At 47.1% G+C, this 72089-nt stretch overlaps 2 protein-coding genes and 1 long non-coding RNA gene across 3 annotated transcripts; 1 reads left to right on the forward strand and 2 right to left on the reverse strand.

Moving 5' to 3' along the window:
* The first annotated feature begins 37714 nt into the window (after window positions 1-37714).
* Window positions 37715-43215, forward strand: LOC125530695 (fatty acyl-CoA reductase 1). Its single transcript, XM_087537176.1, has 7 exons — window positions 37715-37989; window positions 38254-38357; window positions 41199-41401; window positions 41527-41627; window positions 41712-42433; window positions 42558-42685; window positions 42800-43215. The coding sequence occupies exons 1-7, from the start codon at window positions 37890-37892 to the stop codon at window positions 42951-42953; spliced, it is 1512 nt and encodes a 503-aa protein (XP_087393302.1). The 5' UTR covers window positions 37715-37889; the 3' UTR covers window positions 42954-43215.
* Window positions 38364-41929, reverse strand: LOC147959429 (uncharacterized). Its single transcript, XR_015611821.1, has 4 exons — window positions 41792-41929; window positions 41570-41679; window positions 41208-41392; window positions 38364-41070 (listed from the first exon to the last, which is right to left on the reverse strand). It is a non-coding gene; the product is annotated as an uncharacterized LOC147959429 (long non-coding RNA).
* Window positions 43216-43495: 280 nt separating the features above from the next.
* URH1 (uridine-ribohydrolase 1) lies at window positions 43496-46904 on the reverse strand. Its single transcript, XM_048695089.2, has 9 exons — window positions 46585-46904; window positions 45580-45695; window positions 45443-45502; window positions 44867-45049; window positions 44676-44780; window positions 44487-44583; window positions 44284-44391; window positions 44049-44184; window positions 43496-43843 (listed from the first exon to the last, which is right to left on the reverse strand). Exons 1-9 carry the CDS (start codon window positions 46643-46645, stop codon window positions 43735-43737), a joined length of 975 nt encoding a protein of 324 aa, XP_048551046.1. The 5' UTR covers window positions 46646-46904; the 3' UTR covers window positions 43496-43734.
* Between the last annotated feature and the right edge of the window lie 25185 nt (window positions 46905-72089).

The raw sequence follows: 72089 nt of genomic DNA on the forward strand, positions 1-72089 counted from the left end.
CGTGAAATCCGGAGAAGCAGGAACGACCGCCCGACAATCCAGGCGTGCGTGGGACGTGGAACAAACCCCAAACTTCCGCAAACAGGCCACGCGTTTCTCAGATGCGAATCGCCAGGGGCACCTGTGTAATAGCATAGTTCCGCCCCTGTGCCTATAAATTCACACTTACCGCGGTCATTATCTCCTTTTTCCACCCTCGCACGAACCCTAGCGCCACCGCTAGCTCTCGACGATGCCGGCAACGAAGCGCTTCACTGCCGCAACCTCTCCGACGCCGTCCTCACGCCGACCGCGGACATCGTTCTCTCTGCCGTCGCCGTAGGTGTCTTTCGTCGCCAAGTTGGGGCACGGAGGATTGAACTGCTCGGCATCATATCCCACTTCCGTCTAGCAGTTCCAAGTGTGGTAAATAAAACTTCTTTTTACAGCCCCTTTTGATCTCATGGTTCTGTCACTTTCTACCATAAGAAGTTTATCTTCACACAATTTAGATCTCTCAATCTGCATCTCATAACATGCCTAGTATATTCACTTGTGCTTCATGAAGTAGTTAGATTCCTCACTTGTACTGATCTATGGGTTCGTACAAATCTGGAACCAACTTCTTATCTATGAGTGAATGTCTTCGCACGATGAGGTCAATGTCTTCTAAACTGATTAATCTTCAAAACCTTCTGAGAATGCATATGACCTCTTCCCCTTCCCTCGCACCTTAATGCTGTCACAGGTACATGTCCGTGGGAGAATCCTTCGGTTCTCATAGTCTGCATTCATTTGCAGAATTCCTACAGCATCACATAAATTCTCCTGAAGCCAGTTCCTGTTGGTCCAGCAAAAGAAAGCCTTTGAAGCCTTTCAAGTTAAAGTTTATGGCTTCAGAAGCAGCAGCAAGGAAGGGGGGCAGACAGCGACGTGAAGGAACTTCCAAAGATCTGCCTGAAGACCTGGCAGAAATGTATAAAACAGATCCTGAAGAGAATTATGGGCAGCGCAAGACCCGAATCCAATGGATTCGACGCTATTGGGCTGAACAATGGTTCAAATACCGCTTCACAACCCAAGAGTATGCTGAGAAAAGTGCCATCAAAAGACCATGGGGAGACATCTTATACAAAAACCTTGTACCCAGGTCCAGAGATGAAGCTATTGCCCAAAGCTTCTATCCATGCATGGTTCGTGGGCCACAGCCTGATGATGCACATCCGTCGTCACTACTCTGGTGTCGTGACGACAATCTATTCAAGCGCAACTTCCAGTTTGCCCAACAATCAGCGAAGCAGAACAAGAAGAAGTTGGGGTTAGACTTCAACCCTGGTCCCTCAGCACCAAGGGCAGATGGCACACGCTACGCAGAACCCAATATCATCGGTCCGTATGCCAATCTTGAGGGCCTCATCACCCGCATCTTAGTCCAAGGGACTGCCGTGAATGACCCTCCAGCTGACTCTGAGTCTGATGAAGCTCCTGCTGTACCGAAGCCAAAGCAGTCGAAGAAGCCAAAAGCTTCAAAGCCAGCCCCTTCATCAAAAATCTCAAGGGCGAAGCCATAGGCAACTGCACCTCCTGAAGACAGTGTGCAGTCTGAAGACGTATCCCGCGTCTCCAAGCCCCAGAAGGCCAAGATGCCTCAGCCACACACCGGCAAAGAGCTCACAGCTGCTGCCATTCTGCGCAGCGAAGCCATTGATCTGTCAAGTGATGAAGATCTTGGAGATGACGCTCTAGAGCAGCTCATCAAGAGCAAAGAAGAAGCTGCCATCATCCACAACTTCATCGACGAATGGTTTGCCACACCAAACATCAGCTTTGACGATCTGCAGCTGCCTGTTGGCCTCAGCGTCGCCTTCCAAGGCGCAATTGCTTCAGAACTTTCCATTGCCCAGCGCATTGTTGAACTGAAGCAGAAAATTGATCATGAAAAGGCTCAGTTCAAGAAGAATATGGCCAAGCTCAGCGTGCAAGAAGTGAAGAGCTTCAAGACCATGTTACATGAGCTCAAGGAAAATTTTCTGAAGAAGTGTGCAGAAGCTCAGGGCTCACGTGAGCGGATGAAGTCTCTGGCTGAAAGATGTGTACAAGCCTACAATGAGGCTGAGAAGCGCAAGGCACTTGGGCGTCCTGGCATCGACCCCAAGATGGCCGCGAAGAAGAAGAAGAAGCCTGCTATGGCTGAACCAGAGGCACCTAGGCAAGAAGCAGTTCCAATTGTCTTCCCAACTGCAACGACTGGCTCGAAGCCAAAGAGCCGGTCAACAGCTTCAGAGCTCAAGAAGACAAGAACTGCTGAGGCTGAAGCCAGGAAGAGGAAAAGCTATGAAGCCTCTCCTACTGCCCCTAGCAAGAAGAAGCGAAACATCAAGAAATCTCGGGATGCTCCCACAGAGCCCTTGATAGTTGAACCTATCTCTATGGTTCACCCCAACGCAGAACGACAACTGACAGTTCATGAGACTGCTTCCACAGAGGCTCCTGAAGCTGAAGACATACCAACAGCCGACCCCATTGCTGCTGAAGACATTGGTCATCAGGACAATGTACAAGATGATGCAGCCCTTCCTCAGTATGAACAAGCGAGCTCATTAGCATTGGTCGTCCTCTGACGCCAATTGCACAAGATGCGTCATGGGCGGATCGCCCTCAAGAGGAAGAAGACAATGAGGCCCAGCCCACTCCAACCCCACAGGCGTCGTCTGCATTCCGCAGGCTTCGCAAAGGTCCAAGGCCTCAAGTCTATGCTGAAGACATTCCGGCTGCATCAGCCGCAGAAGACGCACCACAAGAGCCTACTCCCATGCTCCACCAAGAAGCAGTTCTCTAGGAGAACGTGCTTGTGACTGACTCTCCAGCTAGTCAAGCGGAGGCTGAAAATGTTGAGGCTGCCACAACCAACACTGAAGCCAATGTTGAGCCCTCCCCACCAAAAGCTTCAGCAGACAGCGAAGCTACTGATCCAGACACTTCTGTTCCTGAGTCTGCTGCAGGTCCTCAATTTGATTACCATGTTGAGCACAGGCCTCATGTCCAGAAGCGAGTCCCAAGGCTGCCAAGGTTCCCAGGTCCTGCATCAGCACCTGGCTCCTTTGACATCAATAGCTTCAAGGCAGACAATACGTTCTTCAACAGCTCCAAGAAGCCCTATTCAAGGGAAAGGATTTCATCAGATAGGTTCTGGAGCTATCCTCAACGCAGCTACTATTCATGCATCCTATACAACCAAGGTCGCATCTTCCCGCACAAGCGCCTTGATGTTGAAGCCATTGCTGGTCTGCCCTGCTTAGAGGAAGCACTGGATTGCCTCAAGCAAGTGGGTCTGCTGCAGTTTATAACTGATGAAGAGCACTGGAATGAAGAGGTTCTGTTGCAATTCTATGCCACCTTACACATCAAAGGATATAACAGAGATCCGAAGACTTGGGCCCTGGAGTGGATGACCGGCAATGTCCATCACGAAGCCAATGCATTCGATATCATTGAGCTCACCGGCCTGCCCACTCCTGGTGAACTCTTCGAGGAAGGCTGTCCACTACACACTAAAGCTCTTGAGAGCATATTCCAGAGGCCTGAACCAAATATGAGTCAGATGCTCTCCATGATGAAGCCATTGCCCCACGATGCTCCTTATCCAACAGAGTTCTTCGTTGAAGACTTTGAGTACCTGCCAAGAACCATCTATCACATTATCCAGCGGACTCTCTGGCCTATTAAAGGGCACTCTCCAAATGCCAAGATCGAGGGTGCAATGAAGACTCTGATATTCGGTATCCTTCATGGCAAATGCTTCAACGCACAGGATTTCTTCATACGCCAACTAGCTGCATCAGGCTCAGATCTGTTTGGTTTAAAGTTCTATGCTCCTTGGGTAATGAGACTGATCAAGCTTCACTCTGCGATCTCATATCAGCCCTCAGCCCGCAACCATCGGATCTTCTTGCCAGATGTGGATACCTCTGCTGAAGCTATATATCCTGAGCCTGCCAAGCAACCTTTGAGTCTTCAGAATGCAGAACACCAGAGCTTCACTCAAAACGATGAAGGTGTTGAAGCCATCTCTAGGGTGTATCCTTTGGCTGGCACTACACGTGCGCCACACCCTGCTTCAACTGAAGCCACTGATAGTGCAACTGCTTCCAGACCCAAGAAGCGCGCTCGTGTTCTCAATAACCGAGAGCTTCTTGTGGCCCTTCATCAAAAACAAGATAGGCATCACATCTGGCTAAAGCGTCAGATGAAAAGCCTCTTGGTGGATGTTAATCGTCTTCGAAATCTTGCCACCAAGAATGCTTTCGTCACTCATGAAACATGTAGTCGTACATGGAAAGGGCTATCAATGATGTGTACTGAAGCTGAACTTGAAGAGGATGGCTTCACTGAGCGATTCAAGTTTGACACCACACCTCCTAGAAGGGCTGTGATGCGCAACACACCATCACTTGAAGACTCTGAGTTTTCTTCATCTGCTGCCACAGTCACTGCCAGAATCATTGATGAAGAAGACGATGCTACATCACCGCCACCTGCTTCAGCACCTCCAAGCTCTTCTGCACCGCCAAACACCTCCAACGTCCCTGCTGCTCCTGGGAACGAGTAGACACTCTATGTCTTCAAACCTTTTTGGTCCTTGCTGACAAAAGGGGGAGAAGCATATGGGTTGATAGTCTTCAAGCGGGTCCATATGGGCGGGTGCCTTATGTTTTGCTATATTTTGCTTCGTGTTTACAACTCTCGTTTTTGCTTCATTTGGTTCTTTGAGTTGTAACACTAAAACTCGATGGTCGTCTGCTACTTGTTTGCCACCCTGTTTTGCGAAGATAAATTCCGCATGTGCGACGATAAATTCCGCACTTATCTCATTCTGCAGACGTCCATTTTCCATTATGCATGTCATTATCTTCATATATCTTCACATGCATAGTGGATTGTCATCATAAGCTGAAGTGGATCTCCACAAGTACAACCTGCCATGTGCATTTGCATTCCAAAAGCAAATTAACTTGTATGCACATCTTCAGGGGGAGCCCTTGCAACTTATGAAGACAATTCCTTATCCTTTACAATTTCACACACTATATTCCCCGTTGAAATCTTCAACTAGTTTGTCATCAATCACCAAAAAGGGGGAGATTGTAAGTGCATCTAGTGCCACCCCTAGTTGGTTTTGGAGTATTGACGACAAACCTAGTTGAGGGACTAATGTGTTTGTGAGAATTGCAGGATAACACAGGTAGAAGTCCCTCATTGATTCGGTTTTACTACCAGAGATGACCCCTAAAAATGTATGAAGACATTGAAGCCAAAGGTGGTATATGAAGATATAGACACGTTATGAAGCCTATGGAGCTCGAAGACTTAGATCTTTCGTAGTTCTTTTTCTTTTGTGTTGAGTCATAGGAACCACCGTACTGTTAAGTGGGGTCCAGGAGAACCAGTCAGAATGACTGAAGTGATGCCTAAACCAAAACCTATGTCTTCGAGTGAAGACAATGAGAACGAATCTTGTCCAGAGCCGGACAAGTCAGCTTTGCTTGTAGCCCAAGTAAAGTTGCCATGAGAGTTTGAAATCTGACCGTTGAGACACGTGTCAGTTCCTTAGTGACTCAGGGTCATTTCGGACAAATCAGGTCGGGTTGCCAAGTGGCTATAAATAGCCCACCCCCTACAACCATAAACGGTTGGCTGCTTAGATTTCAATGCACGGCTTTTGTCATTTGAGAGCAACCCACCTCGAAGCCTTTGAGAGAAAATTCCTAGCGAGGAGAAAAGCCCTAACCACCCAGAGCCAGAGAACATTGGGCATCACTTAAGTCTTCGTGTCTGTGTGATCTGAAGACTTATTACACTTGAGGACTGTGCATCCCCAGACGGTTAGGCGTCGCGTTCAGAGCATCCAAGAGACATTGTGGATTGCCAGTGAACGAAGTCTGTGAAGGTTTGGGAGTCTACCTTGAAGACTTACCAGAGTGATTGGGCGAGGACTAAGTGACCTTAGCTCAAGGAGAATACGGTGAGGACTTGGTGTCCTGAGCTGCGTGTTCAGGACTGGGTGTCCGGGACTGTGTGTCCTAAGGTTTAAATACCTAGCCGCTCCAACCAGACGTACAGTTGTCACAGCAACTGGAACTGGTCCAACACATCATTGTCTTCAATGAGTCACTGGTTTCATCTTCACTTCCTTTTACTTACTGTTACTCATTGTGAAGCCAGTGTATGCTTGCTATACCTTTTGTCTTCACAACGTAACTGTATGATTTGTTTGGCTTCATAACTTCTTCCTACCTGATCCTTATTACACTACAGCTACTTGTCATTGTGCTTTCACTCTATTGAATACTTGACCATGGCTTGCCTAGTGTAATCTAACTTCCGCTGCATAGTGATAGGCTTATCTCTACTGTTTGTCTTCATAACTTCCACGTTTTGAAGACTTCCATAAAAATCGCCTATTCACCCCCCTCCCCTCTAGTCGATATAACGCACTTTCACCTCTGGGTATCTTCATCCTCGCTGTCCACATTGTCAGACAGCACCTATACATATAGTAAAACAAATTTGGCATCAAATCACTGATTACATGCCGTGAAGTAGGATTAGGAATTTATGGCTATTTATTTATACATATTCGGAGATTATGGTCTGATTTGTAAGCATAGTCGTCTATGTACAGACCAATCTTGAAGAAAATAATGGCACAAACATATGTAGGTCATTCAAAATCAATTGTCAAGTCCTGGCTAGGAATTATTAGCACGAATACTAACCCTAGTCGGATTACTAGCAGAAATCATTTGCACAGATGAAACAACTAATCACTTATCACCTGTACCATTCAAAAAATCAATACACTACACGGATCTAACGAAACTTACTCAGATTTCATGGATTGGGAGAACATAACCACATGATTTCTATTCCAAAAAGTGGGAGGCAGGAGTAACCAGAGAAACCCTATGATCTATTTGACACATAAATGGGTATAGATGACTAACCAGTTGTCCGTCGTCATCGGAGTCATCTGCGGAGTGGTCGTCAGAGTCGTCGCCGGAGTGGTCGTCGGAGTCGGTGTGGAACTCCGCCTCCGGCTGTGGAAGCTCGACGCCGCCGACGTCGTCAGGGTGCAGCGATAACTCGCCAGCGGTGACGGCAACCTCTGTCTCCATCTCCACGCCATGCTCCGGTGCTTTAGCAGCCCCGGCATCGCCACTCCCTCCAATGGGGCGCTTCGACGGCATCATCATACACTAACGGCTTTGACGACTGAGAGCGGCGTCGAGGTTGCAAGCGGAGAGAGATGATTGTGTGTGCGTAGCGAGGATGGGGGTGCGGCTGCTCGGGCGCACCATTAATATGGAGTAGTGGGAGTTGTGGGAGAGAGGCGGGCGGCGGTCAAACCGATGGCTCGCCTCCCGGTGAGCCTGCGCACCGGACTGCTGGCATGCCTACCAAAGTTTCACACAGCTACTCGCACGCCTCCCGATGACACTATGCAGCGAGCACGCCTCCGTCAATTCACACACATGCACGCATGCCTCCCCGTCTGCCTGCGCGGTGGACTGCTCGCATGCGTCCCGTCAACTCACGCCTGCTCGCACGCTACACAGGTCGCGTGGCGGCACGTATATTTTTTTTCTATTTGGATGATTAATGTTGCCTCTTTATTGCTTAACTGAAGCATGCCACGTATCCATTGTTGGTCTAATGCTCGCGGTTCGAATAAATAATCCGTTTGAGATATTGGTTCCCAATTATTAATAATCTCCTGTCTATAATTAGATAAAGATTACATTAAAACTGGTCTCAAATTTGACCCAGAAAAGTATAATGCCACTTTGTATTGGTGTCCATATGACAACACGATAAGTTTCATGAACTTCAAATAAGTTTTGGATGTACTAGAATTGAAAAATCAAGATTCTCAATGTTTGAAACTTGTTGCACGGGGAGTAAACATGCACCCAGCGAGACACATGTGTTTTTGCAATCCATTTAGGTGCACTGTCATGTGTGCATGTAGCTCAGATTTGATTTTTTGCACATTATACCCATAGAAAACCAATCAATCAATGTACTAAAACGTCTTAATGATCTCTGTGAACTTTTTGAAATTAAAACATCCCTCCTTTGGTAACATGTATGTTCACCGCGGGATAATTAATTTAACATGCATCGTAGTTGCGGTGGATTCGCGGTGTGTGTGTGGGTGTGTGCGTATGGGGGTGGCAGGTGGCTCGCAGTACACTACGAGTTGTGAGCCACCGTGTGGGTTGGCCGTTTTGTTAGGCAGGTTGGTGCCACATCAGAGTCATGAAATCGTTATTTAAAATATTACACAACCCTTTCATACATAAATGTTTTGGCCACATGCAGTCGATGGTTGTCCTACACGACACTCGATACTCGCGTGCGACGCTTTCTGTGGGCCCGCGAGGTCGTCGTCCATCACTTTGACGAACAACCGGCAGTGAGGTTAATTTGACCAGCAAGGTATAATCTTTTTTGTTTGTGTTATGGTGGTATATAGTACGCGTCGAAGAGGTGGGAGGGGACTAGCATATATACTATACGTATGCGTCCGTGAACAAGTACACCTCACTCAGTGTCGACTTTTTGGTTACCGAGGCACGTGCCACATCAAAATTGTGAAATTGGTTATTCAAACATCACACAACACCTTTTTGGGCCACATGCATATATATCCTAGCTAGGACACTCACGTGTGACGCTTCCATTTGTGGGCCCACGAGGCCATCGTCGATGCATGCATGCATGCATGTATCACCTTGACCTACATCGGGAGAGGTTAATTAATTTCACCATCTATGAGGATTCTTTTGGGTTGTACTTGTACATATATTACGGCAGGAGCATATAGTATGCGGTGAAGAGGGGGGAAGGGGACCATCATATGTAGTACGCTTGATATAAACCTCGCTCTGTGTGGGTGCATGGTTTACGGTTTTTGAGGCATGTGGCACATCAAATTTGTGCATTTTTGGTATTCAACATATATATGTTTGGCCCACATGCAAAGCGGCGGTGGTTGTCCTCTCGCACCCACTTAAGCAGTTATCAGCGATATCGATGCTTTCCTTCTGTGGGCCCGCTTGGTCCATCACTTCTTTTTACCTGACAACAAGAGAGGTTAATTTGACTTAGGAAGGGATTATTATGTTTGCTCTGGGATGACATGCATGATACACTTTGAGCACACACATATGCATGTGTACACATGAATCCCTCCCATCGAGTCGAAGTGGCTAGTACAACGACACCATCATGAACCGATCTCGCTCTGTGTGGGGAGCTAGTGTACGATTTTTGACACACGCGCCAGATCAATGTTGTGTATTCAAACATGCATGCATGCATGCATCACATCCATACATATGCATGTAGTGGTTGCCTTCGAACGATACACTCCCTCGCGTGGTTATCGGTGACAAGCCTATATATTCATGGGCCCGCGTGGACATCCATGATCACCTTGACCAACAACAAGATAGGTTACCATGGCAGATTCTTCATTTGGTTAGTGTTATCGTAGTATAGGTCATGGTGAGATTCAGACCTAATTAAGTTTGAGCACATATACTATGCACGCGTGCATGCATATATGAATCCCCTGCGTTGGCTTGAAGTGTGGTGTAACATACATATGCATCGTCAACCTAACCCTCACTCGGTGTGGGGATTTCTAGTTCGAAATCATGGTGCCACATCAAAGTTGTTCATTGTTACTCAAAAACACACCTCTCCATACATATGTTTGGGCCACACGCATGCAGTGGTTGTCTTCGGGGACTAGCTACTTGCGTGATTATTGGCAAGCTAGCCCATCTCCGGGGTCGCATGGACGGCCTTCACTTTGACCAACAACGAGAGAAAGGTTGTATGACCAAGGTGGATTATTCTTGGTTTGTTTTACGATCCATCTTGGTGAGATATATGCCTCTCTGGCCCGCCGACTGAAAGTGTGTGGGGGGAGGGTTGCTACATTGCACTTTGCTAGGTGAACCTCGGTTGGGGGGCATGCATTCATAGCTTAATTAGGATTCCCTTCGTGGTGACACGAGGGGGTGGGGGGCTGCTTACTACTTCGCACTTTGTTAGGTGAACCTCAGTTGGGGGGAGGGGGCATGCTCATAGCTTAGGATTCCCTTCGTGCCGACACGAGGGGGCTGCTAGCTACTTCGCACTTTGCTAGGTGAACCTCGGTTTTGGGGGGGGGGGCATGTGCATTCATAGCTTAGGATTCCCTTTGTGCCGACAAGAGGGAGGGGTGGCTCCTAGCTACTTCCCACTTTGCTAGGGTGAACCTCGTTTGGGGGGGCATGCATTCATAGCTTAGCTAGGATTCCCTTCGTGCCGACACGGGGGAGGGGGGCTGCTAGCTACTTCGCACTTTGCTAGGTGAACCTCGGTTCGGGGGCATGCATTCATAGCTTAGGAATCCCTTCGTGTCGACACGAGGGAGGGGGGCTGCTAGCTCTACTTCACACTTTGCTAGGTGAACCTCGGTTGGGGGCATGCATTCATAGCTTAGGATTCCCTTCGTGCCGACACGAGGAAGGGGGCTGCTAGCTACTTTGCACTTTGCTATGGTAAACCTCGGTTGGGGGCATGCATTCATATATAGCTTAGGATTCCCTTCGTACCGACAAGAGAGAGGAGGGGGGCTGCTAGCTACTTCGTACTTTGCTAGGTGAACCTCGGTTGAGGGGGAGGGGGCATGCATTCATAATATATAGCTTAGGATTCCCTTCGTGCCAGCACGGGGGATGAGGGGGGCTGCTAGCTACTTCACACTTTGCTCGGTGAACCTCGGTTGAGGGGAGGGGGAATGCATTCATAGCTTAGGATTCCCTTCGTGCTGACACGAGAGAGTGGGAGCAAGCAATACCGTGCACTTTGTGAGAGAGGTGCCACATTGAACTTGCATTTGGTATTTGAAAATCAAACCACCCTTTTGACACATAATTTTGGTCCACATGCAAGTGTGTTCATGTTCTGACCCTCTCCCGCATCATTTTTCGCCAAGTTTATGAACATTAGACAAGTCGGATGACGCAACAGACACGGTTCACTCAAACTAACTGTGTGCCATGCCGGTGCACCTGTCACGCACACATCCGCATAGTACATTGGGCTCCACGAGGCTCCCCCTCTAAAAAATATCTACCCGATTCGAGGGTTTTTCTGTTTCATAACACACGGTTGTTATCTCCGGACCGTGTGCGATGTTTCTTGTTCCCAATCCCGCCTGCATCGAAAATATCTCCCCGCCTAGAGGGTTTTTATTTTTCATAACACACGGTTGTTATCTCCGGACCGTGTGCGGTGCACTATCATCAAAAATTTCAATAGCCCGGCATTTCACTCCCGCGTTTGACTCCCGCATAGTAAAATTTCAGTACTCGCGTCATTTCCTCAAACACCCCCCCCCCTCCACACACACACACCAAAACCTCCTCGGGCGTGCACGCGCACACACACACACCCTCCCTCATTCGAAACCCTAGCAAAGTCCCCACCGCCGCCGCCGCCACAAGGCCTCCATTGTCAACATCTGTCGGTTTGCCTGTGTAGCTTACCCATCGATCTCCATACCCAGGCCGCCCTAAGTTTCTTAGATGATGCCTGCCAAACGCCCCCTTTCCCACAGATCCCCATCCCCATCCCCATCCCCCACTCTAGAGCATCGCAGCCAAAGCCCGGCTACGCTTCCCGTGGAGCTCAAGGAGCGACTGGGCCAAAAGAGGTGTATAGCGGTCTCTTCGCCCGACGTCACCGAGGAAGCTGACGACCATTATTGGCGATAGGCACTCAAGCAGCGGGCTAGAGTATGCGGGCATGTCTCGTCCGCCGGCTATGACATCGAGGTTATCGACAGCGACGCCCTGAGGCGGGCTGTGTCACAGGTTAAGTGACCCACCCCCAACCCTCATCCATGGCCCCGCCACTGACCTCCTCTGGCTCGCTGTCAACAATTTGCCATTCTACATCGCCATCGAGCCCCTTTTGTCATTTCTGAAGGACACGTTCTGCGACGCTGGCTTGGGATCCACAGCTTCCAAGTCAGACCTCATCGACGGCGACCACGAGGATGGCACCCTCTCCGGCTCTTCCAAGGGGAAAGAGCCCATCTGCTCTTCCAAGGGGAAAGCGCCCGTCTGCGACATCAGGTACGGCACCCTACAGCCGTGCTCTTCCAAGGTGAAGGAGCCCATCTGCGACAACATGGAGCGCATCCAGGGTCCGTGCTCTTCCCACGGGAACAAGCCCATCTGTGACAAGTGAGGAAACCCATGATTTGTTTATTTCAGTTGTTCACAATGTGATGCTCTATATGTGCAATTATTTACTGTGCAGTACATTTCATCAATCCAATTTTAAACATACCGATAGGAATGCATATATTTGCTTGATGTTAAGCCTGTTATAGCTAGCATATGCCTCTTTTAAAGTTTTTTTTATTGTCCGGTTGTTTGTAGTTAGCATATGTTCAGTTTCAAATGCTATCTTTGGTTGTTCGTAGTATGCCTTGTTTATTCCAGTTTTTCACAACGTGATGTTCTATATGTGCAAGTATGAACTGTGCAGTTCAATTTCATCAGTACTAGTTTCAACAATACCACTATGAATGACTACATTTGGTTGATGCATCTTGTAGTTAACACACCTTTCCATTTTTATTTAACCATAACCAGTGTACTTAGACCGGCACAATACCAGTTTGAATGACCATGTTTGCTTGTTGTTAAATGTTAGGCCTGTTGTAGTTAGCACACCTTTCCACTTGTTTTGCTTTACTAGCGTGCTTAAATCTGCACATTGAAGCTATCTTTTGGAGATTATTTTGTCTGCCATGTGTAATTTTGGTTGATGTTTAGCCTGTTGTGCTTAACATGCTTCTTAATGTACCTACACAGGACAATTTTGGGAACGACTGTTGTTTTCCATCGAGGTTAGTTTCATCCCATGGCTTATATCTGCTCACTATTCAGGATATCCGTAGCTGGTACCATATAGGCCGGCAGCTGATAAGGGACTAATCGGTGAATCGGACTTTTAACTGAATATATCTGCAACCCATCTTTCCTTAGGTTAACTAGGGCCATATGTAATATATCTGAGGCTACATAGCAACATGCACTGTACTTAATGTCTAAATATGCAATCCTAGGCTACATAGCAACAAGGAAGAGTGTTACATTAATGATCTAATGATGTCTAGATATACGTAGAAGAGCAGCAGCAGCAGCAGCAGCAGCAACAGCAACAACACAGCCATGTTTGGATACTCAACTTAGGTAGAGGTTAGAGTTAGTTTCTAGCTCATTACTAACCCTGAACTAACTCCATCCAAAGAGTTGTTTGGATGGCAGGGTTAGATTGACAATAAATGCACTAGGAGAACTAGCTCCAATTAGCACCTATTGGGTTGGATACTAGTTTTTTTGGGTGGGTTATATATGCAACTAGCTCAAACTAGCCCTCATGTTTAGATATACTTTAGGGCTATTTGAGCCCGAACTAGCTCAAACTAACTGTAACCCATGGATACAGTAGCAGATAATTTTTAAGAACGAACTAAACTCCTTCCGGCCCATAATATAAGATGTTAATTCATCTAATATGTGAGTATATTGGATGTTATAAGATACTCCCTCCATTCCTAAATATTTGTCTTTTTAGAGATTTCAAATGGACTACCACATAAGGATGTATATAGACATATTATAAAAGAGTGTTGTACTACATCATTGTGCCATTGATGTTTAGCTTCTAATATTAACTTGGTGCTTTTAGGTACATATGTCATTGGTAAAGATCCGCGTTTCGACCCTTTCTTCGTATGGGGTAATGAGATATCAATGAACCAACATCAAGTGAGGAAGCTGATAAAGATTGTTAGTAAAATGGGTCCAAAGATGGCAATTAAACTATTTGTTTACACTTTATCCAAGACAACAACGAACTGCAAGATGGTAAGTAAGAACTCTGCAGCCTTCTTTTTACCGCCCATAATGAGTTGAGTTAGATGACAATGTCTGAAATCTTATTCCTTTGCAATGGTTACCAAAGCAATTTACTCAAGATTACCTCTCAAACTACATGATTGGTGGGCATGCAAAGGTTAAAGTATTTCTACCAGAACACGATGATTATCTAGATGTTTTCATGAATACCGTGAAGGATGGCGGTCAGCCATCACAAGGGGTTGGACTAGAGTCGTGCGTGCCTTCTGCATGGAGGAGGGCACAATATGGGCATTCCGCTTCACCTTGTTCAGCAACCAGAATATATTTCGCCTCTTTCTTTACCGTCTTTAATAGTACAAGTATACAATTGTGGTTCATCATTCTTTATTTGGTTCTTATGTAATTTTTGAACATATGTACCTATGAATCGAATAATGCATTGGTTGTTTGAACCTGATGGATATAAATAAAGCTGTAGCATACATTCAAATTCAAATCCAAATCCGGTACAATTTGGAAAAGTAGCAATTAAATTATGGTGAAATTACGCTCTCCAGGTTGTTACGGCACACACGGTTGGTAAAACACAAACATTTGCGATATGCACCATAATCCGAGACGGTTCACAGAGAGGAAACGTGTGCAAGCATGCACACAGTTGCTGTTTGCAAAGCGTGTGCGATATCAGACAATATCACAAATGGTGCAGGCAAACTAAATGTTTGTGTTAGTTGCCTTATCGTACACGATTCGCAACCATGAACTGTTTCTGATGAAGTATGCATCGTAAATGTTGCACCATAGAATAGTGTGTGCGATAGTTGTCGTGTACGACGATGTTACGATGGTCCAACGTTTCGTAATCCTGTCCGACACTCGTATGACGATTAGCTAATCTTATTAATGGTGAACCGTTTGTGATGGACCGTGCATCATACACATTCTATAATAGTGAACCGTTTGTGATGGGCCGCACATCGTAAACATAGCACCACAGAATACCGACTGTGATGGCAATGCGAGCAGAAATGAGTAGGAGTACTGTAGAGGCCCTAACCCCAATGGTTTCTGTGTCGTGTGGAAGGACCCCCCTATCGCCCACACACACTTGGAGACGGTTCCATATGCCGTCATGGAAAGGGGTTAAAAACCGTTTGTTTAGGACCGACGCGCATCAGTGTGATGATCATGAAACTTCAGATCAAGTTACTACCGAACCTCGTAGGTCAACCAGAGTACAATCCGTACCAAAGTGGTACGGTAATCCTGTTCTGGAAGTCATGTTACTAGACCATGATGAACCTATGAACTATGAGGAATCGATGATGAGCCCAGATTCTAACAGATGGCTTGAGGCCATGAAATCTGAGATAGAATCCATGTATGAGAATAAAGTGTGGACTTTGGTGGACTTGCCCGATGATCGGCAAGCCATTGAGAATAAATGGATTTTCAAGAGGAAGACGGACGCTGATAGTAGTGTTATTATCTACAAAGCTCGACTTGTCAAAAAAGGGTTTTTGACAAGTTCAAGGTGTTGACTACGATGAGATTTTCTCATTCGTATCGATGCTTAAAGTCTGTCCGAATCATGTTAGCAATTGCCACATTTTATGAAATCTGACAAATGGATGTCAAAACTGCATTCCTTAATGGATTTATTAAAGAAGAGTTGTATATGATACAACCAGAAGGTTTTGTAAATCCTAAAGGTGCTAACAAAATGTGCAAGCTCCAACGATCCATCTATATACTGGTGCAAGCATCTTGGAGTTGGAATATACGCTTTGATGAGTTGATCAAAGCATATAGTTTTATACAGACTTCCGGTGAAGCCTGTATTTACAAGAAAGTGAGTGGGATCACTACAGCCTTTCCGATAAGTATATGTGAATGACATATTATTGATCGGAAATGATGTAGAATTTTCTGGAAAGCATAAAGGAGTGTTTGCAAGGAGTTTTTCAAAGAAAGACCTCGGTGAAGCTGCTTGCATATTGGGCATCAAGATCTATAGAGATAGATCAAGACGCTTGATAAGATTTTTCAATGAGTACATACCTCGACAAGATTTTGAAGTGGTTCAAAATGGAACGATCAAAGAAGGAGTTTTTTCCTGTATTGCAAGGTGTAAAGTTGAGTAAGACTCAAAATACGACCATGGTAGAAAATAGAAAGAGAATGAAAGTCATTCCCTATGTCTCAACCATAGGTTCTATAAAGTATGCTATGTTGTGTACCAAACCTATTGTGTACCTTGCCATGAGTTTGGCAAGGGGGTGTGATATTGATCCAGGAGTGGATTACTGGACAGCGGTCAAAATTATCCTTAGAAGACTAAGGAGATATTTCTCGATTATGGAGGTGATAAAGAGTTCGTCGTAAAGAGTTACATCGATGCAAGCTTTTACACCGATCCGGATGACTCTGAGTCTCAATCTGGATACATATTGAAAGTGGGAGCAATTAGATAGAGTAGCTCCATGCAGAGCATTGTATACATAGGAAATTTGCAAAATACATATGGCTCTGAATGTGACAGACCCATTGACTAAGCTTCTCTCACAAGCAAAACATGATCACACCTTAGTACTCTTTGGGTGTTAATCACATAGCAATGTGAACTAGATTATTGACTCTAGTAAAACCATTTGGGTATTAGTCACATGGCGATGTGAACTAATCACATAAAGATGTGAACTATTGGTGTTAAATCACATGACGATGTGAACTAGATTATTGACTCTAGTGCAAGTGAGAGACTGAAGGAAATATGCCCTAGAGGCAATAATAAACTTGTTATTTATATTTTCTTATATCATGATAAATGTTTATTATTCATGCTAGAATTGTATTAATCGGAAACTCAGTACATGTGTGAATACATAGACAAACAGAGTATCCCTAGTATGCCTCTACTTGACTAGCTCGTTAATCAAAGATGGTTAAGTTTCCTTACCATAGACATGTGTTGTCATTTGATGAACGGGATCACATCATTAGAGAATGATGTGATGGACAAGACCCATCTGTTAGCTTAGCATAATGATCGTTAAGTTTTATTGCTATTGCTTTTTTCATGACTTATACATATTCCTCCGACTATGAGATTATGCAACCCCCGAATACCGGAGGAACACCTTGTGTGCTATCAAACGTCACAACGTAATTGGGTGATTATAAAGATGCTCTACAGGTGTCTCTGATGGTGTTTGTTGAGTTGGCATAGATCAAGATTAGGATTTGTCACTCCGTGTATCGGAGAGGTATCTCTGGGCCCTCTCGGTAATGCAGATCACTATAAGCCTTGCAAGTAATGTGACTAATGAGTTAGTTACGTGATGATGCATTACAGAACGAGTAAAGAGACTTTCCGGTAACAAGAATGAACTAGGTATGATGATACCAATGATCGAATCTCGGGCAAGTAACATACCGATGACAAAGGGAATGACGCATGTTGTTATGCAGTTTGACCGATAAAGATCTTCGTAGAATATGTAGGAGCCAATATGAGCATCCAGGTTCCGCTATTGTTTATTGACCGGAGATGTGTCTCGGTCATGTCTACATAGTTCTCGAACCCGTAGGGTCTGCACGCTTAACGTTCGATGCCGATTTGTATTATGAGTTATGTGATTTGATGACCGAAGTTTTTTCGGAGTCTCGGATGAGATCACGGAGATGACGAGGAGTCTCGAAATGGTCGAGAAGTAAAGATTCATATATTGGAAGGTTGCATTTGGACATCGGAATTGTTCCGAGTGGTTCGGGCATTTTGCGGAGTACCGATAGGTTACCAGAACCCCTCGGGGAAGTTAATGGGCCTTAGTGGGCTTTAGTGGAGAGAGGGAAGAAGGGCCATGAGGTGGAGCGCGCCTCCCCCTGCCCAAACCGAATTGGATAAGGGGTGGGGGCGTGGCCCCCTCCTTCCTTCTCCTTCTCCCCTCCTTCCTTTCCCTCCGGTGGAAGAAAGGAAAAGGGGGGGCCGAATCCTACTTGGACTAGGAGTCCAAGTAGGACTCCCCCTGGCACGCCCAACCTGGTCGGCCTCCTCTCTCCCTCCCTCCTTTATATACGTGGCTAGGGGCACCCCAATAGCATAACAGACAATCTCTTGGCTGTGTGTGGTGCCCCCCTCCACAGTTCAACACCTCGATCATATCGTCGTAGTGCTTAGGTGAAGCCCTGCGCCGCTAACTTCATCATCACCGTCGCCACGCCGTCGTGCTGACGGAATTGTTCCTCGTCCTCAACTGGATCAAGAGCTCGAGGAACATCATCGTGCAAACGTGTGCTGAACACGAAGGTGTCGTACGTTCGGTGCTTTGGATCGGTTGGATCATGAAGACGTTCGACTACATTAACCTCGTTACTAAACGCTTCCGCTTTCGGTCTACGAGGGTACGTGGACACACTCTCCCCTCTTGTTGCTATGCATCTTCTAATTAGATCTTGCGTGACCGTAGGAAATTTTTTGAATTACTACGTTCCCAACAAATTTGGCGCGTGAGGTGCGGTCCAAATATCTGATCATTCGGACATTTGAGTAGTTCCCGAAAAAAATTAGGACATGTGAAAAAGTTTACTATTCATGTATTGTTCTGACTCAATTTGTCTTTTTTGCCGAGAGCTACTTATATGTCTAAATAATCTAAAATTTGGAGCGCACCTCACGCACCAAATTATCTTTCATGAAAAAAATCAGATTTTTTGAATTTTCTCATCACCGGGTGTAGATGAGTCTGGGCTCAGAAATGGATATTTGATGTATTATCTGCTATTGTAGATTACATATTTCTATTTCTTCTATTGTGCACAAATGGACGTATCTATAAATGATAAATTACAGGTATATAGACGCCGATGCTTAATAAATTGTTCGATAAAGCTATACTGTATGGATGATCTAGAACAAATAATGGCTAATAAATGATCACATACTTTGTGATTTTTTTGAGTGGATATACTTTGTAATATGATCATAATAATACCATTTATTCATTCAGCGGGCCTTTGTCAAAAAGTTCTATAACTCTAAAATATGTTTTTTAACTAGCTTCAATAGACCCAGGAGCCAAACCACGACACTAGGGAAGTAGGAGTAGTTAGCTAATTTAAAGAGGTAAATACACTAGAAGTCTTAGAACTTGCACGTGGCGATCAGTTTGGTGCACAAACTTGCAAAATACGTGTTTTTGATCCGCTAAGTTGCATGAACGTGCAAATACGATCACATTTTACGTACATGAACGTATCTATAATCTACATGGTACGCCAACATCGTTAGGGCCTGGTGTCAGCCACTATAACAGTTCTCCTATGGTAGATCTGCAGAAAACCTTCACGTAAAGGGAAAATACTTAAGGGAAAAAGTGTTGGGTTTCGTACACATGACCTGCCGCTAATAGTCTCGCGTGAACAGCCACTAGACCAGATAACCTTTCATGATTGAACAGTAGGACTACCATTTACATCCTATAAACACGGACTGGAAAAATTAAAGAATTACAGTTTGAACCTGTAACCTCCTGGAGTCCTGGACGCTACTAAAAAAAATGTTCCAAAGAGCTAAACATTTTATATCTTGTCATCTCTTTTGTTCGACGTAAGAAATACTACTTATATTCTAGTGTTTGTGACCTCACAAAAATGTTCATGCGTTATAAAAAAAGGTACGCGGCATTTTAAATAATATTTAAACATTTTTTGAGTTGGATAATATTCAAATATTATAACTACATACAGGCTCATACGTACTGCTCCCGCAAAAAACAAATGCATGATACCATACTAAACATTATTCTTTATATATGTTTAGCATTTTCAAATACGTAATTAATATTTTTTTCAAATATATATTTTGATATATACTTTTACATACATATTTTACATTTTTATATACAATAGAAATATTTTTATACACTTTCCAAATACATTATTAACATTTTTTCAATTATATGTTTTGATGTCAATTTTTTTTCATACTTTCAGGTATACATCTAAATTCTAAATACATTTATATATTTGTTTAATATTTCTAAACATATAATTTACATTTTTTCAAATACAAGTTTTAACCTATTTCATATACATGTTAAACATTTTTGGATGATAGAAAATATTTTTAAACTATGCGAACATTTATTTACATTGTATTATTTTTTTAAATGTCATGAACATTTTCTTAAATGCATGAACATTTCTAAATGCAATGTATATTTGTAATTATACAAATATATATTTTACAATGTTGAAATATTATCTAATATTTAACGCACCTTTTTTTGTAACACATGAACATTTTTGGAAAGTCACAACACTAGAATATAAGTTTTTTTTTGTATTTCTTACATTGAACAAAAGACATAACAACATAAATAGTGTTTATATAATTATAACATCCTGTGCCATTGTAGCCCGGTGGTTAGCTTAGTCATGGGCGACCACAATTTCACAGGTTTGAATTGTGGGATCCTTTTTTTCGGGTTTGATTTCTTCTTTAAATTTTTGGTCCCTGTTAATAAAATATACTATAGTCGTGCAATATAAACGTGTATTGTTGTCGGTCTGCTGGTTGTACACAGGATATGTTTAGCTGCAGGTCATCCATTTGAAACCCATCCTCAGCCGTTGTTTTATTTATTTTACTTGAGTGGCCCAATGTATTAACAAAAAAGGCATGAGCTTTTCTGCAAATTTACCATGCAAGAACTATTACAGTGGCTGACAGCAGGCCCTTGCCACGCTGGCCTACCAACTAGGGAGTAGATATGTTCGCATACGTATAATGTGACCGTATTTGCACCTTCATGCAAGTTCGTGGACCAGAAACACGTATTTTATAAGTTTGTGCATCAAACTGACCGCCGCGCGCAAGTTGTAAGACTCCTAGTGTATTTATCTCTAATTTAAACGTGTGGAACAGATCACACTGCACGCCACTACTGCTCCTACTTAATTTTTATTTATGCATCTGACCAACCCAGCCATTACAGTAGCAATAGGAGCACGGTGCTCCCTCTGCGAACTTACAGGGGAGCCACAGACGATGACATCAGCCAAGTGCAGTACAGTATGTGCATACAAGGTGGAGATCACGACCTCACTCACACCTTTTCGCGAGCCATCTAATGCTGCTTAATTAATGTAACGGCAATCATCAAACCCTTGCTTGTCGTATAAGAAAAGAATAATTGCAAATGTTGTCCCAGCCTTTTACTCTGCGTATTAGGTTTGTCCGAAGCCAATTCTATCCAACTTTGACCAAGTTTATATAAAAAAATTATAGACATTCACATAACAACACCAATATCATTAGATTCATCTTGGAATGTATTTTCATATTATATTTATTAGATATTATAGATGCTAATAATTTCTAATATAAATTTGATCAAACTTAGCAAAGTTTAACTTTCGGCAAATCCAATGTGCAGAGTAAAAATGACCGGAGGGAGTACCTCCTTACCACTGGTCTACAAGTCTCCTTGGTTGTGGAAATTGTTTGTACGTAATACTAAATTTCTATGAAATTTGATTACATGAATATGAATATTTAGATTAATAATATAAGAATAAAATAAAAAAATCAGACGATCATTGTGTAATTATAAAATACTTATTGAATACTAGTAAATGCACACATGCAACGCACGTTAATATTTAGATTTTTTGCCCAAAAGGACGACCTGGCCAACGAAATTGCTAGAAAAGACCCCCGCCGGATGAAATTGGCAAAAAAGACCTCCTTGGTCGTGGCGGCAGGCGCGCCAGCCGACACGTGGCACCTGCCGCCACACCGGTAGGCGGCAGCACTGTTCATGGCATTGTTTACGCGCACGAGGGGGGGGAGGGAGGGGCGGTTTTGACACAGTAGAACGACAACGAACGCGACTAAACAGTGTTGCCGCCACACCAGGAGGCGGCAGCACTGTTCACTGGTCATACAAGATGAACAGTATTTTTCAAAAATAATAAAAAAATAGCAGAAAATTTCAAAAAAAATATGGATTTTTTGTCAGCAAAGACGATCTAGCGTTCTAAGTGGGTACAAAATTTCAGAGTTTTTTGATTTTTTTTTCTGCATTTTTTTCAAACTTACTGTTCATCCCGTATGAACAGTGTTGCCGCCACACAGGAAGGCGGCATCACTGTTCACTCGCGTCCCGTTGCCGTTCTACTGCGTAAAACCGTCCCCCGTGTGAATAGTGCAATGAACAGTTCTGCCGCCTGCTGGTGTGGCGGCAGGTGCCACGTGTCGGCTGGCGCACCTGCCGCCACGGTCGAGGGGGTCTTTTTTGTCAATTTCATCTGAAGGGGGTCTTTTCTAGCAATATCGTTGGGCAAGTGGTCATTTTGAAAAAAAATCTAATATTTAGACAATATATTAATTGCACGTGTATATTAAGTATGCTATTATTGTATATTAATTTTGTGATTAGTGCAATATTTGGTATGATATTAATTGCACGTTAAACACGTTTAACGCTCGCCATTGGAGCAGTCTAGATCGTTGGATTGACTTAGTTCGATGATCGAGATCAGTTGGATCTACCCCTTTGGGTCTTTTTATATTGGTATAGATAAGTAGCATAATATAAATAAAACTTCAAGTATTTTTGCATGCATGATTGTATATTGAGGTTGACCTTTTTTTCGCATGGTTGCATGTTGAGATATGTCGAGGTGATATGATTGCATGTAAAGATAAATGTGTTGGTATAATATAGGATTTGATCACAGGTTTAACTAATATATTCCAAACAGACGACCTTGATGTGAAAACTACCCGCATTTTTAATCGACCCCCTCCCCCCCTCGAGGCAACTGTAGGGCAAACCCTAGATCATCACCGACGTCCCTCCTCTTCTCGTCGCCTCCGGAGGTTGATGACTAACAAAGCCTCGTGGTTGCTAGTGAAGAGAACGACGAAGCTCCTTGTGGTAGACGCGGTCGAGTGACAATTGGAGGGGCGATGGTCAGATGGGGATGAAGGTGGCGTGACGTGCATTAGTGGCGAGTGGCAGTGATCAAAGGGGGCGGCGTGGTGTGGCGGCAACAGTGCGCAATAGTAGGTTAGTGCCGACTAGAAGTGTGATTACCTCGGTTGTGGATATGTGGGGCTACTAGAGCACCCATGTGTTGTGATATTGACTGTTCTTCCACATGGCGAACCGATTTCGACATGTTCGTTGTGTGAAGTTGTGGTGTTGTAGGATCGTCATTATGCGAATGCTAGCAGAGGATACTAGCTAGATCTGCATAGTGTCGATCCCTAGGTACTAGACCCTCATGGGCCCCACACACATGTGGCGTGCCTCATCTTCTTCCCGCCGTTACCAGCGTCGTTTTGTAGTTTTAGCATGCCACTAATGTAGATTGTCTATAATCATTGCTGCACTAGTGCTAAGTCCGCATCGTGGCATCCCCCCTCCTCCCCAATCAACGGTTACGAATGATATGGGGGGAGATGTCCCACCTCCCACCCATCTGCTCGCGCCTCAATGGCCTATTTGTGGAGTACTGGCTTGGATTATTATCGACCGATCCGTTTTCAAGGTGGTGGTTGGAACACTACTTCATGTCCGGTGTGAAACCCTTGTTCTTGTAACGCCCGGATAATTAAGCTACAGTGATTCCCCGCTAATGATGCCACGTCACCACGGTTACTGTGGTAAACTCTCGATAGTTCAGAACCGAAACAAGTTCAAAATTTAAATAAAAGAAAACAATAAAAGTTTTCAAAAATTAAAACAAAAATGTTCGGTGGTTGCCAAATATTACCAAGATAATTATGGTGTAAGGTTCACAATTTTATAAAATGCCTAAATAATTTAAAATGATTTAAAACAGAAGAGGAAATAAAGAAAAGGAAACTACAAAAACAGAAGACAAAACAAAAAAAAACAAAAGGGGGGAGAAGCCCCCCCTCGCTGGGCCTCGGCCCAGATGGCCTCGGGGCCAATCAGGCCGGCCCAGCCGGCCCCTCCTCTCTCTCCTTATCCCCACCCCGTAACCCTAACCCCCCCCCCACTCGCCCCACTCCCTCCCCCGATCCCCCTGGATCGGGATCGATCCTCTCTCTCCCCTCGTCTCCCCCAGCGCGCACCCGCACCGCCGCTCAGTGCCGTCGCCGGAGATCACCACGCCGGAGCCGCCCCGCCACCTCGCCATCCCTCGCGCCGCCGCACGCCCAGAGGCGAAGCGCCTCGTGCCCGACACCCCCTCACACGCCTCTCCTCCTCCTTCCCCGTTCTGGATCTGGGCGGCGCGCCCGACGCCGCCGTCGATCCCCGTCGCCCCGCCGCCGTTCACCATCGCCACCGCGCTCCCCGTCCTCCTCTGGACGCCGCCGTGCCGCTGCCATCGCCCCGCGCCACCCCGAGCCCCGACGACCGCGCCCATCCGCTGCCGCTCGAGGGCCTCCTCGACTCGCCGGACCGCTCCGCCATCGCCGGAGCCCTACCCCGCCGGACTGCATCCCCTGCGCCGCGTCGTCTCCGCCCGCCTCCTCGCCCCCCTGTTGCCCCTGACCCTACGGATCCACGGTGAGGCCCCCGGCCTCTCTTCCTCCCGGCTCCTCGCGTCGTCCCGCAGCCGTGCACGAGCACCACCGCGTCGGCCACGCCGTCGCCCGCGTCCCTGGCCGCCCGACTGCGCGCCAGGCCAAGCCCCCTCCTCCCCGCGCACGCCTCGCGCCCTGCGCGCGGCAGCCCAGGCCCGGCTCGCCGTGCCGTCGCTCCCCGCTGTCCCCGCACCGCGCCTGGGCCGCGTGCCCCGCTCACGCCCTGGTTGTGCTCTGGCACCACCGCGCGTTGCTCGTCTCCGCCTCTGGCTCCCGCCGCTCCGGCCATTCGCCGTGGCCTCGCCACTTCCACCGGAGGCGGACAGCCCCCGTCTCTGCGGGCGGGCGTCCTGGCGCCCCGCACCTGATCCACCGCCCGCGCCCGTTTGGCCCTATGGGCCACTGCCCAGTGGGCCCCCCACCCACGCCCCTGTTAAAAAAAAGAAAAAAAACATAATAAAAATAATTAATTAATTAATTAATTAGTTAACTTAATTAGATCTGTTAAATTAACCTAATCACTTATTAAACTAACTAATCCTGTTTAGTTAACCTAAGTCAATGACAACCGGGACCCACGCGTCAGTTTGACCAAGTCAACTGACTATTAACTGCTGACATCACCCTGATGTCATGCTGACATCATAATGGCATTTCCAAATTAATTTTATTCTATTAATTTCAAAAATGATTTAAATCTTTTAAAATTAATATAAAATAAACCGTAGCTCGGATGGAAAAACTTTGTACATGAAAGTTGCTCAGAACGACGAGACGAATCCAGATACGCAGTCCGTTCGCCCGCTACGCATCCCTAGCATAGCGAACACGCAACTTTCCCCCTCTGTTTCATCTGTGCGAAAACGCGAAACACCGGGGATACTCTCCCGGATGTTTCCCCCCCTTCACCGGTATCACCTCATACCGCGATAGGGCACCCCTAGCACCGCTACTTGTCATGTCATGCATCGCTATGCATCTGTTTGCTTAAATATTTATTGTTTCTCCCCACTCTTCTCTCGCTAGACACCGGGACCGACGCCGCTGCTACCCAGTACGACTACGGAGTTGACGACCACTCTCTCTTGCCAGAGCAACCAGGCAAGCCCCCCCTTTGATCACCAGATATCGCCTACTCTTCTCTATACTGCTTGCATTAGAGTAGTATAGCATGTTACTGCTTCCCGTTAATCCTATACTGATGCATAGCCTGTCCTTGCTACTACTGTTGTTACCTTACCTGCAATCCTAATGCTTAGTATAGGATGCTAGTTTTTCATCAGTGGCCCTACATCCTTGTCCGTCTGCCATGCTATACTATCGGGCCGTGATCACTCGGGAGTTGATCACGGGTATATACTATATACTTTATACATGATACATGTGGTGACTAAAGACGGGTCGGCTTGAGGAGCACCCGCGAGTGGATCTTTGAGGCGGAGCGACAGGGCAGGTTCAGACCACCTAGGAGAGAGGTGGGCCTGGCCCTGGACGACGTTCGCGGATACTTAACACGCTTAACGAGATCTGGGTATTTGATCTGAGTTTGGACATTTGGTCTATACGCACTAACCATCTACGCGGGAGTAGTTATGGGTATCCCGGCGTCGTGGTATCAGCCGAAGCCTTCGTGACGTCAGCGACTGAGTGGCGCGCGCCGGATTGGAACGTAAGCCTGCTCTTGTATTAAGGGGGCTAGTTCTGCTTCCGGCCGCGTACGCAACGTGCAGGTGTGCTAAGGGCGATGGGCCCAGACCCCTGTGCGCTTAGGTTTAGACCGGCGTGCTGACCTCTCTGTTGGTCTAGGTGGGGCTGCGACGTGTTGATCTTCCGAGGCCGGACATGACCCAGGAAAGTGTGTCCGGCCAAATGGGATCAAGCGTGTTGGGGTATGTGGTGCACCCCTGCAGGGAAGTTAATCTATTCGAATAGTCGTGATCTTCGGTAACAGGACGACTTGGAGTTGTATCTTGACCTTATGACAACTAGAACCGGATACTTAATAAAACACACCCTTCCAAGTGCCAGATACAACCGGTGATCGCTCTCTCACAGGGCGACGAGGGGAGGATCATCGGTTAGGATTATGCTATACGATGCTGCTTAGAGGACTTCAGTCTACTCTCTTCTACATGCTGCAAGACGGAGGCTACCAGAAGCGTAGTCTTCGAAAGGATTAGCTATTCCCCTCTTATTCTGGCTTTCTGCAGTTCAGTCCACCGATATGGCCCTTTACACATTTACCCATGCATATGTAGTGTAGCTTCTTGCTTGCGAGTACTTTGGATGAGTACTCACGGTTGCTTTCTCCCTCTTTTCCCCCTATCCCTTCTACCGGGTTGTCGCAACCAGATGTTGGAGCCCAGGAGCCAGAAGCCACCTTCAACGACGACTCCTACTGCACCGGAGGTGCCTACTACTACGTGATGCCCGCTGACGACGACCAGGAGTAGTTAGGAGGATCCCAGGCAGGAGGCCTGCGCCTCTTTCGATCTGTATCCCAGTTTGTGCTAGCCTTCTTAAGGCAAACTTGTTTAACTTATGTCTGTACTCAGATATTGTTGCTTCCGCTGACTCGTCTATGATCGAGCTCTTGTATTCGAGCCCTCGAGGCCCCTGGCTTGTAATATGATGCTTGTATGACTTATTTTATTTGTAGAGTTGTGTTGTGATATCTTCCCGTGAGTCCCTGATCTTGATCGTACACGTTTGCGTGTATGATTAGTGTACGATTAAATCGGGGGCGTCACAAGTTGGTATCAGAGCCGACTGCCTGTAGGAACCCCCCTTCCACACTTCTTGGCCGAAGTCGAGTCTAGACATTGCAAAAACTTTTACTAAACTGGCCGCGTGCCTTATGGGCCCACGTCGCCATCGGCTGGTACTAGGATCTTTTACTCCTCGACCTTTACTCTGGGACTCTGAACTCTCTTCTACTCGGGTTAAACGAATTTACTAACTCTGACACTAGGATCCCGTTACGACATTCACCCCAAAGTTGGATAAGCCCTAGTTATTCTTTAGAGTAGTATTTGAACATTATCCTCATTGTCATTTGACTCCTGTGAAAACATCTTTGTTTTCAGATGGAACCCACGAGGCAGGTCGTGCGCCACACGACGGCCATTGGTGCCTGAGGATCACCTGCCGTGTTGGTTGAGATGATGACCTATCTGGGTTATCGCTGGCACCCTGAGTACACCGTCTATGAGGAGTATCAGGACTTCAACCAGGAGCAGTACCGTGCCATCGTCCACCTCTACTCTCGGGAGTATGACTCCACTACCGTGCTGCACACTGCTCATGGTGTTGGAGTGATTATCGATATGGCGGTCCACGATGCTGCTTATGCTGCTCTGACACGTCTTCGTGGAGAGTTTCAGGAGTTGGATACCTCCCCCTTCAGGCACATTGCTATCGCATCCGATGTTGGTGCGGAGGGTTACTACACTGCTGCCTACTCCACGGTCACCCGAGAGCCCTTCTACCATCAGAACCTGGTTCTGCATGCTGATGGGTTGGATCGAGCTAACCGAGCTCTTCGCCACGAGTTGTACACCACTCGTCAGCACCTCTACCGTGCTCTGACGATGTTGCACCCCTTCGTCGGATCTGGGGAGTTGTCGCGTTCTGCGATCTACCCTGCCCGGACCGTGATGCCCCAGGGCGTCGGCTGGCCAGATGTGGGAGGCTACTCTCCTGCATTGGGTCCTCTCCTGCCACCTGCGCATCAGGTTCCGCACCAGAGTATCCGTGGGCCCCAGGCTACTCGCATGGAGGTCTTCCCTTCGCGTCACTACCAGCTGTCGGGCTACACCTACCTCCGCAGTACCGCATGGGACTGACGTAGACTTGCTTGTTAGTGTTAGCTGCATTCGCCGCGAGCCTGTGTGCCGCCTATGATGTCTTAGTCTATGTATCAGACTCTGTGTAACGAACTCCATGCATGATCTCTTTTGTAAGATATGCCGACTACTATGTAGTATCTATCGTGCTGCTTTCGTTGTGCATGTTTCATCATGAATGATTCTCGTCTTTGCACATTTCTCAATACTGAACTACCCCTGTTATATATTAGCAGGATGGTTAGACCAGGTGGTCATGGTCGTGGTCATGGTGGCAACGCCCCACCACCACCTGAGTACATGGCTGGGATGATGCAACAGTTTGAGCTGAATCGTCAGTTCATGGAGAATATTATGGCTCAGTTTCCTCGCCCCAATATGAACCAGCAGCCAGCCCCAGTAACTCTGCAGGATTTCATGCGCCTGAACCCAACTGTGTACCGCAGCTCAACTCAGCCTCTGGATGCTGATGACTGGCTCCGAGACATCACCTATGAGATGGAGTCTGCTGATGTAGCCCCTGCCAGCTATGTCACCTTTGCTTCCTTCTTCCTGAAGGGACCCGCAGCTCAATGGTGGGATAGCCACAGGCGTACTCTGCCAGCTGGAACAATCATCACCTGGCCAGACTTCCAAGCTGCCTTCCGTGCTCGCTTCATTCCTCAGGGAGTTATGGACCGGAAGAAGCGTGAGTTCCGCAACCTCACCCAAGGCAATAAAACTGTGGAAGCTTACCAGCGGGAGTTTCTTGACTTGTCCCGCTATGCTGAAGAAGACATCGCAACTGATGCACGCAGACAGGAGAAGTTCCGTGATGGCCTTCAAGCTGACATCAAGCTCGCACTTCTACTGCACGACTTTGCTGATTTCGCCACTCTGGTGAACAAAGCCATCAACGTCGAAACTGGTCTGCAGGAATACCAGAGCTCTCACAAGCGCAGCCGTGACACGAGCTCATCTTCGGGCCCGTCCTCGCAGAAGCGCAAGATATGGATCCCCAACAGCATGTACCAGCCGGATGCACCTGCCCCAAGGCAGTCCTATGCTGCACCTCGTCTGCCTGCTCCTCCAACTAGGCAGACAAGACTTCCAGCTCCACCACCACAAGCTCCCGTTCCCACTCCCAATAATGGCCTCTGCTACAAGTGTGGTCAGCCAGGTCACCATGCTAGGGATTGCAATCAAAACCAGAGTCAACTGGCCCTCCCAGCAACTGGCCGTGGAAGCAACCAGCCTCGCAACAACAGTGCCAAGTCCTATGGTCGTGTTCATGCCAACCATGTTGATCTCAATGAAGTTCTAGACCAGCCTGCTACCGTGATGGGTACACTCCTCGTAAACTCAGTACCTGCATCTGTTTTATTCGATTCAGGGGCATCGCATTCATTCATGTCAGAAGATTTTGCATACAAGCATGACGTTAAATGTGAGGAGATGAACGCTTCGGTATTGGTAAAAACCCCCGTGGGACAATGTCAAACCTCACTGGTTGGCATCGATGTCCCCGTGGAAATCGAAGGGCTGGAATGCTATGCCTCTCCCATTATCCTGAAGTCGTCTAACATCGACCTCATTCTGGGAATGGATTGGTTGAAAGCGCATACTGCTTCTATAGTTTGCGCCACTAAGGTCGTCCATCTGCTACACCCTTCTGACGAAATAATAGCTTACCAAGCTCATCTAGTTCAGAACGCCGAGGCGCGTCTTTATGCCTTGAATGCGTTGAACGCTGCACCACTCGAGGGCATTGAAAACATTCCCGTCGTTCGTGAATTCCAAGATGTCTTCCCAGAAGAACTTCCAGGGATTCCTCCTGTTAGAGCTGTCGAATTCATCATCGACTTGAAACCCGGCACTACCCCTATAGCTAAACGACCCTACAAGATGCCGCCGCATGAACTCATTGAGCTTAAGGAGAAAATCGACAAATCTCTTGTCAAAGGTTTCATTCGCCCAAGTTGCTCTCCTTGGGGAGCACCTTCTATCTTTGTTAAGAAGAAGGATGGGACAAACCGATTAGTCCAAGACTACCATCCTATAAACCAAGCTACCATTCAGAATAAATATCCTCTTCCTCGGATCAATGATCTTTATGATCAACTGGCTGGCTCATCAGTGTTCTCCAAACTCGACTTGAGGTTGGGTTACCACCAGATCCGTGTTCGTGAAGAGGACATCCCAAAAACTGCCTTCGTGACTCGGTATGGATCATACGAGTACACCGTCATGTCATTCGGTTTAACGAATGCTCCAGCCACCTTCTCTCGTCTGATGAATTATATATTCATGGATTACCTCGACAAGTTCGTCGTGGTTTATTTGGACAATATCCTTGTATTTTCCAAGAACAAGGAGGAACATGCTGAACATCTTCGTCTTGTGCTGGGAAAACTTCGAGAGCATCAACTGTATGCTAAGTATTCCAAGTGTGAATTCTGGCTCCCCGAAGTAACCTATCTTGGGCATGTCATCTCCAAGAATGGTATTGCCGTCAACCCTGAACGAGTTCAGGCTATTCTCGATTGGACTCCTCCGAAGAATGTGAAGCCAGTCCGGAGTTTTCTCGGTCTTGCCAGCTATTGCCGTCGATTCGTCGAGAACTTCTCCAAGATTGCCAGGCCTCTGACTAATTTGTTGCATAAGGGTGTCAAGTTCGACTGGACAGACAAGTGTCAGGAAAGTTTCCAGGCGCTCAAAGACAAGTTGACTTCTGCCCCCATACTTGCTCCACCTGATACTAAGAAGGACTTCGTCATTTACTGCGACGCTTCCCGTCAAGGATTAGGCTGTGTCCTAATGCAAGAGCGCAGAGTGATTGCTTATGCCTCTCGTCAACTGCGCCCTCACGAAGAAAACTACCCGGTTCATGACCTCGAGCTTGCTGCTGTCATTCATGCACTGAAGCAGTGGCGACATTACCTTCTCGGTAATCGTTGCGAGATCTTCACCGACCATCAAAGTCTGAAGTATCTGTTTACTCAGCCAGACCTGAACCTCCGTCAGCAAAGATGGATGGAGACTGTTGCAGACTTTGACGTGGATATATCATATACCCCCGGCAAGGCTAATGTAATGGCTGATGCCCTGAGCCGCAAGTCTTACTGCAACCACCTCCAGGTCCACAAAGTTCAGCCCTCGCTTACCGAAGAATTTAGAAGGCTGAACCTCCATATTGTTCCCCCGGGATCACTCGCTCCCCCTCCCGAAGGTTTTCCCAAACGGAACCTCCATGTTGTTTCCAAGGGTTCTCTCAATACCCTGGTTGCGAAACCAGATCTTGTGGACACCATCAAATGGATACAGAAATGTGACGATGAAGTCCTCAAGATTAAGCGCGACCTCAAAAGAGGAAAGCCTTCATTCTTCACGATCGCCGACGATGGCGCCTTGTATTTCAAAGGCCGCCTAGTGGTACCATGTTCGAAGAAAAACCTGGATAAGACTAAAAGGGTTATGCAAGAAGCCCATGATACGCCTCTGTCCATCCATCCTGGTAGTACAAAGATGTACCAGGATATTCGTCAAAGATTCTGGTGGTCTAATATGAAGCAGGACATTGCTCGTTATGTTGCTGAGTGTGACGTTTGTCGCCGAATCAAAGCAGAGCATCAAAGGCCTGCTGGAACTCTGCAACCTATCTCTATTCCTGAATGGAAATGGGACCATGTTGAAATGGACTTCGTCACTGGATTTCCCAAATCGCAGAAAGGTAATGATGCTATTCTTGTCGTCATTGACCGACTTTCCAAAGTTGCCCATTTCCTGGCGGTCAAAGAGACAATCACTGCTAGTCAGCTTGCTACTCTCTACATGGCTAGAATTGTTTCACTTCACGGTATCCCACTGGTTATCAGTTCAGACCGTGGCAGCTTATTCACTTCAAGGTTTTGGGCGAGTTTCCAAGAAGCTATGGGGACTCATCTGTCGTTCAGTACTGCGTTCCATCCTCAGTCGCAAGGACAGGTTGAACGTGTCAACCAAGTTCTCGAAGACATGCTTCGAGCTTGTGTAATCTCATTCGGCAAGAAATGGGAGGAATCTCTTCCATATGCCGAGTTCTCTTATAATAATAGCTATCAAGCTAGTCTAAAGATGTCCCCCTTCGAAGTGCTATATGGACGAAAGTGTCGAACCCCTCTGAACTGGTCAGAAACTGGGGAGCGTCCACTCTTCGGTCCGGATATTATCCAACAGGCCGAAGAACAAGTTCGCATTATTCGCGAGAATCTCAAGACTGCTCAGTCACGTCAGAAAAGTCAGTCTGACCGTCATCACCAAGACATGGTCTATCAACCTGGCGAAAAGGCTTATCTTCGAGTTACACCAATGAAGGGTGCTCACCGCTTCGGGATCAAGGGAAAGCTAGCTCCCCGCTATATTGGTCCTTTCACTATTCTCGAAAGGCGTGGTAAAGTGGCATATCAACTGGAGCTTCCGCCGAACCTTTCTCAGGTTCACGATGTGTTCCATGTGTCACAACTCCGACACTGCTTCAAGGACCCAATTCGAGCAGTGGATCATGAAGTGCTTGAATTGCAACAAGACCTCTCCTATAAAGAGCATCCGGTCCGCATTCTCGACCAAGCTGAACGCCGCACACGTCAGAAGGCGATCAAATTCCTCAAAGTCCAGTGGTCGAATCACTCTGAAGGCGAAGCCACTTGGGAACGCGAGGATCGCCTGCGTGATGAATACCCCGCGTTGTTTCCTTCTACCTCCTAAATCTCGGGACGAGATTTCTTGTAGTGGAGGAGTTTTGTAACGCCCGGATAATTAAGCTACAGTGATTCCCCGCTAATGATGCCACGTCACCACGGTTACTGTGGTAAACTCTCGATAGTTCAGAACCGAAACAAGTTCAAAATTTAAATAAAAGAAAACAATAAAAGTTTTCAAAAATTAAAACAAAAATGTTCGGTGGTTGCCAAATATTACCAAGATAATTATGGTGTAAGGTTCACAATTTTATAAAATGCCTAAATAATTTAAAATGATTTAAAACAGAAGAGGAAATAAAGAAAAGAAAACTACAAAAACAGAAGACAAAAAAAAAACAAAAGGGGGGAGAAGCCCCCCCTCGCTGGGCCTCGGCCCAGATGGCCTCGGGGCCAATCAGGCCGGCCCAGCCGGCCCCTCCTCTCTCTCCTTATCCCCACCCCGTAACCCTAACCCCCCCCCACTCGCCCCACTCCCTCCCCCGATCCCCCTGGATCGGGATCGATCCCCTCTCTCCCCTCGTCTCCCCCAGCGCGCACCCGCACCGCCGCTCAGTGCCGTCGCCGGAGATCACCACGCCGGAGCCGCCCCGCCACCTCGCCATCCCTCGCGCCGCCGCACGCCCAGAGGCGAAGCGCCTCGTGCCCGACACCCCCTCACACGCCTCTCCTCCTCCTTCCCCGTTCTGGATCTGGGCAGCGCGCCCGACGCCGCCGTCGATCCCCGTCGCCCCGCCGCCGTTCACCATCGCCACCGCCACCGCGCTCCCCGTCCTCCTCTGGACGCCGCCGTGCCGCTGCCATCGCCCCGCGCCACCCCGAGCCCCGACGACCGCGCCCCATCCGCTGCCGCTCGAGGGCCTCCTCGACTCGCCGGACCGCTTCGCCATCGCCGGAGCCCTACCCCGCCGGACTGCATCCCCTGCGCCGCGTCGTCTCCGCCCGCCTCCTCGCCCCCCTGTTGCCCCTGACCCTACGGATCCACGGTGAGGCCCCCGGCCTCTCTTCCTCCCGGCTCCTCGCGTCGTCCCGCAGCCGTGCACGAGCACCACCGCGTCGGCCACGCCGTCGCCCGCGTCCCTGGCCGCCCGACTGCGCGCCAGGCCAAGCCCCCTCCTCCCCGCGCACGCCTCGCGCCCTGCGCGCGCGGCAGCCCAGGCCCGGCTCGCCGTGTCGTCGCTCCCCGCTGTCCCCGCACCGTGCCTGGGCCGCGTGCCCCGCTCACGCCCTGGTTGTGCTCCGGCACCACCGCGCGTTGCTCGTCTCCGCCTCTGGCTCCCGCCGCTCCGGCCACTCGCCGTGGCCTCGCCACTTCCACCGGAGGCGGACAGCCCCCGTCTCTGCGGGCGGGCGTCCTGGCGCCCCGCACCTGATCCACCGCCCGCGCCCGTTTGGCCCTATGGGCCACTGCCCAGTGGGCCCCCCACCCACGCCCCTGTTAAAAAAAAAGAAAAAAAAACATAATAAAAATAATTAATTAATTAATTAGTTAACTTAATTAGATCTGTTAAATTAACCTAATCACTTATTAAACTAACTAATCCTGTTTAGTTAACCTAAGTCAATGACAACCGGGACCCACGCGTCAGTTTGACCAAGTCAACTGACTATTAACTGCTGACATCACCCTGATGTCATGCTGACATCATAATGGCATTTCCAAATTAATTTTATTCTATTAATTTCAAAAATGATTTAAATCTTTTAAAATTAATATAAAATAAACCGTAGCTCGGATGGAAAAACTTTGTACATGAAAGTTGCTCAGAACGACGAGACGAATCCAGATACGCAGTCCGTTCGCCCGCTACGCATCCCTAGCATAGCGAACACGCAACTTTCCCCCTCTGTTTCATCTGTGCGAAAACGCGAAACACCGGGGATACTCTCCCGGATGTTTCCCCCCCTTCACCGGTATCACCTCATACCGCGATAGGGCACCCCTAGCACCGCTACTTGTCATGTCATGCATCGCTATGCATCTGTTTGCTTAAATATTTATTGTTTCTCCCCCCTCTTCTCTCGCTAGACACCGGGACCGATGCCGCTGCTACCCAGTACGACTACGGAGTTGACGACCACTCTCTCTTGCCAGAGCAACCAGGCAAGCCCCCCCTTTGATCACCAGATATCGCCTACTCTTCTCTATACTGCTTGCATTAGAGTAGTATAGCATGTTACTGCTTCCCGTTAATCCTATACTGATGCATAGCCTGTCCTTGCTACTACTGTTGTTACCTTACCTGCAATCCTAATGCTTAGTATAGGATGCTAGTTTTTCATCAGTGGCCCTACATCCTTGTCCGTCTGCCATGCTATACTATCGGGCCGTGATCACTCGGGAGTTGATCACGGGTATATAGTATATACTTTATACATGATACATGTGGTGACTAAAGACGGGTCGGCTTGAGGAGCACCCGCGAGTGGATCTTTGAGGCGGAGCGACAGGGCAGGTTCAGACCACCTAGGAGAGAGGTGGGCCTGGCCCTGGACGACGTTCGCGGATACTTAACACGCTTAACGAGATCTGGGTATTTGATCTGAGTTTGGACATTTGGTCTATACGCACTAACCATCTACGCGGGAGTAGTTATGGGTATCCCGGCGTCGTGGTATCAGCCGAAGCCTTCGTGACGTCAGCGACTGAGTGGCGCGCGCCGGATTGGAACGTAAGCCTGCTCTTGTATTAAGGGGGCTAGTTCTGCTTCCGGCCGCGTACGCAACGTGCAGGTGTGCTAAGGGCGATGGGCCCAGACCCCTGTGCGCTTAGGTTTAGACCGGCGTGCTGACCTCTCTGTTGGTCTAGGTGGGGCTGCGACGTGTTGATCTTCCGAGGCCGGACATGACCCAGGAAAGTGTGTCCGGCCAAATGGGATCAAGCGTGGGGTATGTGGTGCACCCCTGCAGGGAAGTTAATCTATTCGAATAGCCGTGATCTTCGGTAACAGGACGACTTGGAGTTGTATCTTGACCTTATGACAACTAGAACCGGATACTTAATAAAACACACCCTTCCAAGTGCCAGATACAACCGGTGATCGCTCTCTCACAGGGCGACGAGGGGAGGATCATCGGTTAGGATTATGCTATACGATGCTGCTTGGAGGACTTCAGTCTACTCTCTTCTACATGCTGCAAGACGGAGGCTACCAGAAGCGTAGTCTTCGAAAGGATTAGCTATTCCCCTCTTATTCTGGCTTTCTGCAGTTCAGTCCACCGATATGGCCCTTTACACATTTACCCATGCATATGTAGTGTAGCTTCTTGCTTGCGAGTACTTTGGATGAGTACTCACGGTTGCTTTCTCCCTCTTTTCCCCCTATCCCTTCTACCGGGTTGTCGCAACCAGATGTTGGAGCCCAGGAGCCAGAAGCCACCTTCAACGACGACTCCTACTGCACCGGAGGTGCCTACTACTACGTGATGCCCGCTGACGACGACCAGGAGTAGTTAGGAGGATCCCAGGCAGGAGGCCTGCGCCTCTTTCGATCTGTATCCCAGTTTGTGCTAGCCTTCTTAAGGCAAACTTGTTTAACTTATGTCTGTACTCAGATATTGTTGCTTCCGCTGACTCGTCTATGATCGAGCTCTTGTATTCGAGTCCTCGAGGCCCCTGGCTTGTAATATGATGCTTGTATGACTTATTTTATTTGTAGAGTTGTGTTGTGATATCTTCCCGTGAGTCCCTGATCTTGATCGTACACGTTTGCGTGTATGATTAGTGTACGATTAAATCGGGGGCGTCACAGTTCTGCCCTTTATTGGTCTTGTGTCCTTACGTTTGTACTTATGTGGCATATGGTTGCATGGACAGACAACCTAGGTAGTGAATTACAAGTATTTAGGCCTCCTTCGGTTCATAGGATAGAAATATTATGGAATAGGAAAAATCTTAGAAAGTGAGATGATATGTATCTTAATTTCTATATGAAAAAAGATGTCACTTGATGTATATTATAGAAAAAAATCCATTGAATTCAGGTAGGAATCCATTCCTACAAACCAAAGGGTTTCAAATAAATTTTTTCAGCAAAATTCCTACAAGATTCCTGTAAACCAAAGGGGCCCTTAAGAATAGATGACCATTTCTTTATTGGTGAACTAGTACCGGTGTATACACTGTAGTTTTCATGTTGCATGATGCAGGCTCGATAGGGCGTACTCCCTCCGTCCAAAAATACTTGTCATAGAAATGGATACAAATGGATGTATCTAGAAATAAAATATATCTAGATACATCCATTCCTTGGACAAGTATTTTCGGACGGAGGAAGTACTTGATTAATTAAACGATTGAGGCCCTTGGTTAAAACTGGTACTCCTAGCTGCTTGTTGAGCCGAGATCGAAGGCAATGTGCGCTAGTAATAGGATTCTTGAAAGAGCGGTAGTAACAACATACCGGTAGTACATACGGAAGGCAGTGTGCATATGTGCACAGCACTGCCAGCTGTTTCTAGGCATCCATCGTCACGTACTCCGGCGGGTCCAGACCAGAGCTAGCTAAGCCCTTGTGCCGCACGGTCTTTAATTTCGTTGACACTGGATCTGTACGTGCTTGGCTTGCATGCCCTATCTTGGCAACTGCCCAACTGCATAAATACGTGTAGTGTGTGCGCCTGCAGTCACCGGCCACTCCTCACTGGATCACTACCACTACTCGTAGCCTTCTTCTAGTGGCAGGGCTCTGCTTCTCAATCCAGATCTGGTTGTGTCTCCTTGTCTCTGGAGGAGGAAGAGGGCCAAGAGGAGGAAACAAGGAGCCGGAGGAGAAGGAGAAGAAGGATGGTGATGGTGGATGGCAGCTTGGACGCAGAGAAGATCGCAGGGTATTTCAAGGGCAAGAGCATCCTCATCACCGGCGCCACTGGCTTCCTCGGAAAGAGTAAGTACACGATCGAGTATTAGTTAAGTTAGCCGACTGCTAAGTAGGGCACTATACGTGTTATTAGCTGAGTTAGCTGCCACAGCTACCTACGTACTACTCCTACGTGCTTAAGCCATGTACGTACTCTACTCTACTGCCCCATGCAAGCAACTGAGCAAGTTGCATGATGCATGGCTAATTAACGAGAGGACGGCTTGTGCGCGGCACTGATCGGATCCATGCGCTGTACGACTAACTATGCGTGCCTTCCGTGTCATGCAGTTCTTGTGGAGAAGATACTCCGGGTGCAGCCAGACGTGAGGAGGATCTACCTGCTCGTGCGAGCCATGGACGCCCACTCCGCCAAGCAACGCGTCGAGGCAGAGGTTCTTGCTAAACTAACTCACTCCAAGTTACTTGAACGGATAGGTCATGGGTGTCCGTGTGCATCCATCCATGCACAAGCCAGCCGGGGGGTTTTGCCCTCTTTTTCTGAGTGGATTTCTCATGCATGACATGTGGTTGATTTATTATAGCACATCATGCGATCCGGGTGTGGCGTATGCAACTAGCAGCAGCACATGGACTCTCATGAATTCTCGCATCCTCCGTCCGGAATTACTCGCCCCACGCCTCTCTTTCACTCCTCAGCACATATTGTATCGTGTAGCTCCATGTAGTCACTATGACGATCGAAGCAAGAGAAGAGACATATGCATGTCCCATGTCCATGCGTACCATGGAGCCTAATTTGCGCCGCAACGTACAAACGCATTCGATATGGCGCGGTCTAACATGCAAGCCATCAATGTGTGACGATGGATGCATCGACCCATTCATGCTTAGTCACGTCGTCGTCGTCCATACCCATCTAGCACTACAGCACGGTAGGAATTAGGAGGCATTAATAAATGCCTCTGAAGGCTCAAAAAATGTCTTCAAAAGTCTAACATGGCGTTTCTGAAAAATGCTAGCTATAGTCACGAAGGGAAAGGCATATCTTAGCGTTTTTTCCAAATGTGCACACACGCGGCAGGCAAATTGTTAAAAAAGGAGGGCAGCCCGCACCAGCCTTCCTCTACTGCTGGGTCAACATCAGCCCCCGCCCGCTCGACACACGGGCCGAAGCCCTCTACTGCTGGCAATGGGCTTTCATCTATCCAGTAATGAGACAGCTCCCTCTAGAGATCTTTAGGATTTTTCGAAGAAGACATATCTGAAAATACATGGATTCCCTTTTAAAGAGGACAAACTTCAGCTCCCTAAGCGGTATGGGACTAAATAAGTCAGTACTAGCGCTTCGTCACAGGAAAAAAATTAATTAGCTTTAGCACGATTCGAACCGTCGACCCAAGAACCTTCAGTAGCCGACGCACGTAGCAACCAGCTCACCATCTGTCTCGATTGAGCACCCTGTTGGCTGGAACAATTTTATATTCAAGTATATGTGGGTTCCAAGTGCAGGACGCTGGGTCTTCGGCAGTTTCCAGAAGCACCCTCTATGTTTCAACATATTACAGTGTTTTGGGAAAGTGCCTCTAAATCGTACAGGCATTGTGCAAAATGCCCCAGATTCTGCTACATATAGTGGCACTCTTTGGAATGCCATCAAATGCCACTGTTTTGAGGCATTCTTCATTAGTGCCAGGGTAGCATGGGACTTTTGAAGGCACTTTTGTAGAACGCCTCTAAGAAAGCTAATCTAAGGCGTTTTAGAAAATGCCTTTAACAAAACGCCTCCAATTAATGTCTGTGTTGTAGTGTAGCTAGCAGTACTAATTGTTCTTCATGGCACCACCTACCCAATGTCCCTTGCACAGATATTTCCCCGGCCCTGTGCCGTGCATCACGGTCACGGGGATCCACAGCTCCTGGTAAAATGTGAAAAGCTCCGACTAGATCCATGCCTAGGGTTCAAGAGCATCCCATGTATAGGGCTCCAACCGACAGGCCAGGTGCTCACTTATTCAATTGTGACTTAAGCTAAATTTGTGGTTGCTGAACTATGTTTTGCATATACTAATCCGTTATGAGAAAAGTGGGTTACTCACCGGACAAGAGAGAGGCAAACGTTGATCTGGAAGCTTGATTATCATAACTCATGTCTCAGTGCCAAACGTGGTCAATCGCTCAGAGAAACAAGGAGTACTATAGTAGACGGTGTTTGACGTTGCACAAGTTTTGAAACTATTTTATTGTATAGTGAAGCTTTGTTTTTTGTTTGTTTTTCGCGATGTAAGAATGGAGAACCTTTAAGCTTTTTTTGCGAAAAGGAGAACTTTTAAGGTTTGTCCTACAAGGATAAGTAAGGGCATGTACAATGCATAGCTCCAAGGTGATGCCTCGCATGCCATGTAGGATCGGATATCAGGTAAAGTAGGCTCGGATAGGGAAGCATGATCCTTTTCAGAAGACGGGTGCTTGGAGAGAGAAAAATGTAGCCCGGTGTCAAAAGTTTAAAATGTTGGAGTGAAAAGTAAAGATCCATGTGTACTGGAGTCTTTATTTTTTATTTCTTAATGAGACCCACTAATAATAGCTTGCATTGAGAAGAAAAAATAAATATAGATGTTTCAAACTACTTTTTATCATGGGGCATGTATATCCATATGCCATCATTGTATACATGCCCTAATGGGCTTACGACTAGGCACACCAAATGAATGAGCCAAATGGGGAGTCGGTTGATTTGAGTTCATCCCTTCACGCATACCCTCCCAGAAAACAAAAACAAAACAAAAAAGTTCACGCGTACCCTACACACACCATTAAAAAAGGGGCCAATAATTCAGCCCAGACCAATTCAATACCAAAAAAGAAAACAGCCCAGAGAGAGGGGTAAAGATAGGGAAGGATAGATCCCCTGCCTGGCAGTGGTACCGCTAGTGCTAGCAATTCACCACTACGGGGTATGTGCGTGTTCATACTTATTACTGTACTGCAGCGAAGGGCATGTGCAGTTTAGTATACCCACATCATCTCCGAGATCTTTGGTGGCGACCCTCTTGTGGCAACTGGTAGGTTTGTCTGTCCGGTCGTCCTTCGTCCAATCGTATGTAGTAGGAGGAGTATGTTTTACTCTTTTTTTTCTATCCACCTCTGAAACGTCGCAACGCACGATTAATCATCCACGAATGGCATGTGTGGTTATTACTAAAGAAATAGTACAGACAGTGCAAACTGAGTTTTCAGCAAAATGAGGACGAAACGCTTATTTGATGGTTCAGGTGACAGACACTGAGCTCTTCTGCCTCCTGAAAGAGAAGCATGGCAAGGGAGGATTCGAGCTGTTTGTGGAGGAGAAGGTTGTCCCTTTGGCCGGTGACGTCGTCTTCGAGAACATGGGGCTAGATGCTCCCAGGTTGGAGGAGCTGGCCAACGAGGTCGACATCATCGTCAATGGAGCTGCAACCACCAACTTCTACGAAAGGTCCCCACCAAAATTTAAATTTATATACAGCTTCACTTTTATAAACGGAGGAAATCATCGTCAATTATATCAACTTAACTAAGGTTAGTTTTCTACTAACTCATACTACTAGTATTAATTTGCAGATATGACATTGCGTTGGATGTGAATGTGATGGGGGTGAAGTACCTGTGCCAGTTCGCCAAGAAGTGTGCCAATCTCAAGATGCTCCTCCATGTTTCCACCGGTCAGCACTTTTCTCTTGTTGGATTTGTGTCGAAAAATGCTGAGCTGAATTGCTGAGAGAGAGAGAAAATGTTGGATGCCGCAGCATTTGCAGCCGGCGACAGGGAAGGGCTGATCATGGAGAGGCCGTTCAAGAAGGGGGAGACCCTGAGGGAAGGCACCTACCTGGACATTGACGCCGAGCTGCGGCTGGCCGGCGACGTGAAGAAGGAGCTAGAGCGGCAGGACGGCGGCGGCGGCGGCGACAAGACCAAAAGGGAGCGGAAAGGCATGAAGGAGCTGGGGCTGGAGCGCTCCCGCCACTTCGGGTGGTCCAACACGTACGTGTTCACCAAGGCCATGGGCGAGATGCTGCTGGGGCAGCTCCACGGCGCCATCCCGGTGGTGATCCTGCGGCCCAGCATCATCACCAGCATCCTCAGGGACCCGCTCCCCGGGTGGATGCAGGGGACGCGGACCATCGACACCATCATCATCGGCTACGCCAAGCAGAACCTGTCGTGCTTCCTGGCGGACCTGGAGCTGACCATGGACGTGATCCCGGGGGACATGGTGGCCAACGCCATGATGGTGGCCATGGTGGCGCACTCGGAGGAGCAGGGCGCGGAGGTGATGTACCACGCCACCTCCTCGCTGCGCAACCCGGCCCCCTATGGCGTGCTCTACGAGTCCGGCCGCCGGCACTTCTACGAGAACCCCAGGCTGAGCAAGGACGGGCGGGTCATCCCCACCAAGGAGATGCACTTCTTCAAGACCATCGCCAGCTTCCACTTGTACATGCTCATCAAGTACAAGCTGCCACTCGAGGTCCGTCTCTCGTTTCTTTTCTCTTCTCTTCTCTATCTAAGGCAATCAATCCAAGAAGAAAATATGTTCGTCTAAAAAAAAGTTTACTAATCTTAGAATGAATGAAATTTAATGGTGTGTGCAGATCCTGCACGTGGTGAACCTGCTCCTCTGCGGCCTCTTCTCGCAACTCTACGACGATCTCAACCGGAAATACAAGTTCGTCATGCATCTCGTCGACGTCTACGGTCCCTTCGCCTTATTCAAAGGATGGTAAGCAAGCGTCACAAACTACTGCTAGTCCAACCTTCATTGTCAATTCCAACATAGCATGTCCTTCACGTCTCATCTTCTTTACTTGTCCAACCATTGAATGAATGAATCAAGCTTCGACGACATCAACTTGGAGCGGCTGCGATTGACCATGACCAAGACAAGCCCGGAGGATGACATGTTCAATTTTGATCCCAAGACCGTCGACTGGAACGACTACTTCTACAAAATCCACATACCGGGTGTCCTCAAGTATGTGCTCAAGTAAAACCACAGCAAAATTTATCAAGATATATGCACCTTATCTTCTCCACAAAGCCAAAAACCACATCACGCGTGTTCTTCTTGCATGGGTATGTGATGGAAAAACAAGGAAGACTTTTCACATGCCGGCTAGATTATTATGTTGGAGAAGGACATCATTGATCGGTGATAAAAACAAAAAAAAAACAAGCATGTATTCTTGAATTATATGTTCAGGTTTGTGTAATTTGCTCATGTCTTGAAATGAGCTGGGATGATAAAATATATGTATTCATGTCATGTTTGAAGCACAGGAATTTCACACAAAAAAATGCATGGCAATCGGTTCGTTCCCACACAGAAACAGTTCCAAAAAAAGGGCCTAAAATGTGCAGGCAACTATAAGTAGGAAGTAGTGCCAAATCATGTTCAGTTCGACCTCTCATGGGCAGATCAGGTTTAGCCCGACACGGCCAAACATGAGCAAATAGATCTTCCTCATTTGTCTAAACACGTGCAAAGATATGCCTGCTAAACAAAGACACAAGATGGGCACAAAGCAACGAGTATGGGGAAGTTTTTCCCAAATTTGTAATGTACTTAGTATATATAAATATTTGGAATCAATGTTGTCACAATGCTGTCATATGCAGAATTTACCCCATAGTTTGATTCGCACTAGGAAGCTTCCCTTCCTCCTATGCTTGCTTCTAAAAACAGAAAAAAATATATGCTTTGGCCATGAGAGTTGACCTGAACCATTACACTTCAGCTCAAAGAGTCAGAATAGACCTCTGGCTCTATTCTCAGGGCGCCATCAGCAGCTTCTTCACATATGCAAGGACCTTTGGCACATCGACTGTCCATGCAACTGAAATTGGTGCATAACCCGACCATGGATTTTCTGAATTCCACCTGCAATGTAGTGTGAACGAGCAATCAATATCTTGCATCTACAACTGAATACTCAGAAATGACATTCTAGTTAGAATTTAACCCAGTGGACTGGGCACGTGCGACACTTAAATCACCAGATTAATATGTTTGTAAGAATGTTGAAACACTTGAGTAGGTAGAGCTAATGTGATTTACTCAGATATAGTAAATATGATATACATACTTTTTCAATCCATGATCCATCAAAGTATGGCCGGTGCAAATGCCCTGGGTCTCGACTCTCACAACACCCTTCTTGAATGTGAAGTACTCAGGGTGAACTAAGGCTGTAAAGCTCACAGGATCATGTAGGAAAATCCCTGGATAGAATGCATGAATCAGTTGGAAGTGAAACTGGCTTCGAAGATTCAGCGGCAACTTTAGCAAAAGCATACCGAAAAGACAGGGCTACAATATACCTTGGAAGCCGTCAGACTTCTCATGCCAATCTCTGTAGAACTTGCACATGTCACACAAGAACTGTGCGTGCACCCCTTTTGAGTTTTTCAGTTCCAAGAGATCCTCATCTGCATAAAAGAAGTTTCACACGGCGGGCTAGTAGTTAACCCCCATACTCATACAAGTTGAGCTATGAAGACGACACTGGTATCAAGGAACAAACCTGTAAAACAGCATTGAGTTGTTATGTTAATGCCAACCACATCAATATCTGCTCCTGATGTAAAAACTACATCCGCTGCATCCGGATCTCCATAGATCTGCACAGTTGTACACTCAAAGTTTAATGCTTGTGTTGTTGTTTCTGCTTGTTCATAAATAATGCACCAGTGTTTAGTACACATGACTATACATTTGCTTCAGCAGCAGGGTTGACATTTCCAGCTGCGAAGAAAGCTCCACCCAGCACAACTATTTTTTTGACCTTGCTTGCAAATGACGGGTCCCTTTTGATGGCCTAACAAAGAATACAAGCTATCTCTTAGCCCCTGGCATGGGATGCACAGCATGGTAAATAGCTTTATCCTGTAACTGTAAGCATACCAATGCGACATTTGTCAGGGGTCCCAATGCAAGTACAGATATCTCTCCAGGAAACTGAGAGACCTTATTAACCATGAACTCGGCAGCACTTTCCTCAACCTTCTTAGTAGTAGGTGCAGGAAGAGACAAGTTACCAAGACCATCGGATCCATGAACAAAGTCAGCAACGCGTGGCTCTCCTCCCTATAATACAAAAGTCATGTCATTCAGCTGGCCAACCGAAACTGTAGTTTAACATAGTATTATTGGAGGTCTCAATTCTGAACTCCATCTACCATATAAAATATGTAGGCTCATGTTACATGCCACGCTACCGACTATCTATCAATGAGCTAATAATATGACATGTAGAGCAAGTAGGAAAAAGAAAACACCCACTAGTGCAAATACGAAATGGCATCTTGTACAATCAATTACTTGACCTTAGCTAAATGCTTTTGATGGATAATAATCCAGTAGGCACTCAAGAGTCATTTTTAATTGATAATACAAAATGCACACTAGCATCAACTAAACAAGAAACATCCAGTTACAAAGCCATCGTGAAGTTTGAAATGTACAGAATTGCCATCGTACCTTAAGAGGCTCCGGGCTGCCCTCTGCTACTGGAACCTCAGGATGCCCTGCTCTCTCACACTGTCCTTTGAAGACTCAAAACGGTTAGCAAAAGCAAGAATCGGAAGAAGCAAAACTCAACAGTGCCCGACGCTCACCAGCAAGAGCGCATTGCGTGTAGCATACTCGGTAGTGACGTTGCCAAATATGGTTGTCAGCCCAATGATCTCCACACTTGGTTCTCCAAAAGCCATTAGGATCGTCATGCTGTCATCTAGAAATCAGAGAAAGTAGGCAGTGAGAATAAATAGGGAATAATAGCTTTCTACAGGTGAGGGTTTTTGTTTTGTTTTGTTTCGTTTTGAGAAGGAGATATCGTGTAGTAGTAACAGTACAGACTGTGGTTTGAGTTGCGCATGCAGCATACTGGTACGAAGCCGTTGACATTGAAAGCCAGTGTAACATTTGAAAAGTATGTACACCAGCATCCTATTGTTGTTGATCATATAACTGGAAGCTTAGCTGTGAACTTGTGGCAAAGGCAATAATATAGTTTGGATTGCTGGAACTTGGCAAGAAGCATAAATAATACTCCCTCCAATCCGAATTATAATTGACACAACCTCTACGTTTGCCAACCATAAAAGTTGTATCCAACAACGTTGCTGAAATCGATGTCACTATGTTCGCGAGAAGATACAACTCTCATACTAGCATCAATTACGGCGCCGTAAACTAGCGAACGGATCGTGCAGTTCGGTGCTAATTAAGTAAGTACTAGTACTCCACTTGCAGAAGAAAACTGAACCACAATTGCATTGTTTTTGCTACTCGACTCCACTGAAGAAGGGGGTATGACGACAAACCGTCGTAGATGGTGGCACGGCACGGCACCGTCGCTTTCGTCGGCAGGCTGGGTTGAAACGCCATACATAACCCAACCACGTGCGAGCAGAGTGGTAAAGTAACAGCAAAGTGGAGCTTTCGTGGTACGCGATGTTAGAATATGATAACGAAGCGTAATTTCTGCCTAGCAAGCACACTCCTCTCCATCCATCCATTAATGTCAACAACAGGTGGGAAAGGGGGGAACTAGCAGAGAATCGAAGCGAGAGAGAGAGAAACAATGGAGAAGGGAGGGAGGGAGGGATTAAGGAGAGCACCGATGCCGGGATCCGTGTCGATGATGACCCTGTCGCGGCGGATCTGCCCGTCCTCCCCCATCGTCGTCGGGATCCCTTCCCTTCCCTTCCCTTCCCTTAGCTAGCGAGGGGAATCGGAATCGACAAGGAAGGAAGATGCGAGCAGAGCCAAGTGGATTAGCGGGACGCAACCTCGCCCTTTCCTTCTCCAGAAGACTGTCCCTTTTCCAACGAGCCTCGCTTCCCCGGACTTTTATAGACGATGCAACACACGGAAGGTTGGGGGTAAAGGGGGTGTCAGGAGCGCCAAGTTCCTTCCTCTTGCTGCTGGGGCTGGGTTAATGGGAAAAGGAAGATGAGATCTTGGCGGTGGAACGCCCGTCGGATCAGCGTGACCGTGTCCCGTAGGCCGTCAGATCTGGATTAGATGGGATAGAGCAGGACAAGTGGAGGAGCTTCCATGGAGATGGGGGGCAATAATAACGAATCATGTCCTTTCCTCACCAAAAAAAAACGAATCATGTCCATAAAGCAAAGGCATCCCCACACTCCGTCGTATTCTAGATACATCCATTTCTGCGACGAATAATTTGAAACGGATGGAGTAGCTTTTTGTTTGATTTGACGGGGTTACATGTGTGTGATTTTTCTTTGTGTGTGTTACATGTGGGTAATTTTAATGTCGCGCCTTCTGGAGGTGTCAGCCAGAAAAGCCTCCGTCGCAATTGGCATGAAATAGTGTCGTTCTTCTCTCACGACAAGAATTATGGATCATAGTATGTGCTTTTGTTGCTAAAATATTCATTTCAACAACCAATAAGTTATATAACTAATTTTTTTAGTAGTGAGTGTCTAAGCTATTCAATGAGAGATGAGAGAATTGGTAGCAATTCCGCCGGCCTGCACCCCAAGAGAAGGGAGGTTGCCATCAACTGGGAGCTCCAGCTTGGATCCATAACCGTCGTGGAAGGGAACCCCGTGCCACCCGAGGCACTGGCAGCTAGATCAAGCCACCAAGGCAGCCACGGGCGCGCCCCGCACGACCCACCACGCCACCTTCAGGAACAACGGCAGGGGCGAGGCACGCGCGAGCCCCCACCACCACCCGGAGGCCGCCTGCCAGCGCCAAACTCCACCAGCCGAGGGGAGATGAGATCTCGCTGTCACCGACGTCGATCGAGCTTTGCCTAGTGGCGGCGAGGGGAGGAGGGGTGGAGTACCGACGACGCGAGGGTTGTCCTCCTTATCGCCCGTGAGAGCGATGTGGGAGGGGGATACTTTCTCCCGCTTCATGTCCCGCCAAGAGGTCATATGTATGCTCATTATGTGTTGTATTCTCTTGACGATACATTATGAGTTAAATATACACACCCTTTATGAGAGAGAGAGAAAACGGATATAGCTACAATGGTGTTTATACGCCGTGTCCTTGTTAACAGCATTGCATGGAGACTCCTTAGATGCGCTCGTCGGGATGAAAACCCAGTATTTGATCTTCAGTGGTTGTCGAATAACGGCATCGTTTATGTGTCGTTCTCTTTTTTAAAGGTACGGCTTTCAGAAAACATTTCTTGTTGTTCATGCATTGTTAAAGACGGTTGATGGTGTTGTTACTTGTACGTTGTCTGTCTGTCGTGTCATTTATTTTTCTGTTTCTTCTTTTTATCTTTTTCTTTTTTGCATGCAACCACGGTGTCTAGACTAGGTCTGTATGTTTTGTCGTTGTAAAGACCAAAGATATCTTACTCTTTGTTGAAAAATAAAGAGTCGTTTAACAACCGTGAGAGTTTACATAAAATGTGAAATTCTTAAAAATGTTCCAGAAAAGCGGCCCGGCGGAAATCACAGGCTTCATGCCGTGTCTACTACTTAGTACACTTTGAGAGAAAAGGTTTTCCCCTCGCTTTGTATTACAAAACAAACATCCGATACAACCAACGATAGATGTTGAGGCAGAAGCAGCACAATCACGTCAAAAAAAAGAGAAAAAAGAAAAGAAACAAATGCCGATAACAGCGGATTGACAAAGACGACGTAGCCTCGCGACCGCTGCTTTCACCGGAAGTCGTCCCCCAAGCTCCGAGACTCCGAAGCGCCGGTATCAATCAACACCTTCAAGAAGGACGCGACGATGACGACGCTGCTGCCAAGGGTTTCCTCCGGTACACGGTGAGGAAAGAGGAAGGATAGCCCCGACGCCCTTCAGGAAGGTTCGATGGCACCCTCAGGCGCCACCGCGTCGATGTCGGCCAAGACAACAGGGATTTCTCCCGATCCCATCCTCCACCTCAGGCACTCCGGTGCTCGCCACCAAACCGACCACCACCCTGTGCACACGGACATGAAGATTCCCACGCTGTCTCACCACGGCACCGCGAAGATGGCCTGCACAACGAGGAAGGGGAGCCGGGACTAGGGCAGCAGCACCGTCAGCATACTGGAGGGCCCCACCTCCACCGTCCATGATGGTAGCTGACCGGACGCCAAAGCGGGAGCCTGCCGGGCCCTCAGAGGCCCGGACAACTCCTGCCTTCGCGCCGCAGCTGGCATGCCGTCGGCGTCGCTGCCCTCCCCCCCCCCCCCCCCCCCGTCCGAGCTGCTCCACCACCTGACCACACAGACGACGACAAAAGCCACACCGGGGGCTGGCCCGCTAGGACCCAGATGGGGCCCGCGGGCCCCGATCTGGGCCGGGGCGCGCCACCGGCCAACCAGCGCCACCACGCCGTCTCGCCGCCAAAGGGTCGCGCCACCACCGAGCGAGCCGCCGGCCACCGCGCCGGGACGCCGGGCCATCATCAGGCCGAGGGGCACCGCCGCCACCCCCATGCCCCGAGCAAGGAGCCGCGCGCGTGGGGACAGGCAGGCCCCGCCGCCGCCAACACCACCCGGCCAGCGCCGGGGGCGCCCATCGGCGGCGGCAAGGAGGGAAGGAGCGACGAGGGCGGCCGAAGGGGAGGCAGGGCTCGCGTCGCCCCGGCCACCTCTCGGGGAGGCGGCGCGGATCGGATCCGGGGGAAGGGGGTGGGGGGAAGGGGGCGGGGCGGGGCGGGGCGGCGACGGGGCCTAGGACGGCCGGCGGTGGCGGAGGGAGGGAGGGAGGAACCCTAGGTCGGAGGAGCGGGGGGCTAGTTTTACTACGTAGCACACTCGCTCGCACCTTGGCCAATAGCCATTCATGTTCTTGCTTCGATGTCTCAAGCCTCAGCTAAGAGGTACGTTATTGATCAACAAGGACCAGAACACATGAGGAGATTGATCATTAAGCTAGCTCACCCACTAAACTAATCAAACCAGGTCAGCAACGCCTCTAGACGCTAGCAGAAACATTTATTTTCTGTAGTATACTGTATTATGGTGTCTATCCACGTTCGGCCCGGTCACCGTCTCCATCCAAATCCAATCCCCTCCCTCGTGGAAACTAATAACACGACTCGCTCCAAGATGCTCTCCGGCCTGCGTTTCCAAGAGGCATGTGCGTTTTCTGCGTGGAATGGAACGACGCTAGCTTGCGATGATTGATTCAAGGGAGTACCTAGAACTCATCTAGATGAGATATAATTTGATCTCATTTATTTGGAAAACAAGAACATATAACATCTACGTCAGCACACACGCATCTTATAGCATCTTATAGCATCACATCCAATGACTATAAAAAATGAATGAGACCAAATTATATCTTATCTAGATGAGTTCTAGCAAAACTGTTGATTCAAGGTGGGAGCCCGGGCATATTCTTCACGCAATCACGCTCTTATAACGGGATGCGTCAGCAATACATGACATGTGGTTATAGCGCCTAGACATTTTCTTCGGACTGTTATTTTTCTTCCCGGCGTATAATATTCGGGTCCCACAATAGAGTGTCAGTCTCTAGTTGGCTGCTACATTTCGGCGAGCAATTTGCAAGTATGTTATCAAAATTTAAAATATCATGAATTCTGAAAACGTTCTTGATGTAGGATAGGAACCCTAGGGGCCGATCTTTCACGAAAGGAGCGAATCCCGCGATGAACACGAGGGAAAAACGAGGGGAACACAAAGGGAAACACAGGAGAATCACTAAACCAACACAAGAAAGTCACACATGTGTTAGATCCTCGAGTACATAGGAGATCACACGGTACACGATCAACTAGGGACGATACAAGGTAGCCGGTCTTCTCCGTGAGGAGGTCTTGAATCCACGAGGGGATCTTCCCTTAGAGGGGTCTTGAATCCAAAAGGATCTTCTTCGAAGAGGCCGCGGTCTCTCACGAGGAGTAGATCCGATGTGGATGAGCGTAGCTTTATCTCTCAAAATGAGCTAAACCAACGCTAACCCTAAAAAGTTGGACGAGGTGGAATATATATAGTCTTAGTGCAAAAGAGGGGGCGAAGGGGTACATGGGCTGTGGCCCAACACGAAACAGTGCATAGGCGTCGGACGTCCGGGAGTCACCGGTTGTCCGGAGGCTCGGGAGGGTCCGGACGTCCGGTGCCTGTCGGACGTCCGTAGATTCGTCTCGGGTAGTCTTCGGTCGGACGTCCAGTCGGGGTCGGACGTCTTAGAAGCGTCGGTCGTCCGTGAAGCGTCGGAAGTCCGTCGTTTTGGCTCGGGTGTGGAAGTGTCGGATGTCCGGTCTGGGTCAGACGTCCGGAGCCTCGGGGGCGTCGGACGTCCGGTCCTGGCCGGTCGTCCGGAGCCTGTAGCTTCTTCTTCATCACTTCTTCTTCTCCGTCGTCACATTCATCTTCCTCTTCCTCTTCTCCTTGCTCCTTAGCTTCTCCATGATACCTGAGCATGCACAAAGTGTCCGTGTGAGGTAGTAGCCATGTCTCATGTGCATCAAAGTGGAAATGTGAGAGGAGAGATGTCACCTCAGTTTCAAGAGCTCTTGCGCGTTCTCGTGTCATGGGTCCAAGAGGTGTTGTAGGAGATGTAGTTGGGTCCATGGGGATGGCCTTGGGATGCTCTGCATCATCTCCCCTCCCTTGGGGAAGATACGTCCTCGGATCAAATTCTTCATCACCATGGAAGGGAGGGAGATTTTTGACATTGAAGATGTCGCTCACGTTGTACTTGTCGCGTGGGAGGTCGATCTTGTAAGTGTTGTCGTTGTATCGTGCGAGCACCTTGAAGGGTCCATCCGCTCGTGGTCGAAGCTTGGACTTGCGTTCTTATGGAAAGCGATCCTTGCGAAGGTGTAGCCACACGAGATCACCAATGTTGAAGACCATAGGTTGCTTGTTGAAGTTGAGCTTGGTCGCAAGGCGTTGAACTTGACGCTCGATGGTGTTTCTTGTATCTTCATGCACCTTCTTGAGGTGTGTCACACGTGCACTTGCGTCCAAATTGATGCGCTCTTGGAGTGGTAGAGGGAGAATGTCCAAAGGGGACAAAGGGTTGAACCCATAGACGACCTTGAAGGGGGGACTTGCCGGTTGTTGAGTGTCTTGCTCGGTTGTAGGCGAACTCGGCGATAGGTAGGCACTCCTCCCACTCCTTGATGTTCTTCTCGATGAGTACTCGAAGTAGAGCGGAGAGTGTGCGGTTAGTAACTTCCGTTTAGCCATCGGTTTGTGGACGATACGCCGTGGAGAAAAGTAGCTTGATTCCGAGCTTGGCGCATAGGGTCTTCCAAAAGTAGCTAAGGAACTTGACGTCGTGGTCCGAGGCGATCGTCTTTGGCACTCCGTGTAGACGCAATATTTCCCTACAAAAGAGAGTAGCAACATGTGAAGTATCGTCTATCTTGTTGCAAGGAATGAAATGTGCCATTTTGGAGAAACAGTCCACAACGACAAATACCGAATCCTTCACATTTCGAGTCCTAGAAAAACCAAGTACAAAGTCCATGCTAATGTCTTCCCATGGTTGATATGGAATGGGTAGAGGCATATAAAGGCCATAAGATTGAGCTTTGGACTTAGCTTTGCGACATGTAGAGCATCGGTTGGTGAAGCGGTTGACGTCGCGAAACATCTTGGGCCAAAAGTAGTTCTTCGAGAGCGTGGCGAACGTCTTGTCTCGTCCAAAATGTCCCATCAAGCATCCTCCATAAGATTCCTGCAAAAGCAAAAAACGAAGAGAAGACTCGGGGATGCAAAGTTTGTTAGCTCTCATAAGATATCCATCTTTGATGTAATAGCGTTCCCAAGAGGTATGCATCAAACACTTGGCATAAGGAGTAGCAAAGGTAGGATCATGCTCATACAAGTCTTTTATATGCTCAAAGCCAATGACATCCAAATCAAGTTGAGTAACAAGCATGCATATGCGAGAAAGGGCATCCGCCACAATGTTTTCTTTACCTTTAATGTACTTGATGACATAAGGAAAAGACTCGATAAATTCACTTCATTTAGCATGACGCTTGTTCAATTTGGTTTGGCCCTTGTCGGTGTCAAAACCGGTGGATCTCGGGCAGGGGGTCCCGAACTGTGCGTCTAAGGTGGATGGTAACAGGAGGCAGGGGACACGATGTTTACCCAGGTTCGGGCCCTCTCGATGGAGGTAAAACCCTACGTCCTGCTTGATTGATCTTGATGGTATGAGTATTACAAGAGTTGATCTACCACGAGATCGTAGAGGCTAAACCCTAGAAGCTAGCCTATGGTATGATTGTATGTTGTCCTACGGATTAAACCCTCTGGTTTATATAGACACTGGAGGGGGCTAGGGTTACACAAAGTCGGTTACAAGGGAGGAGATCTACATATCCGTATTGCCAAGCGTGCCTTCCACGCCAAAGAGAGTCCCATCCGGACACGCGACGAAGTCTTCAATCTTGTATCTTCATAGTCCAACAGCCCGGCTGTCCGGAGACCCCCTAATTCAGGACTCCCTTAGTAGCCCCTGAACCAGGCTTCAATGACGATGAGTCCGGCGCACAGATTTGTCTTCGGCATTGCAAGGCGGGTTCCTCCTCCGAATACTCCATAGAACATATTGAACACAAAGATAGTGTCCGGCTCTGCAAAACAAGTTCCACATACCACCGTAAAGAGAATGATATTTCCACAAATCTAATCTGCTGACACGTTTTGACAACACGACATCATGTCATGGCCTGGTCATTATTCAAACCGTTTTTCTCAACCAGCACCGCACATATCGCGAGGCGGTTTTCTTGACACGTCTTGTTGATGTCTACTACACAACCTTCTTCTTGTAGACGTTGTTGGGTCTGCAAGTGCAGAGGTTTGTAGGACAGTAGCAATTTCCCTCAAGTGGATGACCTAAGGTTTATCAATCCATAGGAGGCGTAGGATGAAGATGGTCTCTCTCAAGCAACCCTGCAACCAAATAACAAAGAGTCTCTTGTGTCCCCAACACACCCAATACAATGGTAAATTGTATAGGTGCACTAGTTTGGCGAAGAGATGGTGATACAAGTGGTATATGGATAGTAGATAAAGGTTTTTGTAATCTGAAAATATAAAAACAGCAAGGTAACTAATGATAAAAGTGAACACAATCGGTATTGCAATGCGTTGGAACAAGGCCTAGGGTTCATACTTTCACTAGTGCAAGTCCTCTCAACAATAATAACATAATTGGATCACATAACTATCCCTCAACATGCAACAAAGAGTCACTCCAAAGTCACTAATAGCGGAGAACGAACGAAGAGATTATGGTAGGGTACGAAACCACCTCAAAGTTATTCTTTCCAATCAATCTGTTGGGCTATTCCTATAAGTGTCACAAACAGCCCTAGAGTTCGTACTAGAATAACACCTTAAGACACAAATCAACCAAACCCCTAATGTCACCTCAAATATCCGTGGGTATGATTATACGATATCCATCACACAATCTCATATTCATCTATTCAACCAACACATAGAACCTCAAAGAGTGCCCCAAAGTTCCTACCGGAGAATCACGACGAAAACGTGTGCCAACCCCTATGCATAGGTTCATGGGCGGAACCCGCAAGTTGATCACCAAAACATACATCAAGTGAATCACGTGATATCCCATTGTCACCACAGATACGCACGGCAAGACATACATCAAGTGTTCTCAAATCTTTAAAGACTCAATCCGATAAGATAACTTCAAAGGGGAAACTCAATCCATTACAAGAGAGTAGAGGGGGATAAACATCATAGGATCCAAATATAATAGCAAAGCTCACGAAACATCAAGATCATATCACCTTAAGAACACGAGAGAGAGAGAGAGAGATCAAACACATAGCTACTGGTACATACCCTCAGCCCCGAGGGAGAACTACTCCCTCCTCGTCATGGAGAGCACCGGGATGATGAAGATGGCCACCAGAGAAGGATTCCCCCTCTGGCAGGGTGCCAGAACGGGTCTAGATTGGTTTTCGGTGGCTCCGGAGGCTTCTGGCGGCGGAACTCCCGATCTATTGTGCTCCCTGATCGTTTTGGGGTATATGGAGATATATAGGCGGAAGAAGTACATTAGGGGGTCCACGAGGGGTCCACGAGGGTGGAGGGCGCGCCTAGGGGGGTGGGCGTGCCCCCCTGCCTCGTGGCTTCCTCGTAGATCCCCTGACGTGCACTCCAAGTCTTCTGGGCTTCTTATGATCCAAAAATAAGTTCCGTGAAGTTTCAGGTCAATTGTACTCCGTTTGGTTTTCCTTTTCTGCGATATTCTAAAACAAGGTAAAAACAGAAACTGGCACTGGGCTCTGGATTAATAGGTTAGTCCCAAAAATGATATAAAAGTGTATAATAAAGCCCATAAACATTCAAAACAGTAGATAATATAGCATGGAGCAATAAAAAATTATAGATACGTTGGAGACGTATCAACATCCCCAAGCTTAATTCCTGCTCATCCTCGAGTAGGTAAATGATAAAAACAGATTTTTTGATGCGGAGTGCTACTTGGCATAATTTTAATGTAATTCTTCTTAATTGTGGTATGAATATTCAGATCCGAAAGATTCAAGACAAAAGTTCATATTGACATAAAATAATAATACTTCAAGCATACTAACTAAGCAATTATGTCCTCTCAAAATAACATGGCCGAATAAAGTTCATCCCTACAAAATCATATAGTTTAGTCATGCTCCATTTTCATCACACAAGAATGCTCTCATCATGCACAACCCCGATGACAAGCCAAGCAATTGTTTCATACTTTAGTAATCTCAAACCTATAAACGTTCACGCAATATATGAGCGCGAGCCATGGACATAGCACTATGGGTGGAATAGAATATGATGATGGGGGTTATGTGGAGAAAACAAAAAGGAGAAAGTCTCACATCAACGAGGCTAATCAATGAGCTATGGAGATGCCCATTGTCGGTGTCAAAACCGGCGGATCTCGGGTAGGGGGTCCCGAACTGTGCGTCTAGGCCGGATGGTAACAGGAGGCAGGGAACACGATGTTTTACCCAGGTTCAGGCCCTCTTGATGGAGGTAAAACCCTACGTCCTGCTTGATTAATATTGATGATATGGGTAGTACAAGAGTAGATCTACCACGAGATCAAGGAGGCTAAACCCTAGAAGCTAGCCTATGGTATGATTGTTGTATATGGAGTTGTATATTCTATCGACTAGCCTGGCCCTGGTTTATATAATGCACCAGAGGCCTAGGATAACAAGAGTCCTAGCCGAATACGCCGGTGGGGAGGAGTCCTTCTCTTGATCGCCAAGTCTTGTGGAATCTTCCTTGTATGCGGTAGCTGTCCGAACTGGCCCATGAGTATACGGCCATGGGGGTCCTCGGCCCAATCTAACAGATCGGGAGATGACGTGGTGAGTACCCCCTAGTCCAGGACACCGTCAGTAGCCCCCTGAACCGGTCTTCAAGTTAGGGATGCTCCTCGATTCTTCCGAACTGTTCTTCATCTTCGGTCGTCGGTCTTGAAAACTGGTTCAACAAATCTTCTCATCTTCGATCTTGAGGATCGCCGAAATGCATTCGACGAGTTTATACGCCGGGTATCCGAGGAGCCCCTTTAAGTTTCCGGCCTTTATCAATGCCTTATTGTTTTTATGCCACACCTCGGGTTTGAAGTTGTTCCCGGGAGGCAGTGTCCTCTTGCGTCTGAGCTCTAACGCCGGACTGTATTCGAGGTATCTTTTGCAGCCGAGCACCAATGCTGGACCGCTTCCCAGCTCTAACGCCGGAATGTATCTGAGCTCCAACGCCGGACTATGTATCCGAGCTTCAACGCGGGACTGTATCCGAGCTCCAACGCCGGACTATATCCGAGGTGTCATATCACCTTGGTTCAAAAAAGTCTGAAGGAGTTTAGCCGAGCTTAATGCCGGAAATGTCCTCTATGGAGCCAGCCACTAGCGCCCGAGCTTTATGCCGGACTGCTTCCGAGGTGGTGCACCACCCCGAATATGGGTCGATTTTTGTGAATATTTTTTATTGGTGCAATTTATTCTCTGCCGAGATATATAGCCAGTAGCCCTCAAGGTGTGTATCGGTATAAAACCCGAGATGCACCTGAAGGATGAAGTAAGACCGCTGATCCCAGTAGCCGCTGAGACTCGGGTTGATTTGCAAAATCGGCCTGAGGATCAAGTCCTAGATCGGCAGAATACTTCGGGACACAAAAAGCGGCGTGCTTAGTCCTCGAGACTCAGGTTGGGTGCGGCCGACCAACTTGAGGATCAATATCTCCTCGGCAACTGCATGGCACTTAAAATTTTCTGCATTGAACAGGTAATGCAGTAGCCCCCGAGACACTGGTCGGGTGGCAACACCAGATCAGGGGATCGATGTGCCCCTTTAATATTTGTAAATAATAAGGCCGAAGCCCAGTAGCCCCCGAGCCTTAATGCGGGCACGGGTGGCCGAATTAAGGATCAATATCCATAGTAAAATCACAAATTATGTGTAATGACTCTATGTATCCAAGTACTTTACGTCATTAATGCTTGGATCCGCATTGTACAAAACTTTGTTGACCGACCATCGGCTTCCACCTCCTCGGCTAGTAGCCGAGGAGTGTTTGTCCTACTTTATAAAGCCTTTATGAAGGCAAAGATTTACGACAAACAAGGCAATCTGGCCATACGGTTTTATAAACAAAGGTACGCAGAGAGTTATATTACTGTTTAACAGAAGAAATGTCTTCCAAAGAAAATAGTCCCGCTATCGGTTCCTTTCTTTGGGTTGTCATGCTAAGCATGATCATTAAACCTCAGCTCTAATGTAAGAGCAAAATATTGAGGATTTAGTTTGGAAGGCCAGTTAATAGCCCCCGGTAGTGTTCGGCGACAGTCGGGGTCAAGCCGTAAATACTTCGGCCAATGTTATGAACGGCCCATCATTTAACATAGTCATCGGATCGCTGACCAGTTTACGCTTATTGTGAAAGTCAGTTTTCGGCTTTCTCCACTGAGGTGCTTAACCATGTGAGCTGGAAGCACAATCGCAGTGGTTCTCCCTTTGCACGCCTAGCCGAACAAAACGGAACGTAGGAAGCAAGTGCAGGAGCCGGGCAACCCAACTATTGACCGAAGACACAATTCGAAACCGATGCATATATAGCAATATCTGAGAATGTTTTTGCCGAATCCCTAAAGGTGTCCGGTGTTGCACTACGAGACTAATGCTGGAAAAGCACAAATAGTTTAAAAGTGCCATAGGCTCGAAAAGCCAAAAAAACGTCAGTAAAAACTTGACGTCCGAACAAGATCAAGTGTTCGGTGCCAATCCAAAAATTGGTTTTAGAAGAAAAAAAAGTGCTTCTGTCATGCTTTAACATGATACATCCTATCTCAAGACTTCGAGCGGGTCAGCTTACGGCTTCAACCTCCTATCCCGAGGGCGGAGTACTTCTCATCAGGCCAGTTTAGCAAACTAAACTCTAGCGGCTTTGAGAGAGAAATTAGGCTCCCCGGCTAGTGACCGCACACTCGTGTCGAAAAAAGGAGTGATAAATAATAATAAAACTTTGCAACGACTAAGAAGAAGAACACTTATTATAAAACGGCTCAAATAAACTTAAGAGCCCCCAAGTGACTTGGGTAGAAGAATGATTGCATGTACCGAAGTACTTATATCATATCTATGTTCAACCGAACTTTAAACACGTCTTAACCGACCGTCAGCTTCTCCCTCTTCGGTCAAGGACCGAAAAGTGTTATGTACTCCATCGGTCGAGAATATCGACGGTGTTTCCAATAACCAGGCAATCAGGCCATAAGGCTGTAACAGACAAAGCGCGCTCAGGGAACTTATGCTATATTACCGTGAAGTGTAAGAAGCATCTTCGAAGAAAATAGTACCCCCACCGATACCTTTCTTCGGTGCTCATTGTTATTATGAGACTTGTGCAATAGATTTTTTGTACTCATGAGTTCCGTTGTGTGCCGACCATCATTGAAAACTATAAGAGCGCTAGCTTTCGGCTTCACCCAGTCTGAGGTCCGGCTCGGGTGACCCGATCGTGACAATCGCAGACGTGCTCCCTTTACTCCCTAGCCGAACAATCGGGAACGTAGGGATAAACACAGGAGTGATGCAACCCAGCTTGCAAATCGCTTAAGTCAATATGGTGCATATTGTGGCATAATACACGAACAAGGAACGAAGCCGTACAAGTATAATCATATGCAAGAGGAAAAAACTTCATAAAGGAAGCCCCCAAGTGAATTGGGTCCTTGAATTTGTGTGTCACAAACAAAGTTTGGACAAGGAAAATTTTTTACAAGCAAATTTTTTCCAAAAAAGTATAATGCTTGGTCGAACCGAACACAAGTTAAAAATTAAAGCTTTGAGCATGAAAGTGACTTAGCTGGCTAATGTGTTCGGTATTGATGACGCGGTCCGAGCTTGATGCGGGGCAAGGTTCCATCCCCCAAGCCGGTCCCGAGGTGGCAGAGCGGAGAGCTCGACACGACGAAGTGGTGACATAGCACGGTCAATGCAGACCGGCAGAGTGACGCCGAAGTCCCCGGATCATTTTCCTGTGCACAAAAAATAGTGCAAACCGGAGATAATAGTAATAATGATAATTAAATTAAAAAACGTTGCATAATAAATAATTTATGCAAAGTGAGTAATAAAAGAGATATGGCCTGGCGCCGAAGTCATTGTCGATGCAGGGTGTCGGCGTGATGCGGTAAAGGCGTGGCAAAGCCTGAATTCGCAGGTCGGTCCGAGCTCCGGATGCGGCGTTTGCCGGACTATGTACGGAAACTGACCGAACCACCATGCGAATGTCGTTAATGCGGCCACCATTTGATAGACCTATGTACATATGATGGACAAACCAGAGTAATAATTCCTTGGGAAAAATGAACCCAAACAAGCAAAAAATATTAGGGATTGATAACACCTGGTTTATTTGTTGTAGCAATCCGTAGGAAGGTGATTCCCAAAATTGGGACTCGCTCCGCACACTCATTGCCTGATGGGCGATAAAACAACGGCATGGCAATGCTGGTAAAGGTTGGCTCGCCGAGGCAAAGCCCTCGGCCCAGGTAACGTGACGGAGCTGGTCGGCTAGTGACGCCGAAGTGTCCAGAGTAGGTTGATGAAGAGATGGCGAAGCCCCCGGTCCAGCCGAGATGTCGAAGCCTCGATGTCAGCCGATGAGTCGAAGTAGGTCAGCGTGATGGACACCAGCTTGAAGAAGCAATAGTGCGGCCCTGTCGATGCAGGTCGTGACGTGGTCGATGCCGGCTTGATGAAGCGACCGTACGGCGATGCCGGTATGCCCGCTCCGTGTAATCCGTGGGGCGGCGATGTTGGTGATGATTTATCCTTCACGATGCCGGACTCTTGTTCGGCTTGCCGAGATGATGATCCGAAGAAGTTGAGCTCGGCTCAACAAAGTGACGCCGTGTCTAGCGCAGGTCGACAACCGTGGAGTAATATTGCCGGACTGGTTTGACACCAGCATGATGTTGAAGATCATGTTCAAAAGATCTTAAAGTTAATGGGATGTGTTCGGCAACAAAATACAATACCCCATACAAAACTTCCTTCAAAAAGGATGTCCGAAATCCCGTTCATAAAAAGGACGAACTCGGGTCGGATTCGTTTTCGCGCAGAAAACAGATCCGAAAAGTGATGCACTAATTGGAAGGTTCTCGGAGTTTGGACGGTCGGATCGAGCTAAAATTCGGAGGGGTGGTAGATATAGGAATTCCGCAGCCGATCAATGGTTGGATCCTCCAAAGGACGTCCGAGCTAGAAGCTGGACACCACGCCCTAAACTTGTCCAGATTCCCGTCCAGATTTGACAGGGCTCTGGTATATCGTGGATTGCTAGAGATTCCTCCATCGGAACTCGATGAAAATTTCCAGGGTTGTTGTAGACCCAATTCCGCACAATCCCACCAAAGCAATCGTTAAAACGACACTTGAGGAGGCGGTGGCGGCGGATACAAGTTCGCTGTCCAGAAAAACAGCACGGTCGCCCGAGGGCAATGTTGACGTTGAGCCCCCGGGATCCCTGGATGATTCCTCCATGATCTTGATAGAGATCGGAGTTGATGTTGATGAAGGCCCTCATCCGAACATGACGATCAGAGATAGGGCGTAGTCCTTGGTCGAATCAAGGTGACCAGTCGAGCTGGTGATGAAGACGCCGAAGTCGCAGTTAATCTGCAGGCGAGCCATCGATCCTTTTGTCGATCACACAAAGGAACTCTCAATGAAAGCACCAATGTCGGTGTAAAAACCGGCGGATCTCGGGTAGGGGGTCCCGAACTGTGCGTCTAGGCCGGATGGTAACAGGATGCAGGGAACACAATGTTTTACCCAGGTTCGGGCCCTCTTGATGGAGGTAAAACCCTACGTCCTACTTGATTAATATTGATGATATGAGTAGTACAAGAGTAAATCTACCACGAGATCAAGGAGGCTAAACCCTAGAAGCTAGCCTATGATATGATTGTTGTATATGGAGTTGTATATTCTATCGACTAGCCTGGCCCTGGTTTATATAATGCACCAGAGGCCTAGGATAACAAGAGTCCTAGCCGAATACGCCGGTGTGGAGGAGTCCTTCTCTTGATCGCCAAGTCTTGTGGAATCTTCCTTGTATGCGGTAGCTGTCCGAACTGGCCCATGAGTATACGGCCATGGGGGTCCTCGGCCCAATCTAACAGATCGGGAGATGACGTGGTGAGTACCCCCTAGTCCAGGACACCGTCACCCATCGATTGATGTTAATGCAAGGAGTGGGGATTGCCATGCAACAGATGCACTAGAGCTATAAATGTATGAAAGCTCAATAAAAGAAACTAAGTGGGTGTGCATCCAACTTGCTTGCTCACGAAGACCTAGGGCACTTGAGGAGGCCCATTGTTGGAATATACAAGCCAAGTTCTATAATGAAATCCCCACTAGTATATGAAAGTGACAAAACAAAAGACTCTCTATCATGAAGATTATGGTGCTACTTTGAAGCACAAGTGTGGCAAAGGATAGTAGCATTGTCCCTTCTCTCTTTTTCTCTCATTTTTTTATTTTTATATATATATATTTTGGGCCTTCTCCTTTTTTATGGCCTTTCTCTTTTTTTGGGCCTTCTCTCTTTTTTTATTCCTCACTTGGGACAATGCTCTAGAAAATGATGATCATCACACTATTTATTTACAACTCAATGATTACAACTCGATACTAGAACAAAAGATGACTCCATATGAATGCCTCCGGCGGTGTACCGGGATTGCGATGAATCAAGAGCGACATGTATGAAAAATTATGAACGGTGGCTTTGCCACAAATACGATGTCAACTACATGATCATGCAAAGCAATATGACAATGATGATGCGTGTCATAATAAACGGAACGGTGGAAAGTTGCATGGCAATATATCTCGGAATGGCTATGGAAATGCCATAATAGGTAGGTATGGTGGCTGTTTTGAGGAAGATATAAGGAGGTTTATGTGTGATAGAGCATATCATATCACAGGGTTTGGATGCACCGGCGAAGTTTGCACCAACTCTCAATGTGATAAAGGGCAATGTACGGTACCGAAGAGGCTAGCAAGGATGAAAGGGTGAGAGTGCGTATAATCCATGGACTCAACATTAGTCATAAAGAACTCACATACTTATTGCAAAAATCTACAAGTCATCAAAAACCTCGGCACTACGCGCATGCTCCTAGGGAGATAGATTGGTAGGAAAAGACCATCGCCTCGTCCCCGACTGCCACTCATAAGGAAGACAATCAAATAACACCTCATGTTTCAAATTTGTTACACAATGTTTACCATACGTGCATGCTACGGGACTTGCAAACTTCAACACAAGCATTTCTCAAATTCACAACTACTCAACTAGCACGACTTTGATATTATTACCTCCATATCTCAAAACAATCATCAAGCATCAAACTTCTCTTAGTATTCAATACTCTGTATGAAAGTTTTTACTATTCTTGGATGCCTAGCATATTAGGATTATTTAAGAAAATTACGATGCTATTTAAAACTCTCAAAATTATATAAGTGAAGCATGAGAGTTCATATATTTCCATAATACCACCACCGTGCTCTAAAAATATATAAGTGAAGCACTAGAGCAAACGACAAACTTGTTGGGGAACGTAGTAATTTCAAAAAAATTCCTACGCACACGCAAGATCATGGTGATGCATAGCAACGAGAGGGGAGAGTGTTGTCTACATACCCTTGTAGACCGACAGCGGAAGCGTTGGCACAACGCAGTTGATGTAGTCATACGTCTTCACGGCCCGACCGATCAAGCACCGAAACTACGGCACCTCCGAGTTCTAGCACACGTTCAGCTCGATGACGATCCCCGGACTCCGATCCAGCAAAGTGTCGGGGAAGAGTTCCGTCAGCATGATGGCGTGGTGATGATCTTGATATTCCACCGTCGCAGGGCTTTGCCTAAGCACCGCTACAATATTATCGAGGATTATGGTGGAAGGGGGCACCGCACACGGCTAAGAAAACGATCACGTGGATCAAATTGTGTGTCTAGGGGTGCCCCCTGCCCCCGTATATAAAGGAGCAAGCGGAGGAGGCCGGCCGGCCCTATAGGCGCGCCAAGGAGGAGTCCTCCTCCTAGTAGGAGTAGGACTCCTACTAGGAGGGGGAAGGAAGTGGGGAGGGAGAAGGAAAGGGGGGCGCCGACCCCCCTCTCCTAGTCCAATTCGGACCAGGGGGGGAGGAGGCGCGCGGCCCACCCTGGCTGCCCTTCTCTTTCTCCACTAAGGCCCATATGTCCCATTACTTCTCCCGGGGGGGGGGGTCCGGTAACCCTCCGATACTCCGGTTTTCTCCGAAATCACCCGGAACACTTCCAGTGTCCGAATATAGCCGTCCAATATATCAATCTTTATGTCTCGACCATTTCGAGACTCCTCGTTATGTCCGTGATCACATCCGGGACTCCGAACTAACTTCGGTACATCAAAACTCATAATATAACTGTCATCGAAACCTTAAGCGTGCGGACCCTACGGGTTCGAGAACAATGTAGACATGACCGAGACATGTCTCCGGTCAATAACCAATAGCGGAACCTGGATGCTCATATTGGCTCCTACATATTCTACGAAGATCTTTATCGGTTAGACCGCATAACAACATACGTTGTTCCCTTTGTCATTGGTATGTTACTTGCCCGAGATTCGATCGTCGGTATCTCAATACCTAGTTCAATCTCGTTACCAGCAAGTCTCTTTACTCGTTTTGTAATACATCATCTCGCAACTAACTCATTAGTTGCAATGCTTGCAAGGCTTATGTGATGTGCATTACCGAGAGGGCCCAGAGATACCTCTCCGACAATCGGAGTGACAAATCCTAATCTCGAAATACGCCAACCCAACATTTACCTTTGGAGACACCTATAGAGCTCCTTTATAATCACCCAGTTACGTTGTGACGTTTGGTAGCACACAAAGTGTTCCTCCGGCAAACGAGAGTTGCATAATCTCATAGTCATAGGAACATGTATAAGTCATGAAGAAAGCAATAGCAACATACTAAACGATGGGGTGCTAAGCTAATGGAATGTGTCGTGGAATTGTCACGGCAGATGTCCTAGGTGTCAGGACTTAGTCGCGAGGCCAACGCATCTATGTGGTAGCTTGAGAGGGGTTGAGAGGGACGAGAGATGCGATGTTTTACCCAGGTTCGGCCCCTCACGGTGAAGGTAAAAGCCTACATCCTGCTTCATTGATATTGATGATGATGATCACAGTTACAAGAGTGCTCTATCTCGAGAGCTATTGTCTAAACCTAACTTGTCCAACTTGTGGAACTTGTGAATCTTGTCCCCTTTGAGGAGCCCTGCCCCTCCTTATATATGATGAAGGGGCGGTTTACATGTGGAGTCCTCTTAGGATTAGGACTAGTCTATCTCTAATACAAACTGGATACAAGTCCAGGTCTTAACTCCTTGTAAGATAAACGTTCCTCATGCCTTTCCTCTTAAACTGGCCCACCGTTAAACGTGAATCGGCCTTCTGGGCCTTGGGCCTTGTCATCCGTCTGTCCCACACGCCGGATCACCAGTGAGTCATAATGACCAGGTGGGTTGCTTGTAGACCGCCAGGTCAGGGCGGGTCACCAGTAACTCGCCAAGTGTCAGCGGGGTCTTCAGATAAACCGCCAAGTCCGGCCGGGTTAACTTCCGGCCGGTTTACACCGCGGGGTATATCCCCGACATTAGCCCCCAAGTTTAGCTTGGATTTTATTCATGGTAAACTTATACTGCAAAATAAACACAAGAACAAATTTGACAGGTTATGGTCCGGGTTAAGAATTTGTAAACCGGTACCTGATCATCCTTAAGTCCTTGTTATTTCCTCCTTCTGGGAAATCCGGGTCAACAGACCAGCTTCATAATCAATTTGCCGACATTGGTTTATCACCGAGAAATATTGTGAAGAATAACTCCTTTGACTCAGCTCCCAAAGCGCCGATTTAAGAAATATGGGTCTGAAAATACTTATCTGATATTCAGCCGGTTTGAAGATGTAAAACTTGCCGGTTTAATATTACCAAAATGGCCGATTTATAAACATTGATGGTGCCAGGTCATAATTGTTTGTCGACACCGGGTCATGTAATTGATCTTCCTGATTTGCTCAAAACTGATAAAATGAAGATGTTCCTCCTTTATATGCATAATACCTGTAGCCCCCATGTCTTAAGAGGAGAACATAGTGATAACTTAAGACTTGCTCTAATAAGTGTTTCAACCTTGAAGAAATTCGGTTTGTTCATCTCAAAACTGAATACCCCATATATGTAGCCCCCAAGTGCCGGGTTGTCATGTTTGCAGCAACCTGGGACTTGTAATTGCTTGATGCTCATAAAAACTTCAATCAGTGTAGCCCCCAAGGGCCGGCTTAGTAAGATAATACTGAACCGGGACTTGATATATATACTTTAATGAAAATAACATATTATAATGTAGCTTCCATCGTAGGGCTTGAACCCACGTCCACAAGGTTAAGAGCTTTGTGCCTTACCAACTAAGCAATGGATCCTTCAATATTATGGACGAAAACTTGTGTACCTTGAATTGTTGACAGGAGCAATTGGTAGCCCCCAAGGGCCGGCTCATTATAATATGACGAGTCGGGTCTTTAATAAGACTAGTAAAAATGACTTTGCATGTAATCTCAATTTGAATAATGTATCCCCCAAGTGCCGGGTCGTAAGCCTGCAGCGACTCGGGACTATTCCTTCCATTGTAGAATAAATCATATCCTTTGATAAAATAATAGCCATTGCGCTAAAGCGACTTTGAAAACCTCAATAATACCGGTTATTAATAACCATAATAATATCCAGCCATGTTGGCTATTCAAGATAATATAATCCGGTATGAAAACCTTATTCATTCAATATCATAATGAAAATTCAGCCAAGTTTGGCTATTTGAATAATATAACCCAATGACTTATAAGCGCATGATTCCAATGGCGCAATCCAAATATATATATACTGGCGACTTATAGTCCAAAGCCAGGCCGGTTTAACAAACCTGTTTCTGCATACAACAAGTTTAAAGTGTCCTGGCGGTTTACCGCCAGATGGGTCATAATGCCCAACATATAACCCGGGTTTATAACCAAGGCTGCCCTTAAGAATAATCAAATATGAAATAGATCATACCTGTGACATTGAATCACATTGTTGGTTTTACCAACTTTTTGTAGTAAAGGCGATAACCCCAATCTTGAGTACTGATAACTCCTTCCATACTGTGCCGGTTTATGATAAAACCGTGTCGGGCTGTGATAAACACCGGTTTACTCCATAAGAGGATGTTAACAACAAGGATCAAACCGGGCAAATAGTCTCCGGATTGACGTGAACTGTGTTCCGTCAATTGATTGGTTGAAAACTTTGTCGGTTTAAAAAACGCAATAAAAAGAAAGCAAAATCTTTCAAAGAAAAGTGTGAAGCAAAGGCAATGACAAAACCGTTTGCAAAAAAGGTTTATTTGAGCTGATCATATGGCGTTACCATGGCCGAACACGACCAAGCTCCCTTTAGGTGTAACTATGGTTCTAGTCAGCTAGGTCCCCAAATGAAACCGTGGCATTTATGCCGATCAAGTGGCATGACAATGGTTCGGGTTCGACCAAGCCCCCAAGTGATTCTGTGGCCTTAGGACGATCAAGAGGCATGACTGGTTCAGACGTGACCAAGTCCCCAAGTGATCTGGTGGCTCTCGCCTATCAAGAGGTATGGTATTAGTTCAGACACGACCAAACCCCCAAGTGATATAACATGATGCTTTTAAAAAGCTAACTCAAGGGGTAAACCGGAGGCCGCTTTAGAACAACTCCGTGTAACCACACATGATGTAAAAGAACAGAGACCCCGCTTTATGAAGCAGAAGCCCCCATGTGATCAATAATATGTCAGGCCAGTAAGGCGGGATACCCATGTTTGAACCGCGCATCATGGCAGCAGGTCCTCTTCCGCAATTTTTAACTTTTGCAAGAGATAAATTCTTCTTGAACCGGGATCTTGAACCGGATATTGAGAGCTTCAAAGCTTTGTGGGAGAAATCTTTCCCTTGAACCGGATTTTAAACTGGAATCTTCATTTTTAGCCGGAAATTTTTCTGACGGCCTTTAAACTCGAACTTGCGAGAAGTTAATTCCTTTTTGAACCGGAAATTCTTAAACCGGATTTGAGAGCTTCAGAGCTTTGTCGGAGAACAAATTTCCCTTGTACTGGATTGTAAACCGGAATCCTTTTCTGATGACCTGAAACTTCTTTATTGAGCCGGGATTTTGTAACTATCATATACTTTCTAATCCGGAAATCTTCTGACAGCATGATGTGAATCCTGGACCGGGTTATCTTTCCCTCCAACGTATTGGGGTTCTTGACTTCATTGAAAACCGGCAACGTTTGCTAAGTCATATCATTGTAGCCCCCAAGTCTCAAGGTGACTCGAGGAGTTGGCTTGAGATTCTCCATATTTGACCGTGATATAAACCGGCATAACTTGTATATCATTGGTGTTGATAGTACGATGTGAATCCACAGAAGGTTGAGGTGACTGCGGCGGGTTGTAAATGATCCCGTATGAGCCGTGTCAGCAACTCGGCCAATGGTTCCTTCCAATTGGTGATTTGAAGTTAACCAAACTGTAGTGGCAGCGATTTGTGCGCCTGCCCATTGAACCATCCAGTGCAAACGGCAGTTGATGATATATGATAATTTGCCTCCAATTTGTTGGAAGAAAACCGGACTTCCCAAGCAGTGACTTGCTCATACTCAATAAACAGCTCATGCAGACAGATGTGGCCCGATGTGTTGATGTAGACCAGGCCGCGAGAGGCGGACGGTAAAGACGACCGCAATATCTGAGGCGGCACAGACAGATGAACCGGCCGTGGCATTGTAAGCCGGTGCGGATGGCAAGTTGTCCTCCTTGTTGTAAGTCGGCGTGGTCGCGAGAGACGGCCACGGTGTTGTAAGCCGACGTGGTCGCGAGAGGCGGCCACGACGTTGTGAGCCGGTGCGGGAGTCCGTTGAGTAACGACGACCACCTGTGCCACAAGATGTTTGTGTACCTCCATCTCCGCGGTATAATATCACTTTTTGTCATAAATAATTGCCCTGCATAAACAATATTGCAGACCAAGGCAAAGATAAACTTGCTTTTGACAAAAAACCACACGTGCTAATAAAACAAACTTGGATGGACATCACCTGATATGTTAGGCCGGAAATAATCCGCCATGGAGTTGATGATATCTATGGTGGAATTGAAATCACTCACGGGTGAGTCGCTCGTGGCGTTGTAAACCGACGCGGACGGGCGAGTCAGTTGCAGGCGTGGTAAGCCACACGGACGGACGAGTCAATCGCAGGCACGATAAATTGCACGGACGGGCGAGTCAGCCGCATCGTGTTGATGTAGACCGGACCGCAGGGGCAGTGGTTTTTGCACATCCGCTGAGCAATTTGACATAGCGCGGATGTCGACTCGACCTCCAATGACAGCGCACGAGGACCGGATCATATTTTAGCCATGAGATAATTGACCTGTGTATACGATAGCATACCTCGAAAAAATCTATTGATGATATTTAATTATACCAAAGAAGAGTTTAGAAAAATAGCACCTGATTATGGTAGGACCGGCTCAGGGCCGGAATGGCAGCAGTGAACGGTGAATCAGTAGTCGTGTAGGGCAGCTTGAAATAGCGCAAGGTGACCAGGCCGGCGACTCAAAGGCCGCTGCGGCAGCTTAAGCAACAACGCGATACAACAACAGCTCAGAAGGAGACCGCGGCAGAGGGCGGCTTAGATCGGGCTGGTTCCACGAGGCAGCAGAGACAGGCGCCTCAAAACAAGGTCATGGGCGCAAGAGGAATCTGGATCGTAGCCGACTCCGTTTTCGGGTCATAGCCATTTTTTTTGAAAGTTGCTCTGACGATCCGCCAGCAGTACTTGATCTCTTCCGACTTGGCTGGATGTAGTAATCAATGACCAGACACATCTGATCTAGTAGTACTGGCCCTCTTCCCCAAAAGAATAGTTGATGATGGATTTCACGTGGCAGGGTAGTAGTACTACTACTCCTACCAGTTTAGTACTTTTCTTTGGTATGTACATGCGTGGGCTTCCCTCAGATGAATAGTAGCAGTGATTAGTTAAATCTCCTCGCACCTCGCTGCAACGCTGAGTCGTATCTAGACTTGAGTACCTGACAATTGATTTGTACCTCCGACGATTTTTCCTTCATCCGGATATTGCAACAGTGTGGATAACTCATGATCCGACAGTTTGAAAAAGACACGGCCTAGAAAATCACTGTCGGTCTTTCCGAACTCTTTTCTCCTGGTGTTTGCGGCTTGTCGTAGTACTTCAACTCTGATTTGATGTCTGACACAAGTAGTCCCAGCAGCTCCTGCCTCTGGATTTGTTTGGTGTATACAGCGGTTTATACGATCTATGCGTATGGCGGCTGCAGCACACCTTTTTGTCGGTCTCGGCGACCTATGACTGTAACTGCCAAAAAACTGTTCTTGGATTCGGATTCGACGCATCGCGTCGTGTCGGCGACATACAGAAGAACGCAAAACCCTAAATTCCCTTGAACTCAATCTCATCGGCGTTACCGCTGACCACTTTTCAATTTTGACCAATGACCTCATAATTGGTGTGAAATCTTCCACGCCGGCTCTTGTTCAGCCGGAAAATTGCAAACTCCTCGATCCCTAGGGAGATCCCTCCAAGAACTCAACACCACCGTGCGCGGGCCCCACGGTGGGTGCCAACTGTCGTGGAATTGTCACGGCAGATGTCCTAGGTGTCAGGACTTAGTCGCGAGGCCAACGCATCTATGTGGTAGCTTGAGAGGGGTTGAGCGGGACGAGAGATGCGATGTTACCCAGGTTCGGCCCCTCACGGTAGAGGTAAAAGCCTACATCCTGCTTCATTGATATTGATGATGATGATCACGGTTACAAGAGTGCTCTATCTCGAGAGCTATTGTCTAAACCTAACTTGTCCAACTTGTGGAACTTGTGAATCTTGTCCCCTTTGAGGAGCCCTGCCCCTCCTTATATATGATGAAGGGGCGGTTTACATGTGGAGTCCTCTTAGGATTAGGACTACTCTATCTCTAATACAAACCGGATACAAGTCCAGGTCTTAACTCCTTGTAAGATAAATGTCCCTCATGCCTTTCCTCTTAAACCGGCCCATCGTTAAACGTGAACCGGCCTTCTGGGCCTTGGGCCTTGTCATCCGTCTGTCCCAGACGCCGGATCACCAGTGAGTCATAATGACCAGGTGGGTTGCTTGTAGACCGCCAGGTCAGGGCGGGTCACCAGTAACTCGCCAAGTGTCAGCGGGGTCTTCAGATAAACCGCCAAGTCCGGTCGGGTTAACTTCCGGTCGGTTTACACCGCGGGGTATATCCCCGACAGAATGGGTCATGTCAATCACATCATTCTCCTAATGGTGTGATCCCGTTAATCAAATGACAACACATGTCTATGGTTAGGAAACATAACCATCTTCGATCAACGAGCTAGTCAAGTAGAGGCATACTAGTGACGCTTAGTTTGTCTATGTATTCACACAAGTATTATGTTTCTGGTTAATACAATTCTAGCATGAATAATAAACATTTATCATGACATAAGGAAATAAATAATAACTTTATTATTGCCTCTAGGGCATATTTCCTTCAGTCTCCCACTTGCACTAGAGTCAATAATCTAGTTCACATTGCCATGTGATCTAACATCAATAGTTCACATCTTTATGTGGTTAACACCCATAGTTCACATCGATATGTGACCAACACCCAAAGGGTTTACTAGAGTCAGTAATCTAGTTCACATCGCTATGTGATTAACACCCAAAGAGTACTAAGGTGTGATCATGTTTTGCTTGTGAGACAATTTTAGTCAACAGGTCTGTTATATTCAGATCCGTAAGTATTTTGCAAATATCTATGTCAACAATGCTCTGCATAGAGCTACTCTAGCTAATTGCTCCCACTTTCAATATGTATCTACATCGAGACTTAGAGTCATCCAGATCGGTGTCAAAAAATTGTATCGACGTAACCCTTTACGATGAACCTTTTTTGTTACCTCCATAATCGAGAAACATATCCTTATTCCACTAAGGATAATTCTAACCAATGTCCAGTGATCTACTCCTAGATCACTATTGTACTCCCTTGCCAAACTCAGGGAAGGGTATACAATAGGTCTGGTACACGGCATGGCATACTTTATAGAACCTATGGCTGAGGCATAGGGAATGACTTTCATTCTCCCTCTATCTTCTGCCGTGGTCGGGCTTTGAGTCTTACTCAATTTCACACCTTGTAGCACAGGCAAGAACTCTTTCTTTGACTGTTCCATTTTGAACTACTTCAAAAATTTGTTAAGGTATGTACTCATTGAAAACTTATCAAGCGTCTTGATCTATCTCTATAGATCTTGATGCTCAATATGTAAGCAGCTTCATCGAGGTCTTTCTTTGAAAAACTCCTTTCAAACACTTCTTTATGCTTTACAGAATAATTCTACATTATTTCCTATCAACAATATGTCACTCACATATACTTATCAGAAATGCTGTAG

The sequence above is a fragment of the Triticum urartu genome, chromosome 7A, assembly GCF_056163025.1.
Source record: "Triticum urartu cultivar PI428250 chromosome 7A, HENAU_Tu73, whole genome shotgun sequence".
NCBI classification, from domain to species: domain Eukaryota; kingdom Viridiplantae; phylum Streptophyta; class Magnoliopsida; order Poales; family Poaceae; genus Triticum; species Triticum urartu.

What these genes read in the sequence shown, in the direction of transcription:
- LOC125530695 (XM_087537176.1), top strand. Translation starts at nt 37,890, where the DNA reads ATGGTGATGGTGGATGGCAGCTTGGACGCAGAGAAGATCGCAGGGTAT. An exon ending in CACTGGCTTCCTCGGAAAGA is followed by an intron (nt 37,990 to 38,253) that starts GTAAGTACACGA and finishes CGTGTCATGCAG; the next exon opens with TTCTTGTGGAGAAGATACTC. An exon ending in GCTCCTCCATGTTTCCACCG is followed by an intron (nt 41,628 to 41,711) that starts GTCAGCACTTTT and finishes TGGATGCCGCAG; the next exon opens with CATTTGCAGCCGGCGACAGG.
- URH1 (XM_048695089.2), bottom strand. Translation starts at nt 46,645, where the DNA reads ATGGGGGAGGACGGGCAGATCCGCCGCGACAGGGTCATCATCGACACG. An exon ending in AACTCAATGCTGTTTTACAG is followed by an intron (nt 44,392 to 44,486) that starts GTTTGTTCCTTG and finishes TCTTTTATGCAG; the next exon opens with ATGAGGATCTCTTGGAACTG. An exon ending in ATGGATCATGGATTGAAAAA is followed by an intron (nt 43,844 to 44,048) that starts GTATGTATATCA and finishes ACTACATTGCAG; the next exon opens with GTGGAATTCAGAAAATCCAT.